The sequence below is a fragment of the Chamaea fasciata genome, unplaced genomic scaffold (assembly GCF_029207755.1).
Source record: "Chamaea fasciata isolate MVZ Bird 193981 ecotype frontalis unplaced genomic scaffold, bChaFas1.0.hap1 SCAF_1, whole genome shotgun sequence".
In the NCBI taxonomy this organism is placed as follows: Eukaryota; Metazoa; Chordata; class Aves; order Passeriformes; family Sylviidae; genus Chamaea; species Chamaea fasciata.
In genome coordinates this window covers 101,599,881-101,671,969 of record NW_027094086.1, presented here as the reverse complement: position 1 = coordinate 101,671,969, position 72,089 = coordinate 101,599,881, and the positions used below count along the sequence as shown (strand labels likewise).

At 38.2% G+C, this 72,089-nt stretch overlaps 1 protein-coding gene across 7 annotated transcripts; it reads left to right on the top strand.

The window, feature by feature from the left end:
• Positions 1-14,522: 14,522 nt before the first annotated feature.
• On the top strand, positions 14,523-67,869 carry LRRFIP2 (LRR binding FLII interacting protein 2). Of its 7 annotated transcripts, XM_066191288.1 has the most exons (23): positions 14,523-14,591; positions 20,252-20,356; positions 29,990-30,076; positions 30,739-30,789; positions 35,280-35,333; positions 36,460-36,525; positions 40,642-40,716; positions 41,461-41,508; positions 43,159-43,212; positions 45,710-45,817; positions 48,121-48,165; positions 48,826-48,939; positions 49,365-49,436; positions 54,690-54,860; positions 55,150-55,242; positions 57,260-57,352; positions 60,713-60,814; positions 61,063-61,195; positions 62,492-62,541; positions 63,966-64,086; positions 65,081-65,160; positions 66,054-66,158; positions 66,904-67,869. In XM_066191288.1, exons 2-23 carry the CDS (start codon positions 20,267-20,269, stop codon positions 67,012-67,014), a joined length of 1,923 nt encoding a protein of 640 aa, XP_066047385.1. In that variant the 5' UTR covers positions 14,523-14,591; positions 20,252-20,266; the 3' UTR covers positions 67,015-67,869. The 7 variants fall into 7 exon arrangements, with proteins under 7 accessions (XP_066047385.1, XP_066047395.1, XP_066047412.1 ...); XM_066191298.1 differs by lacking the exons at positions 30,739-30,789; positions 35,280-35,333; positions 36,460-36,525; ... (2 more) ...; positions 43,159-43,212; positions 45,710-45,817 and having other exon boundaries at positions 14,535-14,591; positions 66,904-67,865; XM_066191315.1 differs by lacking the exons at positions 30,739-30,789; positions 35,280-35,333; positions 36,460-36,525; ... (3 more) ...; positions 45,710-45,817; positions 57,260-57,352 and having other exon boundaries at positions 14,535-14,591; positions 66,904-67,865.
• Positions 67,870-72,089: the final 4,220 nt, after the last annotated feature.

The window sequence follows — 72,089 nt, the reverse complement described above, 5'->3', positions numbered from 1 at the left end:
TTTGTTTCAGCCAAGCACTCTCAAGTATCCAACACCCGGTCCCCTTGGCAACCCGTGGGGAAAAAATTCCCCAGAGAAAGAAGGAACAAACCCAACCCCCAACATTATCCACCCCGAATTTTTTTCCCACACAAACATATTACATTGAGTTTTAACTATTAAAAATACATATATATATATGCAAATATGGATGCAGCCACATTGTCATGGGTAGTTCACCCCAAAACAAGGTCCCCTTGAGGTATGCATCGGGTCTCTCCATCCTTTTGCATCACCCACCAGGTGCAACCTGGTCCCTGAGCGAAGACAACCCCACGGATGGGATTGTCTTTGCTGGAGGCAGGATTAATCCAAACAGTTTTTCCCAGCATACCTCTCATGTATACCACTGGAACCTTATCTCCGTCTGTCTTTTGCAAGGGCTCAGATTGGGCAGGACCTGCTCGGTTGGTGGAACCTCGAGTGTTCACCAACCAGGTGGCCTTTGCTAAATTAGTATCCCAATTCTTAAAGGTTCCCCCACCCAGTGCTTTCAAGGTAGTTTTAAGCAGGCCATTGCACCGTTCAACTTTCCCGGCCGCTGGTGCATGATAAGGAATATGGTACACCCACTCAATGCCATGTTCTCTAGCCCAGGTGCTTATAAGACTATTCTTGAAATGAGTCCCATTGTCCGACTCGATTCTCTCAGGGGTGCCATGTCTCCACAGGACTTGTTTTTCCAGGCCCAGGATGGTGTTCCGGGCAGTAGCATGAGGCACAGGGTAGGTCTCCAACCATCCAGTGGTGGCTTCCACTATGGTTAGCACATAACGCTTGCCCTGGCGGGTTTGGGGAAGGGTGATGTAGTCAATCTGCCAGGCTTCCCCATATTTATATTTGGACCACCGCCCACCATACCATAAGGGCTTCACCCGCTTGGCTTGCTTGATTGCAGCACATGTCTCACAGTCATGGATAACCTGAGAAATACTGTCCATGGTTAAATCCACCCCTCGGTCTCGGGCCCACTTATAGGTGGCATCTCTGCCCTGATGACCCGAGGCATCATGGGCCCATCGGGCTAGGAACAACTCTCCCTTGTGTTGCCAATCTAAATCTATCTTTGACACTTCTATCTTGGCAGCCTGATCTACCTGCTTGTTGTTTTGGTGTTCCTCATTAGCCCGACTCTTGGGAACATGGGCATCTACATGGCGGACTTTCACAGGCAGCTTCTCTACACGAGTGGCAACGTCCCTCCATTCATCAGCAGCCCAGATTGGTTTTCCTCTACGCTGCCAGTTGGCCTTTTTCCACCTTTCCAGCCAGCCCCACAGAGCATTGGCTACCATCCACGAATCAGTGTAGAGGTAGAGCTTTGGCCACTTCTCTCTTTCAGCAATGTCAAGGGCTAATTGAACAGCTTTGAGTTCAGCAAGCTGACTTGATCCCCCTTCTCCTTCAGTGGCTTCTGCAACCTGTCGTGTGGGGCTCCATACGGCTGCTTTCCACTTACGGTTCATTCCCACGATGCGACAGGAACCATCAGTGAAAAGAGCGTAGTGTGTTTCTTCTGCTGGCAGTTGGTTGTACGGAGGAGCTTCTTCGGCTCGTGTCACTTGTACCTGCTCCTCTTCGTCCGTGAAACCGAAGTTTTCTCCTTCCGGCCAGTTTGTAATTATCTCCAAAATCCCAGGGCGATTTGGGTTTCCAATACGGGCACGCTGTGTGATGAGGGCAGTCCATTTGCTCCATGTGGCATCGGTGGCATGGTGCGTGGAGGGAGCCTTTCCTTTAAACATCCACCCCAGCACTGGTAGTCGGGGTGCCAAGAGGAGTTGTGCTTCTGTGCCAATCACTTCTGAGGCGGCTTGAACTCCTTCATAGGCGGCCAAGATCTCCTTCTCTGTGGGAGTGTAGTTGGCTTCAGATCCTCTGTAACTTTGACTCCAGAAACCCAGTGGTCGGCCTCGGGTCTCCCCTGGCACCTTCTGCCAAAGGCTCCAGGACAAACCGTTGTTCCCGGCTGCAGAATAAAGCACATTCTTCACATCTGGTCCCGTCCTGACTGGGCCAAGGGCTACTGCATGAGCAATCTCCTGCTTGATCTGGGCAAAGGCTTGTTGCTGTTCAGGGCCCCAGTGGAAATTGTTTTTCTTGCGGGTAACCAGGTAGAGAGGGCTCACGATCTGACTGTACTCAGGAATGTGCATCCTCCAAAAACCTATGGCTCCTAGGAAAGCTTGTGTTTCCTTTTTGCTGGTCGGTGGAGACATTGCTGTGATCTTATCAATGACCTCAGTGGGGATCTGCCGCCGTCCATCTTGCCACTTTACTCCCAGGAACTGGATCTCTCTGGCAGGTCCCTTGACTTTGCTCTTCTTGATGGCAAACCCGGCTTTCAGCAAAATCTGGATGATCCTCTCTCCTTTCTCGAATACTTCAGCTGCAGTCTTTCCCCACACAATGATGTCATCGATGTACTGTAGATGTTCCAGAGCCTCACCCTTCTCCAGTGCAGCCTGGATCAGCCCATGGCAGATGGTGGGGCTGTGTTTCCACCCCTGGGGCAGCCGGTTCCAGGTGTACTGCACGCCCCTCCAGGTGAAAGCAAACTGAGGCCTGCATTCTGCAGCCAGAGGAATGGAGAAAAATGCATTGGCAATGTCAATAGTGGCATACCACCTCGCTGCCTTGGACTCCAGCTCGTACTGAAGTTCTAGCATGTCCGGCACAGCAGCGCTCAGCGGTGGAGTCACTTCATTCAATGCACGATAGTCCACAGTCAGTCTCCATTCTCCATCAGACTTGCACACAGGCCAGATGGGGCTGTTGAAGGGTGAGTGGGTTTTGCTGACCACCCCTTGGCTCTCCAGCTCACGGATCATCTTGTGAATGGGGATCACGGCGTCCCGATTTGTCCGATACTGCCGACGGTGCACTGTTGAGGTGGCAACAGGTACTTGTTGTTCTTCTACCTTCAGGAGTCCCACTGCAGATGGGTTCTCTGATAGTCCCGGCAAGGTGTTCAACTGCTTAATGTTCTCTGTCTCCACAGCAGCTATTCCAAAAGCCCATCTGAGTCCTTTAGGGTCTTTATAATATCCATTCCTGAGGAAGTCTATGCCCAGAATACATGGAGCCTCTGGGCCGGTCACAATCGGAAGTTTCTGCCACTCCTTCCCGGTCAGGCTCACCTCGGCTTCAACCAGAGTCAATTCCTGTGATCCCCCCGTCACCCCGGCAATGGAAATCGGTTCTGCCCCCACATGTCCTGATGGCATTAGAGTACACTGCGACCCAGTATCTACTAAAGCTTCATATTTTTGTGGCTCTGATGTGCCAGGCCATCGAATCCACACAGTCCAAAAAACCCGATTTTCCCGTGCCTCTTCCTGGCTAGAGGCAGGGCCCCTCTAGCACTGGTTATTATTCCCTTCTTGGACATACATGGTAGAGGTTCCTTCGAGGGAATCTGACACAGCATTCCCACCTCCGTAATACCTGGCAGCTTGCTCATGGGAGGCTGAGGCTACCTTCATTCTAGTGGAACTCCCTCTGTTAGCGTTTCTCTCCTTGAGCTCACGTACCCGTGCTGCCAGGACAGAAGTAGGTTTCCCATGCCACGCTCCCATGTCCTCCCCATGGTCCCGCAGATAAAACCACAGGTCAGCTCGAGGGGTGTACCCTCTCTCTCTCGCTGGGGGATGTTGGGCTCTGATTATGGGGCCTGTGACTCGCACCGGTGCTACATGGGAACTGTTCCTTCTCATCTCCTCTCTCATTTCCCTCATCTCCTCTTTGAGTTCCTTCACCACCGCAGAGACATGAGCCTGCATTGGGCCACTGATCATACTTTCATAATTTCTGAGCTTGTTGGCAACAGAACCCACTGTCTCTCGGTTATCCTCGGCATTAATTGTTGCGATGAATGTGGCGTATTGGGATGGTCCATGAGTTGCCAGATTCCGCAACATGTGCCCTGTGCATTTAACCTTGTCGGGGTCATTATCATGCTGTCCGGTCCTCCCAAAAAGTACTTCCAATACTGCCACTTCTCTCAACTGTTGGATTCCTTCCTCAAGGGTCTTCCATCGCATTCTATTGTTGTGCTCTTGCATTCTGTCTCTGTGGACAAATCTCTCTCTCACACTCATTAGAAGTCGTTCCCAAAGGGGAAGGGGCCTTTGCTCTCTTACAAATACCTGATTTATACCTGAGTCCTGGGTCAAGGGTCCCAAATTCCTTGCTTCAGCACTATCCAGTTGGACACCTGTACCCATAAGGTCCCAGACTCGAAGTAGCCAGGCTGTATAAGCCTCACGTCCTCGTCGTGCAATATCTTTTTGCAGATTACGTAGACTTTCATATGTCAGGGACTCAGTGATGATCTCAACCTGTGGCTCTTCTGTGGGCTGTGAGGACCCTCCTTTCTTACCCTTAGTATCAGGATCTGACGATTTCACTTTACACTTCCTTGTTTCCACAGGGGCGACTGCTGCTGGCTGTGGCTGCCCTTGTGGTTCAGCTGGAACCTGGACAGTTGTAACATCTGTGGGTTCCACTGCTGCACCATCAGTCTCTGCCTTCTCGGGGCAGGGCAGGGTTTTTCATGAGCTGGGGAAATGTACTCCCTCAGCATCTGGCCCATCTCATGTATCTCTTTTACCAGAACCTCAACCCAATCCGGGTGGGTCCTTTCTGAGGCAGGCTGTGGGGCAGAGTCAGGCTCTGGGGTATCATCCCTATTCTGTGGGGTAGGTATCAGGGTGGTTATCCAGGTCAATCTTCCCTTATCTCTGAATGCTAAATAGAATATGCCTATTAGCAGCACCAGCCATTGTATGATATCATTAGCATTCAGAGAGGATTTAAACCCTTCAAAAACTGGTGGGGTAGACCCAAAGAGATGGGTAAAGGGTTGGGAAAAAGAAACTTCCCCCGGTGTCATTTCCTCACAGTAGGTACCATTGTTAAAGTAACTCCAAAAACACACAGTTAGTGTACGATAGCCCTGAATCCATGTGCCTGCCTTCCAGAGGAAATTAAAAATCCATGAGTTCTTCACCTTATTAAGCCATAAAATAAACTGGATGACAGTCACAGTAGCCTTAGTTATAGGGCCCATGTTTAGATAAGGGCCTGCAAATGGAAGGAATACAGCCACAACCACATGCCACCCAAACCAGGCTAAGTTAGACCACATGATGCAGCCTAATGAGGTTTTTATATCCAACGCACACAAAAGAAAGTACTAGGTTAGTTAAGAACTGCTATTTCTCTTCCCTTTTCTTTTCTCAGTGCCCTCAAGCCCCACACTTGGGCGCCAAAATCTGTCTTGGTTTAGGAAGACAGGTATCTGCTAGGTAAAATTACAATCAGAGGCTCTTTGGCAAAGATTTGGGAAATAGGAATAGCAGTTCTTTACTAGTATGTAATACAAAGCAAACAAACACAAAAAAAAAACCTCCCCCCCCCACCAAACAACTACAGCATTAATGACAAACGACAACAGTACCAAGAACCTTGAGGGCTTTGTTTCACAAAACCCAGGGCAGTTTGGTTTCGGTGTCCCTGCAGGATCCTCAGAGCACCAAGCTGGAACAGTGGAAAAGTCCCGGGCTGGTAGCTGGGATGGCAGGGTGTCCCGGCAGGCAGGGGCAGGATGTCCCGGCAGCGCAGGGAGTGCAGGGTCACGCTGCAGCAAGAGGAGCAGCGCCGAAGAAGTTCGAAGGCGAGGCAGAAAAGCGACTCAGCTTCTGCTCGGCGTGCTTTGCGGCGGCTGAGATCCTCGAGGAGCGGCAGACACGCGTCTCCCGAACGCCGGAAACAGAAAAGCACGCAGCTGCCTCAAGCTGTGTCTTTTACCTGCGTTATCTCCCCCTTCCACCTTTTGTCCACCTCTTTGTTTCAGCCAAGCACTCTCAAGTATCCAACACCCGGTCCCCTTGGCAACCCGTGGGGAAAAAATTCCCCAGAGAAAGAAGGAACAAACCCAACCCCCAACACCACACCAGGGTCTGCTCACCTGTGCTGTTCCAGCGACAGCCCATTTTGCCATCTGGAGGGGCACCGGGAGTGGCTGCCTCCCGTGAGTTTGTAAAGGAAGCCCCTTTCTATCTCTTCACCCAGCAGCGCTGCCATTAACCAGGGGAGAGGCAGCTGGGCTCGCGCCACAGCGCCCCCTGCAGCTGTGGCGGAATCATCGCCCCTGCCCAGCCAGGAGCCACCAGCGCCCCTGCTGGCTGTGACTGTAACTACACCAAAGGGGAAAGTGCCTGCAGCCAGGAGAAGGCTGTCACAGGGGTTCTGGTTCTGTTTGTCGTTGCTGCCGTTGTTGTTTGTTTGCCATGTTATTTATTTATTTATTTATTTTTATATATGCACATGTAAAGAACTGTTATTCTTTTTCTCACATCTTTGCCTGACAGCCCTGTAATGTCAAAGTTACAATAATTTGGAGGGAAGAGGGTCACATGTTCCATTCCAAGGGAGGTTCCCATCTTCCTTGGCAGACATCTGTCTTTCAAAATAAGACTCATGGATACTGATCCATAGCAATTAAAAAAAGTCTTGCTATAAACACATACAAAACATAAATCACATTATTCTAGTGCTTACCTTGTTTCTGAAAGACTAAAAAAACCCCTTAAACACAGAAACAAACCAACACACAAAAAATATTACCAGAACTGTGACAATCCAGAATATTGAGAACATTCTGTTTTCAATTGTTTGGTCAATTAAAAAATCGGTCTTAAAATGGAAGTTTTCAAAAGAAGATTGCATTTACTTTGTTGTCTAGAGTTTTTTGGAAAATACTGTAATACAAATTTTTTAGTTACCTCTACCCACAGCTATTCAACAGGCAGCCTAAATCTTTTCCTGCTGAAGACGCAATGGATAGGAATCAAATAGAAACTCATGCAGTTCTACTGCTAGAGAGCACCAATCTCCATAAAAAATGCATATATATGTGCGTAATTCCTACTGTGCCCTACAGATTTTTCCAGTGGTAAAGTAAATGAGATAAAGGGAAAAATCTAAATCTCATTCATTCTGCAGTACCTAGCACTACTGGAAATTTCGTAGTCTATAAGAAAAGCTGTGAAATGTGCAAATGCCCCCAAAAAACAGTCAGGAATTTTGAATGCTTGGGTTTTTTCCAGTACTTGGTGAATGCTATATGTATGCAAAAACCATACATAGAAAGTCTGATAATAGTCCCTCCAATACTCCAATAAATTCTATGAAAGATTTGAAAGATTTTGTAGATATATTCTAAAAATTTCTGAGTTAAAAAATTGGTGGAGAGAAGATCACATGCAAAAGGTCACTTAAAAAAGGGCATCTTTTGTGCTTCTTTTCCTCTTGAAATTTTAAAAATCATATCAATGCGGAGATTGAAAACACTTATTTAATATGTATTTGTGGTTGTATCTGATGACAGAAATGTGTTTTTATTAGAAATTAAACTCTTAACAAAAGGTGACGGGGGACAAGACTGAAAGGGCCTGGCAGAAGCTCCTGTACACACATCCAGTAATTTTTTGAAAAGCAAAAGAAATAAAAAAAAGCAATATTTGCTTCCTATATTACAAAAGCAGTTTACACTTATTTTGCAGTATAGACACAAAAAGTTGGTTTTCCACCGGTCACAAGGGAGTACTATAACACTTACATTTTTGTGGGGAGGGGGGAACAAGCAATTACGAACAATACTGGGAATCTCCAAAATAGGATCTACTACAGCTGTGGGAGGAAAAAGTAAAAAAAAAAAACTATGTTCAGTTGTGTCAAATAATTTGCTGAGTGATTGTATCTGAACTGAGGCAGTGGAAATTACTGGAAAGGAAGGACACAAAATGGAAATGACAGAAACAATTTGATGAGGTTGTCAGATTTTTTAAAATGCTCTTAAATCAATGAGTCTTCATCAGTAAACCAATTTACCAGTTAAATTAACACCTGGAAGTTATTCTTTCCACAAAGGGAGGGTGGCAGGGATGAGAGGGAGAAGAATAGGGAAGACAGAAGGGAAAAAACAGGAATGACATCAGGAATTAAGTTATGCTATAATCCTACATGTGTGCCAACACTATTACATTCTTCATCAGAAAGTGCAATAATCATGAAACAAAAGTTTAATGGATAGACTAGAAATGCTAAAGTGTGGGACAAAACCCCAGATATTCAGACGTGCACAAAGAGAAAACATTGCGGAGGTAAATATATTTTTTCTCTCAAAAGTTGTTACAGTGACAAAATCACTTTAAAACTGTACACATATTATTGTAGGAAGTTGACGTTGTTCAAAGTATTCAATTTAATTGATTTACAGATTCATCCGAGAAATTATTCTTAGGTGACAATCACTCTGAAAAGAACTAGGAGACCACCCATGGAACACCTTAATTGAGCAAAACAATTTAGAGAGAGATTTCCAGGGGAAAGGGAGAGACTAAATCAGCAAGTTAAATTACATATGATAAGGGATCTGTACTAACCTAGTGTATAAAATGACAACAGTGAAGAGAAAAAATATTCAAAGGCAGATCCAGTGATACTTCATTCATTCACTTACTTATTTTTAGCTGAAACTCATTATTAATAGAGCAAGCTTTATACTAGCTTCAGTAATAATTTAATCACGGCATATTCAAAATCTTTGTTTGTAACTGCAGTTACTTCATAGCAAAAGTTCAAACCTAACTTTAGTTTTTTGGCTTCTAATTGAAGATTTATAATGAAGTTGTATATAACCTGACTGTTTTGCAATTCATTAACAATGCCGAACTCAGAATTGCTATTGTGCCATCCTGTACCACTGCCTGTTTTAACTGCACTGTACACTGCTTTTCAAGTAAACAATTGTTCTTTCAAGTGACAAAAAAGCATGCCTGCTTTCAAGCAGACATGCATTTTACTCCATCATTAAAGAAAAATGGGCAGTCTATGACATCAAAAGACTAGCAGTATGAACATATCAACACTTTATCATACAAATGATTGAAAAAAATTCTTCTTTAACAGCAATACATTAATAGAGATCCCATACAGACCTGGGACATGCCACATTTCGGGAAGTTCTACACAAATCCTCTACTCAAGAATGAATAAAAGATTCCTCCCACCAGCTAGGGCAAACTAAAACAGCCCAAGATATTTTTAATAATGCTTCTCCACAAAGCCCAGAAAATCAGCAGATGAATCTTTCTGCAAGAATAAATATCAAAATGAAGGTTTTAAGCCAGTACATTTTTTGGTCTTTTCTACAGTTCTATGAGAAACTTTCTACTTTTCCTTCCTCCAGTGAGATCATCCTCTACTACTACAGAAATTGATGTGATGTTAAAAATAAGCATGGTGAGGCTATACTGTATGATCAGCTGAAGAGAGTTAGAGAGTGTAGGCTTTCTCACACAGAAAATTATAAAATACTAATGAAACACAAGAAATATGTCATACATCTGTTTTGATAGATCCAAATCACTTCCATATCCCTTTTTCTTTACCTAATGTACATCCACTTGAGCTCATTTGAGTAAGACATTTGAACTCTCTCTTGTGGATGTTTCTGAGTCTTACCACTTTGTAATTTTAACAATGCTTTTTCATTTCCATGTGCTTTCCAACATACAAAATGCTATCTCTTCTAGTTATCTCCACACTCTTAAACACACCCTGCACTTAACTACAGAGGTGGTGGAAAGCATATTACTACCAGCCTGATCCCAAGTCTATCTCACAGCAGAATGTCATCAAGTTTCATGACTGTTTGTGTATAATCCACAATATATATAATGGTATAGTAATTTTTTTTCCTGTATTTTATCCTTAGGGATTATGACGACTCTTTGTTTGAAAATTTTGATATTACTAAAGTCTGGTTGTGTTTAGGCCAATCTAAACTAAGACGCCAATGTCTGCAAAAGAATTTTACCCATAAACCTTGTCGGGCACCCATCCACGTAAATCTTCTGAAACGCTCTTGTGCCCTGGGGAAGCGGTGGGAGCTGGGCACACAAGCGAGCCCGGCGGCTCCCACGGGCCCGGCCGCGGCTGATGAAGGCCAGCCGTGCTGCTGATCTTCAGCGGCGGCCGCGGTCTCTCGGGAGCTCTCGCACGGCCGTTCCCTGGGGAAAGCCGATCAATAAAAACAAACCCTAGCTAAACTTGGGAATGAAGCAGAAAGCATGCAGTGTCAGACCTATCTCTACGCACCACAGCACGGAGTCAGCCGGCCTGCCCGATGACAAGGGGGGGGGGGGGGGGCGAGGCGAAGAGCGTAACCTGCAGCACGACGCAGTATAGAGAACGACCTCCCCCGCCCCCCTTCGCTGCCTGTTGAGGAAAGGAGAAGCGGGGCGAGAGGAGGGCGCCGCTCCTTCGGATCGCCTCCTCGCCTTCTCTGAGCTGAAAGGCCACCCCAGGGCGCAGTCACCCACGCCGGCCCGGAACTCCAAGAGCCCACCAGCCGACGGAGAGGGACCAGGATCCCGGCAGCGGAGCCGAGCGGAGCCGGACGGGGCGGGGCGCAGCACCACCCACCGCCGCTCCCCGCGGTCACTGCAGCCGCGCCCGCTCTGCGCACGCGGCCTTACCGCCCTCTCGCCCTCCTCCAAGGCGCCTGCGCGCTTCCCCCCGGGCCTGCATGGGGGCCGGGCAAGTGTGGCGGCGGTCGGTGCCAGCGTGGGTTGCGGTGCCTCCTGCGCTTCGGGTGTCTGGCGCTCGCTCTATCTCCCTCTGCTCAGCGCCGGCCCCTTCTTCCTTCCGCAGGGCCCTGCAGGCGGTTTGAAATTTACTTCAGTCTCTCACTCGGGTTCTCGATGTGGCCGTAAGCGCTCGGCGCTGAAGGGGAGGAGGCAAGAGCGCGGGGTGGGGAAGAAGAGGGCGGCCTGGAGCGGGGCGGCTTGTCTGCCTGCGGCTCCGGTTCCCCCAACCCCTCACGGAGAACGGGTGGGAGGGAAGGGTGGAGAGGGTTCAGTGAGGTAGCGGTTCCCTTGCTACGGCCCGTGGGCGATCCCCGTCTGGCGGGCGCCGTGGCTGTTTTGGGGCGGCTTTTGCCACTGTTCCACTATCTCTGGGCGTAGGGAGTGAGGGAAGGAAGGAGCCTGAAGTGATTCCGGGATCCACGAACCCCTCACCCCCCTGGAAGCGGTGGAGGGAAGAGTGAAACAATTTCCCCCTCCTTCCTGAGGCGTCCCAGTGCTGCGGCAGGCTGGCCCGCAGGTAAGGCGCCCTGGGGCCCAGGCAGGGAAGGGTGAGGGCCGGGAGGAGGAAGGGTGTCACAGGCACAAAACTTAGGCGAGGAAGCGGGGCGGGAACCCGGTTCTTCAGGTTTGGAGGAGCGGCTCAGCCGGAACTCGTTGGTCAGGTCGGCGAGCAGAAGAAGAAGATTGGGGCGGCGGTGTGCGGCCCTTTCCGTGTGGCCACGGTCGGACATGGTGTGGGCAGACCAGGGGAAGCCGAGCCCGGCCTGGCCCTAGCCCCTGGCGGGCTGCTGCCGCTAGCCAGCGCGATCTCTCCTCCTGACCCGCGGGAAGCTGCTGTGCGCCCCTCCGGCGTTGAGTAGAAACGGTGGAATGAGGGAAAAAGGAAGACGTGTTAAAATCACAGCTGTGTGTATTTCGGTGCCTTTCTCTCTCCTCCTTCCTCAGAGAACGCTGTTGCTGTGCTCCTACTACTTCCCGTCCTCCCGTCCTACTTCTCACGGCTTTGCTGTTCCCGGAGCAGTAGGGCGTGCCCCCTCTGCAGCGAGCTGCACTGGGAATCGGTCACTCTTGCTAATGCTTAGTCGTTTAGGGTTTTTAAATTTATTTTGGAGCACACTGTTTTATTTTTAGTATACCCTGTTGCTATAATTGTAAAGACATTGTCGAGGATGAGAAGAGAGATAAGCATCTTCATGAGTTTGGAAGGAGCCTGAAAACAGCTCCGGACTGTGATCTGCTTCATGTGTTTTAAGTGATTTTCAGCCTGAATCCTAGCATGACTCTTTTCACTCTTTAAAGGGCATGGTTGTGTATTTCACTGATAATAAAAATATTTTGTAGGTGAAATAGTATTTTATTGACTTTATATGATGTACTGGGTGATTTTCTCATTTTAGAGAGACCTACAGGCATTTTTTGCTTGAAATTAGGAAGGTCTCGGATCAAATTTCTCCCTTTGAAATATCATTATTAGGGAGAAACATCTTTGGAGATGTGGGGCGGGAGGTTTGTTACAAAGTGCAATGTTAAATCAGTGTTTGTCTGAGCTCTTTAAACGTTCACTGAGTCTTGATTGTGATGTAATTGAATGTTTAATTGTGTCCCAGAAACAGTTACTCTCTTAATATACATCTGCTTCCTTGGTTAACGTAATTGCTTCATGATGGTGTAAGAATAGATAAAAGGTGCTTTAGCAGTACAAAATAGTTTGACGTGCATGACGTTATTATGCTATTGTTTCCTGTTACTTGGGTTTGGAGGTATTTAGCTTACTGAAGGCAGTCTTACCTGAACTTAATTACTTAATTTTTGGCTGTAACTGGAAACTTGTAAACACAGGACGGTTGTGTGGAATGTGTCAGGTGTAGCTTGTTGACCTAAACACCAAATTGACTCCAGAGGAGCTTTTTTTTTTTTTTTTTTTAAAGTCTTATTCTCTCAGAAGATGGCATAGTACTTTAATACGTGTGAGCTTTCAGAATGTGCTGTTTAGACTCAGTGTAGTGGGGATCTCTAGAGCTTATTAAGGTCTAGATTTTCACATAGCACAAAAGTTGGCATGTGCATATACCAAAAAACCTAGATCAGTATCATATATAATTGAATAGCTCTGGTACATAATGTAAGCAGAGGGTTAGGAATAAGTAGTAGATTTGATACTGTGTTGTTGTTTGTAAGATACTAATGTAAAGATGTGTGGTGATAGTGATGACTTAATGCAGTCCGGTGGCGTTACAAAAAAATGATTAGAACTCCTTTCTGAGAAAGTATTTCAATTTTATTATCTTAATATCTGGAAACTAGGTAATGTGTAATTATAGGTAAGGGACAGTTTGTGTTTATGCATTACATTCTCTGCAAAATAGTTTGTGTAAGTAACACTGTCTGCTTGTGAAGGTGATGTTAAAGTTCACATTTCCTTGAGCTAAGCCAACAGTGTTAGATCTGCTTTAAGGGAAGAGATGATGGGCATTTTACCAAAGAAAGGGCAGGTGGACAGAGGTGTTTCTAAGCCTACTGACTTCATTACCACGGTAGAGAACTAGTCAGCAGGAGTTATGTCAGGTGATAGTTTCCTTCAGCTGCTTTGTGTTCTAAGGGATACCCAGGACAATTTGTTTCCCTTGCTGCAGTAGCTTTTCTATGTTATAGTGTAACTGTAGCATGAGTAGAAAAGAGTGTAGGAGTGTATTAGATTGGTGAGGGAAAAATATTTTAAATAGTTGCAGCTTGTTACAGAATGTAGGTTGTTACCATGGGGCTTCTCCATTTCATTAAAAAAGTGGAGCCTCAATATAGCAGCAGTATTTGGTTTTTTAATGAGCAATCAATCATTCTTTTGCAAAATGACAGAAAGGACACTAATTTTGAAAAAGCTGACAGTATAAAAATGACGACTGTTTCATTTTAGAATAAACACTTCTAGAAGATTCTTGTGGGTTTTATATTATTATGCATTTTCATATTTTTTATAGTGCTCATTTTAGCACTGGCATCCCCTTATGTTTTAAAGTTCCTTTTGAATTCTTAGCTTATTGCTGGATCTTCAGCATTTATAGTAGCACTGATTCTAGAAAAGCCAGTCTGTGTTATGCTGCTTCTCTGAAAGTTATATATGCTTTATATTGTGCCCCAAGAGATGCTCCAGTGAGTTACCATTATAAGGGCTTTCCAGATGCTGCATGTAACTGATGATAATATCATGTATGTAATGTCCTTTTGCAGTAAGGGTATATCCATCCAGTTGCAGCTGTTGGCAACTGACTGGCAGAGAACTCGTACTTCATAAAACAAGTTGCCACCAGTTGAAATTGCAAGACATTGTTTTGGAATTTTGGTAATTTGTGAAGACTGGTGAAGGTCACCAAAGATAGCTTGGTGTGTCTGGAGGTGTCTCGTAGTTCTGCAGGGCTGTAGGATGCCTTTAGTACCTTGACTGTCTTGCAATGCTTTATGTGTGCCTGTGCTAGCCAGGCACGTTACACTTCATGGATTCATGAGGCACTTGCAGAGTCTTGCAAGCTGGATAATGGCTTTTTGATTGACTTAACTGGGGACTTCCTGTTGGTCTCTTAACTTTACAAGACCAACAAACTGAGGGATTTCAACTCCCTCTAAGGAATTGTAATTCTGTTGCTAAATACCATGAACTCAAATTGTATTTCTCAGTTTTTAAACCAGCAGGTAAATTGCAAATATACTGCATTGAGGGGATGGATTGTGCAGTTGTCTAAAGATTAAGTTTTTTTCCAGAAAAAGCTGACATAAGCTTGTCCACTCAGAGCAGAAACTTTGTGCTAAGAGTTTTTGAAGTGGGCCATGATTAGAGATGAACAGCTTCTTCAGACAGAAACACTGTTCATCAGCTGGAATAACTTTGCCTCCAATATAGTGGTAAGCACTGTTATCTTTTGGCGGATTGTAATTATATGCTTTTCTCAGTCTTTGCATTTTCCCTTTACTGTTAGGCTCTTTCACTCATAGTAGCAGCTCTTTTTTGGCAATTGTTCTTGTTTCAGTTAATATTCTGAACAAGGTTTTCTGAATGAAAATTCCAAATAGTCCTTAAAATTGTTGCATTAAAACTCAGTCTCTTTCTTAGTACATTAAAACCCAATCTATTTCTCCCTCTCTTCCTACATGCCCCTTTGTTGAGTCATGGTCACCCGGTGATCATGCAGCCCTTTTTCTTGCATGGGTGGTTTTGGACCTATGAGCAAACATATTAATTGCAAGGAGATTACCCTTGTATGGGGTCTGTCTTCTGAGTGTCTTGGTTTAGATAGACAGGTGTCTGCCAGGGAGGGTTGGAATCTCCCTTAAAATGTAAGCCCCTCTCCCCCTTTTCCAAATTATCATAAATTTGCAATTAAAAGGCTGTCAGGCAAAGATTTTGGGAATAGGTATAGCAGTTCTTTACTAGGAATATAAAAATACAGATGTTGTAGTACAGAAGAATAAGCAAACAAATAAAGAAACAAGAAATCCTAGAAAACCCTGACAGAGTCAGAAATACAACCTGACACCCTGTTGGTCAGGGTGTTGGAAGCAGTCCAAAGTAAGCCCTCCTGGTGTGGCAGATGTAGTTCTGTTGGAGTAGAGATGGTCCCGTTGAAGAAAAAGGGTTCAATAATGGTGAGATGGGTCCGGTCTTCCTCCAGGGATCCGGTGGAAAAACTGGCTCCCTAGTGGGACTGTGGCTCTTTTTTATCTAGGTTAAGATGTTTTGGCTCCTCCTCCCTGTGTGGAGCAGCTTACAATAGTGCAGTGTAATGTGTAATGTCATTGATGAGCTCTTAATGGTCCATTAGCAGAAGACATTCCCATGGAAGTAGTGAAACAATGAAGAGAGATAAGTAGCACTCTACCATCTGATAAGTGACACTGACCCATATGGGCAAAGATAAGCAATTCTGCTCTACCCAGATGGAATAGAATAATACGCTCTTTACAAAACCCATGACACTGAGGAAGACTCTTGGATCTGTCTTGCATGATTTTAAATTTTTCTGTGTCTATTTGCTTTGTCTCCTTTGCAGTTTGCTTTGACAAAGCACTGAAGATCAAGCAAAGAAGATTGTGGTTTCCAATATGATTATGCCATTTCTCAATTATGAATGCAACCATTGCAGTACTAATACTTTTGCATTCAGATCCTGTTTCTAAAAGACATTAGTTCTGGAGCAGTGCTGTTCTGCTCTGTTGTTGAATCAATTATACAGAGATGGTGTCTACACAGGTGAATTTTAGTGATCTTTTAGTCTTGCTTGAAAGAGAAAAGGGGCGTTTTGGTCTGTTATTTATAGCCTGTTCACACTAAGATATCTTATGTATGTTATGCCAAGTATGTTGGCAAATGCCCAGGCATTTAGAACAGGTGGTGCCATTGAAGGTGGTGAGTGATAGGCCCTGAACTTGTAGTGTAGCTTTTTTTTTTTTTTTCTCTAAAACAAATAAGACTTCTTTCTAGGGGGCAAAAAAAGAACAAGGAGAATCTTTAGTCAGGAGGTAATATGAAGAAGACTTGGACAGCAAAGATTTGGGGAGGAGATAAAATGTATATATGCTTGAAGTGAAGATAAATGAGAGGGCATTTGAAGGATTTCATCACAGGTCTTCTGGTTTGGGGACTTCAGACACTTCAGTGTTTCAGAATGAAATGCAACAGGATGTCACTTCATCAGTTGTGTAATACAATGTGTAACCATGCCTATAGAATTAGGCATGTGGTAGACGTGACTCAGGAATTTTGAACTGTAAACGCAGCAGATATTATAGTGTTCTTTCCTCTTGTATTACCCCTTCTAAACCATAAAAGACAGAAGCAAACTGTTCTTCGGTTGTGTTTTGGTGTTCTCTTTAGTTATTTTTTATAAAATTCTAATGTGACGGCATGTATTAAATTCTTTATTCCAAGCGGCAGGAAAATTCTTTATCCCATGCAGCAAAATAACTTTTTGTGTAATCAGAAAGTTATTGAAGTGAAACATCTCAGAAGTATATGTGCATGCAGAAATACTTGAAACATCTCAAAAAAAGTGAAACATCTCAGAGGTATTTCTGCATGCACATGGAGTATTGGTATCTTATATTTTCCTGAGAGGTAGCATAATGACTAATATAAAAATCGACTAATTAGCATATTAGCAATATGTCTAGGTATCTATAGTACTGAACTTTATAACAAGAAATTAAATATTCTGATGTACATTAGCCTAATTAAAAGTTAAATGGAATAGAAGAAATTGTGACAAGACCCTTGAAGAAATATTGAAACATCTAATTAAAAAAGCTTATATTGAGGTTTAGTTTCAAAGTTGAGAACAATAATAAGTGTAGAACTGTGTATTTTCTTTTAGAAAGACTCTTTGGAGGTCATCCTTTGCCCAAGGTATTGTCAATTAGAAAAGGTTTTTCAGAGCCTTGTCTTAGATAAGTTTTTACCATCTTCAGGTAAAAACTTTCACAGCCTCTGTAGGCTGGTGTTTAACTGTTCTGTTCTTCCGCTCCAGGGTCCCCTTTGCACGTGATTTCTGCTGGAGATGTGGACACTAGATTTGTGTGTACCTTGTGCTGTTCTCTAATACATGCTGTGCTATGTCCTAATGCATGTGCCAGTGGGAGCATACCTAACAAGCACACATTCACAACCTAAGGTGTTTACTGACACTCCCTGTACTGACCACCCGCTAGTTGGAGTGCAGGATCTTGCATCCAGTAGGAGAGATGCTGTTTTGGTTTAGCCTGGACAGATGTCAGTCAGTGGGATGTCTTCTGACAGCGTCAAACCGGGGTTTGGCTGTTGCTGTTATCCCACCAAAGTCACTGCTACTGTCACTGTATAGACTTTCAGTTTGATTGTGGTTTTATTTTCAAGAGGACTCCTTTACTTCAAACAAGCACTTCTGTCTAATTTCTTAGTTTCTGTTTAATGTAGCTGACAATCCTCTTGCTTTTCAGCCTGTCCAGTTTTGGGCCTGTAGCCTGTCAGGCAGTTGTGCTTATCTGGTTCACACACACAAAGATTCCCATCTTCACATTCGTTATTATCTAGACCATTCTGCCAAGGATGGGGCTTGGCAAGCACCCACCACTCTCACCTGTGTCACTAAACAGTGGCTCTACAGTTTTCTTAGTCTTTCTTGTGTTTCTGATGTCCTTCGAGTAACCTTTCTCTTTGTCCTTATCAGCCTTTACTAATTTTGGCTTCTGCTGAGCTTTGACTTTCTTAATTCCTCCTTGTATAGGCAGAAGGCAACATCTCTGTATAGCTTCTGGGTAATCTGTCCTCTTCCATCTTGTGTTTTGGCTCAGTTGGGAGTTCTGTGCACCTTCTAGGTGAGAAGCATGGCAGATGGCTGGCAGGGATACCACACTTGGCTTCCTCCACAGTGACTGAGATGAAATGTGTTTTCCTCATTTAAAGCATCAGCATCTAATTTTTATGAAATGACTGTAAATTGGTACTTCTTGTAAACTGAACATAGCTGTACTAAAATTAGCTATATTTTAGCTATAACCCATTACATTCCCCAAATTAGTCTGCCAGATAAGAGTATTTAACTTAGTTAACAAATCAAAGTTTGTCTATTAGAAATGATACATTTTTTAAAGGGTGTCAACAAATGCAGTTCAAGTCTATGGTATGTGCAATTATTCTGCAGTTTTAATTTATGTGGTAAATACTTTTTAAAGAAATACGGCCTTTAATGTGTCAATTAAAATAATTTCATGCTTAGTGACTTTAAGTAGATAGATTGGACTTCTGTTCTTACATGAACCCATTTATTGTAATAAACATTTCATGATTTTTCTTGTGGCTAGTGTATAACATTGTTAAAGCCTTCTGTAGTAGGAGTAATATTACTTTGTGTTCTTGTAACTTCTAGTTTGGCCCTATCTGCTTTTAATATTTGAAGTCAGCCAATAAAAATTACTGCAAAAAGATGCAGATTTTTTGAGACATTTAGAATGTGGACAGCAACCTGTAGCTCTGAGATTAAGCCTTTGCCACAGCCATCTCTAAACTGTTTGTGCATGTATTTATCTAAATTTACCTGAGTGCAAGATGTAAGTTTACTTGCTTGTTTTTAAGACTAAAAATACAGACTCACCAAATGGATTAGCAGTGGCAGTACTGAGCAGATGAAGAATAGTAAAATACCTGTAAAATCTGAAGCAGTGTAAAAAATCTTGCTTTTAAGGAAAAGATAGGAGTAGTGGAATAAAGTTATTAAGGGAAGGATGGTGAAAAGGTGTAGAAGCTAAAATATAAGAGAGAAAAAAAACGAGTCTTGTGATGCTTCTTATTGTCTTTGAGTGCCAGAAAATACCCCAATGCATTCTGGCTTTGTGATTGCTATGTATAAGTAATAAAGTAAAAACTCTGCTTGTATAAAAATACCCATTACTTTGTGTTTTTTTTTTTTTTTCCTCCCTCCCCTTTGACTATAATCAATTACTGAGTCTTTGCTAGTTAGATCCAGTAAGAAAGGTAGTTCTTGTACCAGTTAAGTTTCAAAAGGATAGCCAATACTAGTTACTTTTTACATATCTTCTTGCAAATAGAAATTTTCATTATAACTGAGGTGTTTTCTCAAACTCTGTGTAGGATACTTACCTTGTCGAATAGCTGGACTACCACCAAATTCTGGGCTGACATTTGGAAGTGCCTGGATATCTGGAAGTAGGATTTTAGAATATTTGAAAAAAACCATTATAGTTGTGTTTTCTAAGATTTTTTTTGTGTGTAACATTTTTCTGATTGTGGCTATATGGGCCATGTTTTGTTTTGTTGCTGTTTTTATATGCTTGCAATTCATAAGAGGTTTCTGGAGGAAAAGTAAAAGGGTATCTTATGTATTCTGGGTATATGATGGTAGTATGTTTCTCTCTTCATTTCCCAATTTGAGAATCTTGTTAGGCAAAAGAGTGTTTGGGTTTTTTTTTTTCCCTTTACATAAAGTTGTCTTTATTTCTGCTATAGTAAAACTTTTGCTTTAGAAGACAGCAGTTCAGTTGCAGCTACATGAGAACAGCTGCGTTAAAATGCAAATAAACTACATCTACCTACTTGGATGCCTAGTAAAGTTTGTCTGCTGAGTCTCTTCTGTTTTCAAGAGAACTGTAATGATCATGTAAATTTAATTCTTGAACACTTTGTTGTCTATAGGGTTTTTTTCCACATCCATAACTTAAAAGGATATCTCTTTTTAGGAGTTACATAAATTGACAGACAACAGAGGTATCCTTTGAGCCAGGAGCAGTTTACAGTTGTGCCTGAACTTGAAGCTGTAGGTAAACTGATGGGTTTTGTTCAGTAGAAAAATTCTCTGTGAGCACCTTGAATGATGCAGTGGTGTTTTGTAAAGCTGCCACAAGCTTTTGTGATAAAAGTTTTCCTATTACATGCCAATTGCATATAGATTTCTTGAGTATTATGTAGCTAAAGATTGGAAAACTTAGGACATTTTGGAGTGTAGGTTAGTCGATTGTTTTTAGTTCCAGATCTTAATTAAAACTGAGCTTTGTCCTGTCTGTGTTTTCAAATACAGATTCAGAGAATAAAGATGGGAACTCCTGGTTCAGGACGGAAGAGAACTCCAGTGAAAGACAGATTTTCTGCAGAAGATGAAGCTCTAAGCAACATTGCCAGAGAGGTATGTTAATTTTAGTGTCTTGAATTCAGAAATAGGAATGAAAGTAATCTCATTATCCAGGAAGAGTTATTTTTTTTTAAGATGTGCATAAAAACGTGTAATTAGCCAAAAATATGACAATTAATATAAGGTAAGAGAATAACTGATCAAAAAATCACATTAACTGAAATGTCAACATAGTGAGATATTAAGTGTAGGACTAGTGTAACTTCAGAGATGTACACTGAAGCCTAGCAGCTATTTCTACAGATACTTACATGCTTAAAGATAAATAAAAAAATCCAGGTGCAATCTCAAGTGTAAAACTAAAAAACATACACATTTATCCTATTATAGTGTGTAGTATTCTTACGATGATAAGTATAGTGTATTAGTGTTGAAGGTGTAGTAGTCATTATTAAAATATATTTGTAATAGAATCTATTTCAAATGTGAGAAGTTACATTTCTTTCCAAATAAGCCTAATATGTACGTTGTACCAGGAATTTCACCCCTAAAAAAAAAGAGGGCTGGAGATAACCAGAGAAAAGTGCAATCAACAAGAAGTTGACACAAAGGGGAATTTTGTCCCACCAGATATAGGCAGTTGGAATTTAAAGTCTTCGAGATGTCTGTTTGGGTCGGAGTTTTTCTAGCTGGAAATGCTGTGACTAGGGAACAAAAACCTTAATACTGTTTATATACAAGTGGATCCAGGTTCTTTGAGGCTACAAGCATCTACAAAGCTGCTTGCCCTAGTTGACATAAATGAGTGCAAAATGCAGATTCTAATTGGCGTTGTAATGTAAATAGTTGTCTGTATATGTATGTAAGACAGAATAGGTAGGTGATAGATGTCTGAAGAGAGATACACCTGAATATGCCTAAAGAAGCTATCACACACTGTAAGTAAAAGATTTTACTGTGTCAGTAAAACAAAAAAATTTAGTTGGTAACTTTTCAGAAAGTCATGTTCACAGTCACATTCTAGTTCTAATGGAAAGTCTCACTCTATCAGCCAAGTTCTCTGTGGGACTCTGTATCATGTATGATTTCACTCATCAAGTTCCATCTCTCGTTTTTTGGGGAAAACAGTGAATGAAAAAAGAAAAAAAAAGAGAGTATGGCCTTAAATTTCCTTGAGTATATGCATGCTTTCATAACATCAGCGTGTTGTTTAACGTAGAAAAGGATCTCAATAGCAAGTTGTAATACATATTATCTTACTTAAAATTACTGTTGGGCTTTGTTCGCTTACATCCCATCTTTTTAGAAGACATTTCTTAGTAGAATTGAACTGAGTTCTGTAATCCACTTGTCTTCTGTGCAAAATCTTCTAAGGGTCTGCTCGATATTAAGAGATTCTAGGTATTAAGAGATGGCAAACAGAATATGTGCAAAAGGGAGCAAAAGGCTGCACTTCGGATGATCTGTGTGGTGAAACTGCATAAAGGTGCTCTGGGATTCAGAGCAGTCACAAAATGGCACTAGGAAGTACTGGAATTTGTAATGCAAGGAACTCTAGTGAAGTGACTCTAATGTAATGTATGGGTGGTTTTCAGGATGTTTTTTCTCTTAAAGTTCAGGTTTCAGGAAGTGCTATTCTTATTCTCTGTTACTACTTTTAATTTGACAAAATTGTGATTTCCTTGTTCTATGGCACGTGTCTAAAAAAGGTATCTTCCTTTTAGTACCAGTAAACTTTACTTTCTAGGAAATTTGGTTTAAAGAATTCTTTGGCACTGATCCACTAAATTCATTTCCATACAGTCATTTTTTTTGCATTGGTTGAATCTGATGTCATTTTATATGAAAATATATAATGGCAGATAAGGGCACTGTTGTAGGATCTGAGGTGCCTGGTCAGACTGCTTCCTCTGATATTTCTTCTTCTTTTTTCTATCTTTCTTCCACATCAGAAAACTTTTTTCTTCTCTTGGCTGTCCCATCCCCTTTATTTCTTGTACTTCTGTTATGTAGAGAGCTCTTCCATATCTTTTCCTGGGTGTGGTACTGTGCATTGAGACAAGCAGTTTTGCAATGGCTGTGTTGCACACAAATACGCTAAAACATCAACACTGGAGTGAATTTCTGCCTTATTCCAGTAACTTTTGAGTTACTAAACCTCTTTTTTAGGGACCTACTTTTTATACGATGGTGTATTATTTTTCCTGGCATTGAATTTCCTTGCTCACTGGAACTGAAGAAGAGTGAAGATGATGTATATATCCAGGACTGGGATCTATCTGTGCATCCTTTCCTGGAAGCAATGCACTCTCCCTGTTTCACAGTGTCTGAAGTGAGATTACTCACAGTTGATAATTTTGGCAGTCTTATCTTGGTATGACAGTTTATCATGCTTTTTTCAAAAGCTGCAGGAGCAGGTGTAGATAAATTGTCCATGTGTTCCCTGCAAGGAAATAAAGGAACTGTGGGTGTAAAAGCACCCAACTACATTAAAATGGAGTAGTGGTGAGTGTATTTTAATTATAGCAAGGTTAATTTGAAGTTTGCTTATCTTTTAAAAGAAAAAAAAAAAGCCTATCTCCTGAAAATATAGAGTTCCTTTTTATGACCTTTTGCTTTTCTCTACCTTTTGTAATGGATTCTGGAACAGTTAGCTTTCTCAGATTGACAAAGAATAAGTCACCTGATGTAGAAGACAGTTTCATGTATCTTGTGCAAAGTTCAAGCTTCCAAAAGTACGGATAATGATTGTCTACTGTAACTTCAGGCTCGTGGCAACATTATATTCTCATTTATTAAACAAAAAGGATTCCTACATAACTAGATAAATGAAAATTGAGGTTCATGTTTTCAAGGTTATGTTCACAGTTCATGTTGAATACATCTGATATGATCTCAGGTTCATGTTTTCAAGGTTATGTTCACAGTTTACATTGAATACATCTGATATGATCTTGAGATTTTTCCTGTGTGTTTGTAGTGGGGATTCTCTGCTTATTAAATTCTTTTGCAGGCAGAATATCTTTGGCTGAGTTGTGCATCACTGCTTCACTTGTCTTAGTAGTTTGCAGACAAATGGTTCATTTTAAATATTTAGCAGTAACCTGTCATCACCATCTTTTAGGATCACATGAGAATTCTTTCTCCAAAACCAGTCTGATAATGTGTGAACAGAGGCTTCAGTCACTTCTGTGTTCTGCCTGTGGTTCATGCTCAGATACAATGAATCTTATGGCAGAGAGTGAGAAGAGTCTGACACGTGTCATCTCACCATCCTCAACCTGCCAAATAGGAGTTTGAAGGCACAATCAGGATTCATAACCTTTTTTTGGGTGTTACCATCAGCAACTCTTCCATTCTTCAGAGCTGTGTAACTAGATGACAGAGAACTAGTGCTTGTGGACAAGCAACACTGCAACAGTGTTCACTGGATTTCTACCTTGTAGAACGTTGTCTCTGTGTTTTGGTTTGGTGGGGTTTTTTTCAGGAACTGTTTTTATGACTATTTAAACTATATAGCAAGAATATGGAAAACTCTTAAGGTGTTTTCTCATGGGAGGGAATAAAGATTCATTTTTATTTAAAATTCACTTTGTAATTGCTCAACTTTGAGTAGAGTACAGTTCTTACTTCGATAAAGATGTAATGTTACTGAATTGCCATGATGGAGAAAGCTGAGTTGAGTATTTTTAAATGTTGGAGGGCTATATCGTGAATTTAGTAACAGTTAGCGATCTTTGTCATATGAATCTATTTAAAGTTTAGTACAAGTTTTTCTCTTCATGTAGGTTCAGCTTCTGTTAAGAAAACAAGCAAAGTCCCAAAGAATTCCATCTTCATGGATATTGTCTTTGTAGATGCTAGATTGTTTTCTATTTTGTTTTAATAAGTAGTCACTAAATATTTTTCAATTGGCTATTTCTGCCTTAGTATTAATTCAAAGTCTTGTTTGCTTTTGTTTTTAATGTGAATAAGGATATTTTATAGGATATAAATATTCTAGAGATTTTATAATATATATGAATCTGTGCAATAAATGGAAAAAGAATAAGACAGCAGAAATAAAGACTCTTAAACCTTTAAGTCATGTTAAAATGTAAGATTTTGTTTTTAGGCAACTTGGGCAGAGACATCAGAAGTAAGTGGAAAAGAGAGATTTCTGAGGAGCCATAAGAAATACTTTCGGCACATGAATGATGGTGTTGCATTGATTTCATGAGACAGTATGGAGATAAGGGCAAAATGCATGGAAATGAGAATACAGAAGAACTGAGCAGCAGAAGGAATCATAGAATGGTTTGGATTGAAGGGGACCTTATAGATGATCTAATTCCAGCCCCCCTACCATGGGGACAGAATCCTTTGTTTTCTTAATGAAAAAAGGTGAAATTAAGTTGCTGTGTGTAGTTATTTATTAAGAATTTCAGTGAACATTTTTAAAATGCTTGCCCTGATGCTTAGCCATAGCTGGCAGGGTGTCCTAGTGCTGTTACACGCACCCGTGGCATACGAGGAACGGTGGGGCAGTCGGTGCCCTCACCACTGCCATCTGGTGGAAGAAGTAAAATGCTCCTTAACCGGCCCTCCTACGTTGGAAACTGCAGGACTGCATATCCTTTGGCAGAGAGAGAATCGAGTTCTGTGTTATATGTATACATCAGCCCGTGATGACAAAATAATTCTAATTTTTCACAGGTGAAAAACCTTTTGGGATAGCCTATATTTTAACCTTATGAAATCTTTATGCTGAATCTGAGCTAATTAAAGAATCACCTTCTCCAGAGTATAAAAATTAAAAATAAAATACTATTTCTTTCTAGTAAATTCCTTCTTGCAGGCAAGGAAAGGAAAATGATGCCTATCTGCACTATGGAGAGGTGTTATGCTTCTCCTTGTTCAGCATGGAGGAAAGCCTCTACCATATGAATTCTGTATTAATATCATACTGCTTACCTGGGAAAAACATGATTGTTGCTATGAAGAGACTAAGAAAAATACATCAGAAAGGAAAAAATCCAGACTCTATCTTTACAAAGGCATTCAAGTTAGTCTAATCTTCTTTCTTTTCTTCTTTCTTTCTTGCCAAAATTATCTTTGATTTAACCAAAGAGCTGTTATCCTTGAAAGCTGAGGTAAAAGTTTCCAAAAGATTGTGGTAGAATATGTATTTAAAAACAAAGATGAAAAAATTGAAGAAGTATAGATGGCTTCCTAAATGTCTATAAATAGCTTATGATAATTGGTTTTTAGGTGAAAATCAAGAAAGCGACTGTGTCACCTCCTGGAAGGAGAACATTGTCTTGCTACTTCTATATCTACTAAACATATGCAATAAAATAAACCAAAGTGAATACTGCTGTAAGGTACTGCTTAACTGCTTGAAAACAGCCAGGATAATAATCTTCTGGAATGAAATAGGTTTTATGGAGATATGAGGAAACACTGCTCATTTTTTGCTGTTGTTCATGTAATGGACAAAAAATGGTATCTATTTTGAAATGAGGAATTCCAGAACTCAGTGGTGAACATATTGCTTTGTTTTGTTACTTAGACCAAAGCTAATACCCAAAGAAATACAGGATTGGTTTAAAAACACAGATTTGTCCTAGAGTGGAAGGTAAATATGAATCGTATGTGTTCATATACAAAAGAGAATTTAGAGATGTAGTTATAAATTAATAGTTTATTAATTAGTCCTGTTTTTCTTACCCAAGCCAAGTTACAAGGACCTCTTCCTTGTTTTCCTACCCAATTTCTTTGGTTACAAAGATCTCCTCTGTAGTCTATGTATGTCCTTTTTTGATTAATTCTCTGAATAAATTCCATGCTGAATTATTGTATCTTTACCTAATGGCTGTTTGCTCTCTAGATTTTATAACATTCTTTCCATTTGAGCCACAAGCGTAAGTGTACCAGGTTTAAAAACTTCATATCTTCTTTGCAGTTAAAGTATTCAAGAAAATTCAGCTATCCTATTTCTTTTTATCAGTTCAAAGTTCCCTTAGGAAGCTTCTGAAATAGTATTAGAGTTGCTAGATCTTGGACAATACACAGTTGAATTTTTACTTCAGAAAAATAAAAGCTTGGTATGTTATGACTTTTTAATAAGCTGTACTTCACAATTATATAATATTACAATGGATATTTATCATAATATATTTTAGTAATGTGTATCTGGTTTAAGGACTATATAGAGATTAATGAGCAGTGAAACTGAAATCAAAACTGTAGTGGCCAGTCTATCCTTTTCTAAGACTGGACTTTGTTTAATGATAAGGCTGTAGAAAGCAATCTGTACTGGCTCCCAAGCTACTATGAGCAAGGAATAGTGATGTCTTTGGTATGCTCTCTCAAATCAAATACTAGTTGAATTGAAAATCATGATAATGCAACTGCCTCTACTTTTGCTGGTTTATTCAAAAAAATTAAAACGAATAGACTGGTGTTTCTGTGCTGCTTCTATAGTCCAAACTTTATCCAAAGCTATTGTGGCTCTACATGTTCCTTAGCAGATATTTAATGACTTTATTTCAATGTAGCTGATGAATTTTATTGTTAAGGATTTGTAGGTGGTAATTCGTTTCACAACTTTTATGAGCTTTTTCATCAAGGCAACCGAGTAAATAGCAGCACCCAGGTAGAAAACTATGTCCATTTGAATTATGGCTGTTTATTATTGTTAATTTTAAATTTCAATAACATAGCTATGAAGAAGTGTGTGACTGCTACATCAGTAGCATGAGGCCTGTGCTCCAACAGATCTGCTGAGAATTAAGAATTACTTGGTGTTATGGCCTTTCTAATGGTACTGTAATTTGTCTTTTGCTCTGAGGTGTATGGTGAGGGAAGACTGAGAACTGTACTTTTAGTTAACTTGTCAAGTTTTTTGTCTTTTTTGAGATTGCTTTTTAGAGGAATCTAGTTACTCATATTAAAAATTAATGTAATATTAAGCTGTTCCTTAAAAAAACCCTCTAAACAGATAAGATTTTTCTTCAGTTTTAGGCACCCATTTTATGGCAAATATTTGTAAATTCACTTGTATTTTATCTAAGGTTTAGTAGATTAGAAGAATTGGAGCTTCCCTTTTAGGATTTTAAGGTTAGGTCTTTGATGTAGGACTAGGAGAGATTTGATTTCACTAGGTGAAATGTGAATTGATTTTTAGCATGAATCAGTAAACCAATTAGCTTTGTATCTTTAACAGTAAAGCCTTGCCAGAGCATTAAGGCCAAATGCATCTATCTGCTATTTTATAGACAAAGCTAAACCCAGATGTATCAGCTCTTTGAGTCCTTTTTCCTTCTGTGCTGCATACCTGCCTATGTTACAGTTTATATGTGACAGAGCAGTAATGGACTACAAATGGAAGTACTTCTGTTGCATGGCAATTTCCTTGCTTTGCTTGTGTATTGTCGGGTAGAAAGAAGAGTAGTTTTATGCTGCTTCAAAAGAAAGAAAGATTACATTATGGTGGTCAAGAGTTGACACAGCCTTGGAATTGTTTTATTGGCATATCCAAAATGCAGAAAAAAATAGTCTTCATGAGTCACTTGGAGTCAAGACAAACTATTCTGAGTAATAAAGCTGTAGTCACTCTGCCTTCTGTCTTGTCATTGTTTGATATTGTTGTGCCTGTAGTTTAATCATAATTTTAAGTTAAACTCGAAGTTATATACCTGTTTCATTTTCCTGAAGCACAGTAAAATAGTTTTATAGGTTTCCAGTGTTTTACATAAACATTTGCTGTGACAGTGGCAAAAGCAGGGAAAACCCTATCCTTAATCAAAAGCAAAAATTTTTTGATTTTACATTTTAAGAACTTTTATAATTGGTTGGTTGGTAGGAGTTCTGAATTTTTAGCTACTGTTGATCCTCAAAAGCTTTTAATTAACTGTCTCTGTTTGGAAAGACAGGTGTCTGCCAGGGAAAGCCGGAGCCTCCCTTGGAATGGAGAATGTAAACTCCCTCCCTCTGAATTATTATAATTTTGAAATCAAGGGGCTTTCAGACAAAGATAGGGGAAATAGGAATAACACTTCTTTAGTAGGAATATTAAAAATAAAAATGTAGTAGTACAAAAAAAGCAAACAAAAAAGAAAAAACTGACAGAGTCAGAATACACCCTGACGTTGGTCAGGGTGTTGGTAGCAATCCAATTAAGTCTTCCTGGAGTGACAGATGTGTTTCTGTTGGAGCAGAGATGATCCTGTAGAGGGGTGTAGTTTTCTCTGAAGGTCCAGTGGTGGTGAAATGGGTCTGGTCGTCTTCTGGGAAATCTAGTGGAAACAGGCTGTCCTGGTGTTCTGAATCTCAGGTTTTATCCAGGTAGGAATGCTTGGCTCCTCCCACTGGGTGGAGCATCTCATAATGGGATGATGTAATTTTACCAGTCATGCAGTGAGCCTTAATGGCCCATTAACAGAAGATAACCCCCTGGAGGGAGGATGGGTTGTGAAAGAGATAAAGAAGACTGCCCCACCTGGTTTTAACAGCTGGCCCATTAACAGAAGACTCCCTCCCCCCGAGAATTATGAGGAATGGGTCATAGAAGTGATAAACAGCTCCCCATCTGCTTTCAACAGATGGCACTAGAATACATGCTTTTGGTTACATCTTGCATTGCAATCCAAGACATTAGCATTACATAGACAACTGGAATCTTTGGTGGAAAACCTGTCTTCAATGGTTTAATATTTAAAGAATTCGAGAGAAATTTTGTCAACTCATTCAAACGTTTAAAAACTGAGCTTGTGCTTTCCTCCAGCTACCTGTATGGCAAAATTTATTCCCTCATATTCCCAGGGCTGTTTAATACATTTATCACTGACACTGTCAGTGGGATTGAGTGTACCCCTCAGCAAGTTTGCGGATCTGTGAAGCAGTGGTGCAATTGGCCCAACAGAAGGATGGGATGCCATCCATTGCCATCTGGACAAACTTGGGCCCATGAGAAGCTCTTGAAGTTCAACAAGTGCAAGTGCAAGGTACTGCACATCTGTCAGGGCAATCCCAGATGTGAGTCCAGACTGGGAGAAGAACTTGTTGATGGCTACAAAGATGCTCAGAAGACTGGAGCACCTCACCCATAAAGACAGGCTGAGAGAGCTGGGGTTGTTCAGCCTGAAGAAGAGATGGATTTGGGGAGGCCTCACTGTGACCTTCCAGTACCTGAAAGGGGCTTATAAAAAACAGGGAGAGTGACTTTTTTTACACAGGCAGATAGCATTAGGAGACAGAGGAATGTATGGTTTTAAACTAAAAGAGAGTAGGTTTAGATTAGATATAAGGAGGAAATTCTTGCTAAGGTAGTGGTGAGACAGTGATCAGGTTGGCCAGAGAAGTTGTGAAAGTCCCATCCCTGAAACTCTTCAAGGCCAGGTTGGATGGGGCACTGAGTGACCTGATTTAATTGACGGCACCTGACTTGGGTGTTGAAACTAGATGACCTTTAAGATCCCTTCACACCCAAGCCCTTCTATGACTTTTTAAATGAACATCTAATTCTTTTGACTAGCAATGCTGTCTTTAAAGAGTTAGATACATATTATTTTTGAAATTTCATTTTTTATTGCTTCTGTATTATGATGTTAAAATCTTAATGTGTACTTGTGAAGCGATTGAGTACTCAAGCTATTATTCTAAAAACTTTTTTTAAAACTCTAATTATTTTCCATCTGCTTGTAGGCAGAAGCCAGACTTGCAGCAAAACGGGCAGCTCGAGCAGAAGCAAGAGATATACGTATGAGAGAGCTGGAGCGACATCAAAAAGAGGTAGTATAACTCACCAGGAATTATTGCAAATCTTGACAAAAATTCATAATGTATTCTATTTCTGCACTTGAATAAGATTTTGTCTTGTAGTGTTATTCAGTTTTGTGTATTTTCAGCATTAGAATTGGATTACACTGAAAGGATTCACAGTAAATACCTGTTGTCAAGATCTTTATTTTTAAAAAATTATTAAAATGTGGTAATATTTGCACATACAGTTGTGTGTTGCTCCACGTGTTTCTCCTAAAGAAAGTTTGCATTTCTTGAGAAAAAGATCCTAGAAACTAGGTTTTCGGCAGTTTGGTTATTGTGTAGTTGTTGCATTTAATTCAGTGTTTGACATTGCATGTAAAACATTGAGAATTTATTATTTATCATGATTACACTCAAGTCCATGTAATGCTCATACTTGGTTGTTGTGGGTTTTTTCTTTCCTGTGGTAATAAGCAAAATATGCAAAACATTTTTTGCCTCAATTTTATATGGTTCTCATTGTACGCACAGTTTCAGTTTTTGAACTGGTGTAGATATCTGCTATTATTCTGAAGATTACATGGCAATTAATGTAGATGTGAGTTTTCAATTCTGAGAACCCAATCTTGTGTGGTGACTATAATTGATATTGTAAATGTTTTGTTTGGTTTTCTTTTTACATTCTGTAGTTTTCTCAGCATTCATATGATAGAACATGGGCTCATATACAGAAATGGATGGTAGGCTAAAATCGCCTGTTCTGCATGTTTTTGCCACTCAGAGAACTAACATGGGATTTTGGAGGAAGTAATTTACTAATGGTTTGCTGTGTGTCATTTCAAAGTGTTGCATATTAAAAAAAAAAATATATATATATATAAATACACATATACATATGAACAATATATGTATGTGGTTCAATTATATATGTACATAGCCTAACCCTCCCCTGACTCACTGTTCCCTTGGGTCCTGTCACTGGTCACCACAGAAGAGATCAGTCGCTGCCTCTCTACTTCTCCTTGTGAGGATGTTCAGTACCACAGTGAGGACTCCCCTCGGTCTCCTCCAGGCTGAACAGAGTGACCTCAGCTGCTCCTTGTTCAGCTTCCCCTCCAGCCCCTTCACTGTCTTGGCTGCCCTTCTTTGGGTGTTCTCTAATAGTCTTCTATCTTTGTTATATTGAGGCACCCAAAACTGGCCCCAGCACTCAAGGTGAGGCTGCACCAGTGCAGAGCAGAGTGGGACAATTCCTTCCTTTGCCCACCTGTGCCTGATGTCCTGCAGGGCGCAGTTGGCTGTCCTGGCTGTGTGGGCACTTTTGACTCACATTCAACTTGCCGTCAACCCAGGTCCCTTTCTGTGGTGCCCTTTCTGTCCAGTGTCTTGTTCCCTAGTCTGTCTGTACATCCAGGATTGCCCCATCCCAGGTGCAGAATCCAGCACTTGCCCTTGTTAAACTTCATATGTGTTGGAGATTAGGATTTGTTCAATTTTTTTCTTTCTTAGGGAATTTCTCTCCCGTTTGTTACCTGAGTGACTAGAACAATGGATATTTGAGAGAAACAAAGCGGGAGAGGGTGCAGCTGGCTGCAGTCTCTTAGCTGGGGGTTTTTCACTTTGGAAGTGCAGAGATACCATGAGAGTTTGGCTGGGGGTGAGGGGCTGGGCTTGCCCCTTGCTCTCTTTCACTCTCAGGTTCGGAGGGGAGAGAGTTGGGCAGCTGCTGCCGGGAGAATTTGCTGTCATTGCAGAGTTCTGTCGTGCGCTGCTTTTCCTTACCATGGGTGAACCTTTGCTTGTAAGAGCAGCTGTTGAAGTGGGACCTTTTCAACACCTGATCTCACTGGAAAGGACCCTCACCATCTACTTGGGTGCTGCAGGCAAAAACCCAGGACCCTGACCCCCACCCTCCTCTGGAGGGAGCGTCTCCTGGATGCTTATGGCAGCTGCTTGCAGAAGACAGTCTGCCGCTGCCCAGTGCTGCTGTTTTCCGCTGCTTCTTTGGGCTTTTGCTACACTTTTAACAGAACATCCTCTGCCCTCAGAGATACCCTGTGCCTCCCAGCACAGCTCTGGAGTTTTTGCTACAGTTTTTACCACCCCAACTGTGCCTGCCTCTGCTGTTCTAGCCTGCTGCTCCAAGGTTCCTGCTACAATCCATTTCATCCTCCAGAGGGGTACTGGAATGAGCTGCCCCCTCTGAGTTTGTAAAGGAAGCCCCTTTCTTTCTCTCCCGATGGCTGTGCTGCTGTTACTGAGGTAGAGCAAGCTGGGCTCGCTCCACAGCGCCCCCTGCAGCCAGTGGGGAATCATTGCACCTGCCCTGTCTGGCCAGGGGCCACCAGTGCCCCTGCTGGCTGTGACTGTAACTGCACCAAAGGGGAAAGTGCCTGCAGCTGAGAGAAGGCTGTCACTGGGCTTCTGGTTCTGTTTGTTGTTGCTGCCATTGTGGTTGTTTGTTTGCCTTTTTAAAAAATATATATACATATATATATATATATATAAATACCCATGTAAAGAACTGTTATTCTTTTTCCCATATCTTTGCCTGACAGCTCTGTAATGTCAAAGTTATAATAATTTGGAGGGAAGGGGGTCACATTTTCCATTCCAAGGGAGGTTCCCATCTTCCTAGGCAGGCACTGTCTTTCAAACCAAGACACTATTGTTGGTGCTTGCCCATCTCTGATTTGCCAAGGTCTTGCTCTGGAGCCTCCCTGCCCTTGAGCTCCTCTTGTTCCTTGAGTTCTTTATCCAAATAATTTATGAGGAGACCTGGGCCTAAGATGAGCCTGTGGAACTCTACTGGTGACCTGATGCCAGTTTGATGTCACCCAATTCACTACAACCCTTTGTACCTGACCTGTGATCCAGTTGCTCATTGATTGCATAACATGGTTATCCAGCTGTGTGCAGACTGCTTTGTCTAGGAGGATCCTGTGAGAGACAGTATCAAAAGCTTTGCTGAAGTCGAAAAGGATACAATCTACTGACTTTCCTAGGCCACCCTGTTGTGTAACAAAATGAGGTTGGACAAGCAGTTTCCCCTTGACATGAAGCCATATTGGCTGTGACTAATGACTGAGTTGTCTCCCAGGTGTTTTTCAGTAGCTCCCAGAATAGGATTTTCCATGATTTTACCCGGCACTGGAGTGAGACTGACTTAATTGTAGTATTTCTTTAGAGGGTTCCTTTCTCAAACTTTATGTGCCTCTTAAAAGGGTGTATGGGAGATGTCAGGGGTTATTCTGGCTTTTAGGAAAACGTTCACTGTGGAAATGTTTTGATTCACCAAGATTTAAGTAATACACGCTGAGACTAGCCATCATTTCAAATAGTTAAAACCACGATGACGGTTAATCTCTGTTGAGAAATCCAAGGACTGTCGTTAGAATTTGATTTGCAAAGTTGTGTTGACTCTTTATGATCTCTTTGCCTGTCTAATATCTGTGTATACGTTTTTTCCTCATGTTCTCAAGATCAGCATACTTTCTGTATTTCTTGGTGGAATGTACCTTTGAAAGTTTTTTTTGCTTGAGATGAAGGGTTTCCAGAACGTAGAACGTAGATTGTATTTGTGAGGAATCTCACTCAAAATTAATGCCACTCAACTGAATGCCACCTTCCTTTTGCAGTCATAAGAGGTACATCTGCTGCAGGAGATCTCTGAACAGTTGTGCACTCTTTCCTGGACTGGGAGATGCAACCTCTGTATTGGATAACATGCACAATTCAAACTTGCACTTTTAGAAATCAAGCTTGATAGATACCAGCAGCAGCTATCTCTTTGCAATATGTACTGTAGTGCATAATCCTTTGACCTGAATACACTGAACACTTAACACAGGCTATTTTCTTGTGGAGTGTCGGGAAGATACTTGTTACCCACCAGTTAAATGGAATCTTGCATAAGTAGCAAACTCTCTTCTTGCCTGCTGCAGATGTTACTAAGAGGTACATCTCCATTTAGACCAGAGATACAAAGAATGGCAATGATCTAACTATATTGTGTTGAAAAGTTAAATAGCATGAACATTCATTTTAAACCTTAAAACAAACAGTATAGAGAGGAAGACTAAAATGGCATTATGAAATGAATCTGCCCTCCCCCCATGACAGTTCTCTGGCAGAGTTTTAAATTGGCCTATTGAATACTGAATAGTCATAAAATAATTTTATACAAATTAATGTATCCAGTGAAAATGCAGATGATAACAATGTGACCATAAGCAGTACAAAAGCTAGTTTTATGGGTATCTTTAGATGGGTATCTTTAAATACCCATCTATGATCTGGAGGCAAAGCCTTTAATTCTATAAACTACTGGCTTACAACCTTTAGAATAGTTCAATATGTTGAAAATTGTAGGAAATAAGTAAGTTAAAGAAGAATTCCTACTTTTAGAACTGTGTAGTAGCCTCCCAATGGGATAATTGTAGAATTAAGGTTATTCTTAATGTGTTTTCATACTGTAACAATTTGAGATGCTTATGACATGTGAAGTATGCTTTAATTTTAAATTAGTTGTGGTTTTTGTCTTGCTTCTTCTCACATATTCTCGTGTGAAGCGAAATGAACGTTCTATCATCTTTCAACAGAATAAAATAATATGCCTTAGTTAGTTGTCATCACTCAGATTTTATGAGTTGAGTTTATTATTTTCACAGTCACTGTAGAACAAAACTAGCTGTAGAACTTAAAATTGATCAATTTGCTCTAAGAAGCTTTGTTCCTCTAATAGAGAAGAAAGTGCAAAATATGTATGAGGCAACTGAGAATAATAATTTCTATTAGGGTTAAAATAACTTTGCAAATTACTTAAAATTTGAATGTAGTAATTATATGGTACATTTCTTACCAGCGTACTTGTAATTTTGTAAAGCTCTCTATTTTTCCTTTAATTTCTTCATTTTAACAATTTTGTGCTTTTTTTCTGCATCAATATATTAATCATAAGAAAGACTGACTACTGAACACTAATTATTAATTATATTAACCTGCCTTATTTGCATCCCCTAATGTAATATCTTGGCATGCTTACCCAAATGAGGTGAAATGAGCTTTTCTGACTTGAATGAGTTTACTTGCCATGGATTATTCAAAATGACACATAACATTAAAAGTGCTAACAGCACGTGGCTCACTTTGGCTTCCTGGTATTGTGTCACCGTTGTTTTTTTTTTTTTTTCCTTCCTTATGAAATGACTCTGCATTTCTTCTTTCTCAGGAAGATGCAGAGAGGGCCAGAAACTCTCACCAGTCCAGTCGACATTCACATTTGGTTTGTGTTCAAACTGTATACTTTTGCTTTTTGATCATGGCCTTCAGAACCAAAACCAAACCAAAGGAAAAAAAGATTTGGGTTCTGGTTTCTTTTTCTAGAGGAGGGGATGAAGCTTCAAGTCTCCTAAGTATTTGCAGGTCTAGTCATTTTAAGTCACATTTAATGTTTAAGTTCATCTAGTACTTTATTTCCATCAATGTTAAAAAGGTAGTTTATTTTTATATGTTTCAATCTTCCAGTCTTTTCTTGCACTTTGAGTGTTACTGTGTTTCTGTAGTATTTGTGAAAGAAAAAGTTTAAGTACCTTAAGGTACAATTTGCAGAAGGGTTTGGTATGATACTAGATTCTCTTCCTTTGAGAAGGTGGGAATATATTATTCATTAATGGCAAAAAAAATTAGCTGAATGATGTAAGGTATCCCAAAGACTGCCAACAGAAATATTTATTCTATAGGCTCTTTTAGATCATCTTTGGGCAATATATGTATTGCTAAAGAACGGTTTTATTGAGGCTATGTTAACATTTTCCTGGTCTTGGATCTGCATAGAAATCAGCTAGTCATTTATCTGGGTATATAGGCCAGCAAAAGGACAAATTACTAAAATAGAAGTGTTGGTTTTTATATATTTTGGAAGTTGGAACGAGCTGTTTCTTTGCGTGACTTTGAAAAAAGATGATTGCTAAGAGGTCTTTGCAATTAAATGTCTTTTTTGATTAACTGAATTTTGTGTACTGTCATGCAAGTCCTAGTGTTAAGTGTTTCTGCAATTTGCTGCACAGCTATTTTTACCAAATAATTTTGAACAGTAAATGCTTTATCAAGAAAACATGTAAAATATGCTATGTGCAACTCTTAGAAACTTGTGAGCTGGTATGGATTTCCTCAGATATGCTCTTGTCTTGGCTGACATAGCAAATATGCTAAGATGGAGAATAAGTAATTGGCTGTTGTCTAAACAAGAGGGTTTGAATTGGGCAGATAACTAAGCTCATTTTGTGGGGGTCTTACTTAGAATTTCTTTGACTGCCTTGGTTATTTTCTGTCATTCAGTGAAGAGTAATAGGATTAAATTTTAAAAAAAATTTAAAATCTTGATATATTTTTATGATTTAATTCTCAAGAGTTCCCCAGATGTCAGTGCGTCTCACAGGAGCAGAGCAAGTACCTCCAAAAGGAGAGATCTTGTGGTGTGTAACCTGGAATGAGCATGCTTTTTATTTAGAATGTGATTTGTTCACATTGTAACATTTTCTGTGTCTAATAACCAAAGCAGTGGCATGGTGAAAACATTTTATAGAAAATGTCATTAATTGGGCCTGCTGCAATGATTGATATAATCAAGTACTTTGTGATAGCAAATGTGAGAGCTGAAAGAAAGGGCTAGGTGAAGTTATCTTCAAGATTGAACACTTACAGGTGTGAAGGGAATTCATCTCTTCATTGTTCTCTCCCAGTGTCCCCAGCAGAGAAGTAAAATAAAATGGAAAAGGGTTGTCCATCAGCCTTGATAGGTACAAACATGTTGAAAGTTACAACAGGAGGCATTTTTCTCTTTTATGTTGTGATTTTAGAAATACAGAAATTCTGCCTTTTCAGTAATGGGTATTTCTGTATATTTGTGGTATTCCTAGTTTAGAAAAATTAAACATTATTTAGTAGACTGTTAAACTGTTAATAGTTATAAAAGGGATAAGTTATAAGGTATATATTAACTTATAAACAAATATAAAATCTAAATCCGAGGAATTTCTGGTGTTAATTTGATGTCTAGAAGAAATTTGCAGATGTAACAATAGACAAAATATTTTTTCTTGCAATCCTCTCATTACTCCTCATTTTGAAAATTACACTGGGCAATACTCCATCATGCTACTACTCTGTAACGTAATATTTTCAAACTACCTTCAGTTTGTTTTTTCTGTTGTGTTACAAGTCGGCTTAGTTTGATGTTACATTATATTTTGTATTGCTTATTACCTACAGTCAAAATACCTGTGAAATTTTTAGATGAACTGGAAAAAAAAAAAAAGCTTGCTGTGAAAATTTAAGTTTTCTAAGTAAAAAATAGAAGTATAAACTTCACAAGTTTTGCTGTTACTGAGTCACAAGCAAATGTGATGCTGGCTAAACTATTATTACAAAATTGGTATTATTAGTATTTTTAAGAGCTGCCAAATCTGGTAGATTCCCATTCTCTTCACACACATCTGGCCCTTTCATCACACTGTTCCTTCTTTTTCACACACTTGCTCCTCCTGAAAACACTTAACCCCTCTATCCCCACCTTTAATTCCGCCCTGATCACAAAATACTATTTCCCCTTCCTCCTGTAAAGTCTTTCATGTCCTGTACCCTGTAGGCAGTGACCTTCCTGAGCCTGTAAGGTGCCCTGGAAAGTCATTGCATCATGATGAGTTGCACAGCTCAACAAGGGTGCTGATGATCCTTTAGACTGCTTTGCCTGTGTGGAGATGAGCCTTTTGTTACATAACCTTGTAAATGCTGTCTCAGTTTAATGAAATCTACCATATGACACTTGGCTTCATTATTTAAAATCACATGAAATACTTTGCATAGCATAGTGCTGTCCAAAATTACCTCACTTTTAATTTATTGGGATGCAGTTGGGGGGAAAAGATTAGTTTTTATTGAGTGGTCCAGCCTCAGAAAGCACTTCAGATCTGGATAAGTGGATATTCCTTCATGTTTAATTTTTCATAATTAGTGGAATATGTTTTCTTGTAATTTTCCTGTAAGTCCTTTTAGTCATTCTTTGAAAAAAAAAGCAATTTTTTTAACATTGTGATTTTTCACTTTATTTAATTTTATTTTACTTTGGTATGACAACACCAAGGATAGATCTGCAAGATATTTGGTCCCTCTGTGTTAATACTTTGCATGTCTTAGAGTGAAGACTGGTTTTGTGCTTTGTTTTTAAGGTGTAATGGTACTAACTAGTGACTTGAAATTCTTGACTTTAAAAAATTTGTACTGTCACATATTCAGACCTAGAATAGTTTTATAATTCTAACACTTCCTGTAGATTACATGTATAATTTTTTTCAGGGAGAAAAGACAACTGTCTTTTAGTAAGCACTTTCTAGCGTTTAGTTGCTATTTCTAAACTTTAGTACTGAAGTGACACACAGATTAGACTTGGAGGACATCCTTGGGGGAAAAAAGTGTATATGCATCTATTTGTATTCTCCATTACCACATAGAAACTTTAATGTAATGTAATGTAAAGTTATTTCAGTCCAGAGAAAAAGCAGCTGGTTTGTATATCTTTACTTAAAATACTTCTTCCATATTTTGATGAAATGATAGTTGATTGCATCACATTCTCAGTGGTGTTATGCCATATGAGATCCATGTGTTTCTTAAGAAAAGGCTAGCATCATGTACTACCAAAAGGAATATGTAAGCAGCTTTAAAAGCTGTGTTTGTTTAAACAGCAGTGTTATCTGAATTAGCTACCAGATAGGCAAGCACAATATAGTACTTAAATTAGTCTGTATTATTCAGCTTTTTTAGTTTGTTTATTCATTTAATTTTTTTTTTGTGAAATGTGAGCACTAGCTTTAAGGCAAGCCTATGTTAATGAGAACAGGGTGGATTATAGTTTCACTTACCACTTCTTTTTAACACAGTGATAGAAGCATGGCCTATTTTTTTCTAGTTATGTAGTTAAAATTTCCTTTGTTTCTGTTTTAGGTGATAAAACCCTTAAATCCTTATGTCTGTCTTCTTTATATCTTAAGATTGAAGATGTGAAGATGCTGTTATATAGTGGTATTAATTCTCTAAATTTTATTCTTAGTCATGCTTCCAATTAATCTCAAAGTTCAAAGGAGAAAGCTCTTTATTCCTATAAAGGTTTATTGGTTAATTTTCTAGGATAATATTCATTATAAATATACCAAGTGTGTAGAGTCATGGATAAATTTGTTAGCTTCCTGACATTTGCATAAATGTTTTTAGGAGAAAAGAAGCCTCATATTGATCAGATTCTGACCTGAATTTGTGTTTGAAACTGTGTTCGTAAGAGTGTGATACCATCAACAGAATCAGCTGAATAGAATTCTTGTTCTTTTGGAGGCCTGGAAAAGGCCCTTGGAACTGTTTAAAGGCGGCATTTCTCTGGATTGAAGTTTATTCAGTCAAGATGGAAATACGTGTTCTATTATTCCTACTCATCCCCTATCAGATAGCTAGAAACATTTTAAATGCAGATGTACAACAGATTGAATTTGCCATAGACCTTGGTATTAATCCAGTGACATATTGAGAAAGGCATGGGGATTATTGTTATTGTGCAGAAACTATTCCTGAAAATACGGTGTTTAACATGTGAATATAGTGTCAATAAATGAAATATTTTGGATGTAATTTTTCAGACAGTTTTTGGTACTGATGAATTAGCAATTAGGGGTTGGGGGTGTCAGAAGAGTAGTGGGTGTTTGTGTTGAGACTAAGTTGAAGTAATTTTGTATTTACTTATTATTGTATTAACAGCATTTCTCCATGTGCTTTTGAAGTGCTATTTTCCTGTTCCGTAGTTCCTTATACAAATGAGTAGTATGAATATTTCTGCTTTCTGTTCCCTATTGAGATAAGAGTGCCTGCTCTATTCTGCGGGCACCACTTTTTGCCATGTTTTTATCTGTCTGGTTTTTCTTTTTTGTATATGTGTATGAATTGTGTGCATATATATGTCGTTTGTGTAGAGAGTGTCAAAACCCAACAGAAATAAACCAAAGTATAATTGCTAGACTTCCAGTATGCGCACTAGGTGTAAAGAATAGTGGTAGAATACAGGCTATGCTGGTGTCACATAAACATCCAGCCCCAATTCAATTATTAGGGATTTCTGTCCTCTCTCTCCTAAATACTTTGATTCATGATGATATCTAATGGAAAAAAGATAAAGTAAATAATTGTACTAATTATTAGCAAGTCTTTTAAAATATGTTTTCAATGTATTTCTTGCTGCACTTGTCAGGCTTTTGCAGTTTTCTTTTTTATTATGGAGGAAAAATATCAAAATTATTTATTATTTTGTTTGAGCATGGCATTAGAAATAGACATAATGCTGATATACAGAGTACATAGTAGTTTTGGAGCTTTTATTCTTGCTTAAGAAGGTTACATGGTTTTGGGGTCAACGGTAGGGAAAACTTTACAGCATTCTGCACGAGTTCTTGGCTTGGGAATACTTGGGCAATGTTAAGATAAAACTTCTGTTTGCAAGATCTATGGATGCAACCTTTGTTTTCTCTCTTCTTTCTTTCCTCACCCCTCAGAGTGGAATTTACTATGATCAAAGAAATTATAGCAGCCTGAGATCTAGTCAACCAGTTTCTTCCTACCATGTTCTGGTCTGTCTCCTCTTTTTATAATTATTTAATTATTTATATGAAATACATAGGTGTGGTTTTGCTTACTTATGCCATAGGATGCTAACTTTCCTCTCTGTGAAACTTGCAATTATTACAGGTAAAAGTGGTAACAGTTGTATTTTCTGCTTGTAAATATTGTGTTTTATAAAATCAATGTATAACATGCAGGTTACTTTGTTCTGCATGTGAGCTTTTAAATATAAAATAACTTCTGTTTCATGATTCTGTATGATATACAGAAAAGAACCAGCAGCTGTGACAGTTGTTGTATCAAATTCCTGTCTTTTAATGCCAACAAAAAAAAGCCTTAAATGTTTACCACCATTGCGGTACTCTTTTCCATGTTAATATAAATGATAAAACACTGATATGTCACGAGATAAGTAATGTCTTCCAGTATCTGTAGCTGTGGTTATGGCCAGTTTTAAATAACTAGCTAGAGGAAACTGATGTGTTATTTGAGAACTATGTAATTTTTTCACTCTCTTCCACAAATCTACTTGCAAAAATACTAGATTGGTTTAATAATGTTTAAATTTATTTCAAAGATAATGGGTTTTCTTGGAGGCTCTTCCACTCTTTTCTGGAAGCTTCTGTCTACTATAGATGGACTAAAATTTAGCATTTAAATCTTTCGGACTTTTGTGGAATATAGAGCATAAATAAAAAAAATTATGTATGCAGAAAAAGTATTTCTGACTTGTTCTGCTCTTCACATTATAGTCATCTTCTCTATACAGTGATCCAGTGGCACCAACTAGGAGTTACAGGGTTAGTACAATGTAAAACAATATTTTACTTATCTTTAGATGTTTGAATGGCCCAATATAAATATAAAATTACACTTTTCTTCATAGGTGTCTCCTTTAAACATTGGTTTGATAAGACGTATCAGTTTGTTTTGTAAGCACCATTTGCATGGTTACCTTAAATTTATATTGTATGACCATGAGGCTTGACAATATTACATCTGTATTTTTGGGACATTTTTAGGGTTGCATTTTCTCACTGAAAGTGTATCACTTTCTGGAGGCATTGAGTTTAATTTTCTTAACATTTTTAAATTACCTCTAAAGTATTTTAGTCGTTGCTGTTTTACTGCTCTTTTTACAGACAAGCATTAAGTTGGTGAATGCAACAATGATGAAGAACACTGGGGTTAGAACAAATTAATTCAAGCATACTAAATAACAACTGCATGTGTAATACTGAAAAAAAGTATTAAAAAAGTTAAGCATTTGGATGGAAATCAGGAGACTACTGAAATTTGTGGTAAATATACCTGGAATACTTTTGAACTTTTAAATTTAATAAACATTAAAAAATGAGATAGCCATTCTTATGGCACTACTAGCTACTTTATTTTGTATAGAACCAGATTAGGTTTTCATGCTAAGATAGCTCTACAAAAAATTATTTTTTAAAAGTGACATGAATGTCTGAAACTGTATGCCTTTTGCTGCTATAGTAGTTCAAATCCACCTTACACTGCCATTTAGAGACATGCTACACCTACATAAAAATCATCAAATATTATGTATTATTTTTAATTAGTTAGTGGAATCTTGTTTTGCACTTGGATTACAAATAGATGATTTACCTTTTTTGGCTTTGTGTATGTACTCAAGAAGACATTAGAAGATTCAGTGAGAGAACATGACCATAACGACTGCTATTACATGTAACTCTGATATGCATATAATTCTAATTTCTGCTAGAGGTTTCTTGATAAGGAGGGGCAAAGCAGCATGAAATGGTAATTTTTTTTCTTTTTAAGATGCGTTTCTCAGAGCTGCTTTTATTATCTACCACATAAGTAGATTTCAGCCTTGCACCTTCAAACATAACTCTTTCAGGACAATGTGCATGGGTGAGTGTAAAATAAAACCACTAAGTGTACAGCATAGCTTCAGTTCCCAGGGTGTGTTAAAACTTCTGGAGATTTCAGAGCAGTTAAAACCAAATTGCAATTTAAATGTTTAATTTAATTATGCAAATAGTGAAGGATTTTTTTTTTTCAGTGTTTGGCTGTTTTTCAAGGGAATTTTTAGTGACACATGGAAATAGACATGCCTAGTAGTAATAGTAAATGCTGCTGAGAATCTTTAAATTTTTTTTTTTACTTCTTTTTTTTTTTTTACATAAAAAGTATGCTACTGCATGGAAGAGGATAAGAGAGTGTGTGACTGTGCATAGGACTTACAGTGTATGAGTGTGGCATGATAATGGCTGAGACTGGATATGCATGGTACTTCATTCCTTCTTTCTCAGGCCTCATTGTGTGGTGATGGATTGACATAACTCAAATAGTTCTTGCACTCTTCGTGTAATAGGCCTTCGGTTGTTTCTTTCATTATATTTGTTTTCTGCAGACAAAAATATATGAAAGTTGTGAAAATGTTCTTTGTACCTTTTCTTTAGCCATATGAATACATTTATTCTTCAAGAGCAAGCTCAGTCCAAAGTAGTCCTGTGGTGAGCATTCCTATGCACGATTTGCTGAATGCTTTGATACTAACACATCAGCAGTTATGAGTACATCCACTTGGGATCATTTCACTGACCAACGCACAAGATTTGATTTTTCTATTCCACGTAAGAAGTTTTGATTTGTTAGTGATGTGGTTTTTAGCAAGGTGTACATTTTTACAGTTTACTGTAAGGCAGTAAACTGTAGAAGGAATTTGTTTTTCTATATATCGTTTTAATATTTGTAATGAACAACTAGTAACTGAAGTATAGTACGTTGCTGGGGTTACCACACTATGTCATAGTGCATATGAAACATACTACCATACATGTGGAAAAGTCTTTTCTTTTGGGGAAGAGGATTTATGGAAACTGTTATATCATGCAATAAGAAGTTTGCTCATTTTTGTGTTAACCTGTATCCAAAATGAGAGAAATTTGTTCTGGGTCTGTATTGTGTTAAAAGTGTCATTCTAAAGTCGGCTTTTTGTGCTGCAAAGTGACTTTAAAGAGTTATTTTGCTTCTGCTGCAGAACAGTTGTCTAACTTTCATTGATACAGCTGCTCATTTGTTTAGCTACACAAAACAAAAAAGTGATCAGTGTTCTAGTATGGGCTAAATTGAAATGTTCACTCCTTTTTTAATTTCTCACATTAAGAGTGTTATAGGTACTAAACAAATAAAATCACATTTGTCAGAAACTAATGTATTTAACTACAAAAAATAACAGAGTGGATTTTTGAGGGTGTAGGAAAAAAGTAATTTTGCTGTTGCTTTATGAAATTCTAAAACCTAACAGGTATTGACATATATATGTAATCTCTTGCACTGTGAAAACACTGCTTCTCTTCTTAGTTTTTCTTAAAACTGAGAGTAATTTCTTAAAATTATATACTTTTAGACATATAGGAATATATATATATATACACATCAGATCTCACTATGTATATGTTATACCAGTAATGCCGAGGTACATTCACTCACACTAGTGAATGCTTAATAGAGTTCAAAGTATTTGTTTAATGAAATAATCCTGAATAGCAGATGAAGTAAAAATCATATATAATTTAACATTCATTTGCTACTGTTTCTGTGGCTTGTATTTTGGTTTTACCTGGATGATGCATTTGAAGTCAGTTTATTATTCTCTGGAAGTCAGAATAGCAAGTAGGAGAGATGGAGACCATAAGATGCTTCTCCATCTTAAAATGCAGCAGTTTTGATGAACCCATTGGGAAAGATACTAGGAGTATGAGAAATGTAGAAGGAGGGACAGCAAGGTTTATCAGGTATACGGACTTCTCAACAACAAAGAGAAGTGGATTTTGAATGAAAGACTGGTATTGTCGTAGATTGTATACAGTCTGAGTTGTTTGTTCTTTTGCTGTAATCATAATAAATATGAAGAATTCTCTTCAGTATCTTTATACTTTGTGAAGTGCAAGTGCAATAGGAAAGTTTAGCCAATTTCCAACTATCAAAATATACCTACCTAGCTATATTTAATGAAAATTAAGATACCATTTAAAATATAGGTGTAGCTGGAAAATAGCTGGAAAATTTATTGTCAGAGAAATAGAACATAACCGATCAGTGACAACAAATACAAATCCTATAGTCATAAAATAGCATAATCTGAGCCAGGTGTTCATCAGTAAACTGGTTTTTGTATACCAGTTTTATATGTGACTTTTAGGCATCTTGGTATCTTTTAATCAGAGTAAGGCTACAGATACATCAAGTATAAAGATTTTTTTTTTTTAATGTGAGAATTGGATAAGGACAATATACTTTCAAACTGTTCATATAAGGATTTTTTTCTCCTATAGTCACTTTCACTGTAAGCATTGTATTTAGTTTTAACGTTCTGCCTTTTGAAGTAGAATGTTATCAATAAGCTTAAGATAAACCAACTCTTCCCATTAAATACTGTGTTTTGCATGCCTAATGTTTCTCAGTTGAATATTGCACTTAAATTCCCATGGCAGATGTAATTGCTGTAATGCTCTTAGATATATTTTGCCTTTTTAAATAAAAAATTCGTAGCACTAGCAGTTTTTCCCCACCTTTTAGGTGCCTGTCTGACATACATCTTTGAGGAGTAACTTTGCCTTCTAGTCTAAGACATCTTAAACTTAGAATGAGAAGCAGCCCAGATTGTATCTAGCACAGTTGGGTTTGTGTTGATTTGAAAAAAGACAACATTTGTAGAGAAAAATAATAATTTTTATTTCTCAATTTATATAATCTGTCATTTATGATCTGCAAACTTTTTTTAATTTTTGCAGTTCATGTTTGACCCTAAATTAATACTACACCCTTTGGTATCTGGTAGTTTTTCTATATTACTCTAATTGAGGAAAATGGATCAATAATAAATGTTCATTGTTTTTAGTGCAATAATGGAGATTTAAGGTAGGGTTTTTTTTGGTTTTCAATGAACTTTTTTCATTCAGTGGTGTCCTCTTCAGTTCTCTTTCACCTTCTCCTTATTTTTTAAAGTCCTCTGGTATTTCTGATCAAAGTGAAACTACTGCTGACTATTTTAGTCGTTCCTACCGCAGGGGAAGCATGGTTTCCGATGCAGATGATGGCCAAGTTCTGAATAGCGTGAGTGTAATGCTTTTATTTACACTGTGGTGAAAACAGCAAAACCATGGATTTTCTTTTCATACTCTGAAAGAGTAAATACTGTAAAAGCATTCTAAATTACTTAATTGCAAATAGGTTTATTGCAGGATTGGGACTTGTTTTAATACAAAAAATGTACTGAGTGATTTTTTTAAAAGCATGCTGCTTTGTTTTAAAGATTTTGCCTGTTGCTGTAAGGATGTGACAAGTGTAACCCTTCATATTTTTGTGTGTGTGTGATAAGTTTAACAATCTTTTAAAGACCTAGACATTTTGCATTTTTTTTTCTTATGGAAATTAACAATGCTAAGGGTGTTTTGTGTACTTTGGGAATACAGTTACTTCTTTTAGTGACAAAAAACCCCTGTGCCTGCATTAGTGCATTTTAGTGTTCCTACATCAAGTATGAGATTTTGTCAGAATCCATTACTGAAGCGCCCCTTGTTGGCTATGCACTTGAATGGAACCCCATGTCCATCAACAGGTCATGTTACAGTAAAATTATTGTGATGGTTTTCCTGTGCAGCTCCCTTTGGGCTGAACATTGTTTATATCAAACCTAGCCACCTTCTCTTTCTTGCTGCTGTAAGTTCCAAAAATTCTTGTTACTTGCAGGCAAAACTTCTGTGTTTAATAGCATGGAGAAAAAGCAAATTTCTGTTCTTAGGTATATCTTTTGAAATAGCATTTAGGGTTGGCACATGCAGTAGGTAGGCAGAGAGGCTGAGAGCACTGTGTTTATTTAGTTGAGCAAAAGGAATGCTATGTGGTGATCAGCAGTGTGTCAGTGCTTGCGTAGATGAGAGCCAAAGTGTTCATACCCTTGCCAAGCAGTGCAACAAGGGCCAACAACCTCACGCTGCAGTTTAGGAGTTCAGATAAGACACTCTAAGAAGCTCCACAAGGATGTTATTGTTGCAGTCTGTCAGATTACAGCAAGGCTGGAGAGCCTCTGTTCAGGAGCTGGTGCGACTTCGCTGGATCAAGCCACAGCTGTCCTGAACTGTTGGCTGTGATTCTGCTTTGAATGGGAGACAGAGAGCTTGAGTACTCTCATAACCACTTTCTGTGACTTTGCATTTAGATGATATTTAATACTATTAAAGTGCTGTATAAGTTGTAATAATTCATGTTATTTATCATCTGTACATTCTCAAATCATGAGAGATTATTTCTCCAGCTTAAACTTTAGCGCTTTTTTCCCGTAATAAAGCTGACTTTCTGAAATTAATGCTCTGCTTAATGAAATGTGGAGACTGAGACTGGTAGTTATGCTGCCTTCTCAGTTGCTTATCATCATTATTTATTATTAAATTAAAAATCTATATTTTTATTTAGGTTAGCCTAAATGTATCCTTCCGATCAATTGGATTCTTCACATCATTCTATCATCATACTGCTGACAAATATTTGCAATCTCTAATTTCAGTACATCATTGTAGGTGGTGAATTTGTCATGAAGAAGCAATGTTGCTTTTATAGAAACCAACAATAGGAGGAAAAGGAAAAATCTTATAAAGTAGTATTTGTTTCTTCTGTGGTTGAAGTAGGCTTCCAAAACTCTTTTCCTTGGCATAGAGAAAAACAGGTGTTCTTTGAGAGGCAAGATATGTGAGATACCATACTAAATATGTGTCTAATCCCACCTATTTTGATTCACGGAAATATAGAAAATGTACATCTACAATATAACTTTGCAATAGCAGTTTCAAAAGTAAGAAAGTGTGGTAGTTCTTTTGCTTAGACTTCAGTACAAAAAATATGAATTGAAATTATTTTGTAGATTACTTTTACTTAGTACACTTTAGTTACAGGGTTTTACCTGAACCAGTTTTATTGTGATGTAATCATGTGTGACTCTAAAGAGATTGAAAGTACAGATGTGTTTTCTGTTAAGTAAGGCATTCACACTGCTGTCACTGACTGCCTTAAGTGTATCTGCATGAAGCTTTGCATGCTATGCCATCATGTATTGTAGTGATTACTCTGTTGAAATTTAAAATAGTAAAACATGTTTGTTGCTCACTACTGGTAATGACATTTTAAAAACTTCAGAGAAAAGTTTCTGGCTTTTTTTTTTTACAAGCAATCATTTATTTTGCAATTGAGTTAAAAAATACTCTTTTAGGCTGAATATTGTTTTTCCTGTCTTGCTCTATGCTAACATCTGGAATTTTTTTAATTGTTTCATTTTTAAATGCTTCTCAGTCTCTTTGAACAAAAGATGCTGCTTCGGTAGTCCCTTATTACAAAAGGTAATCATGTTCCCTATTCTCTTTCAGCTGGAAGAAAAGAGTGAAAAATCACATTCAGAAATATTTTCAAGGGTAAGAGTTTTTAAAATTATTTAAGGTCGGTGTTCATTCACAAATTTGCAAGTGTTCAAATAGTTCAAAAAGTATAAATTCTGTGTATTTTTCATCAGGGTTAGCCTGCAAAGATATTTTTAGATATACCTTTTTATTGCCCAAAATTAATGCTTAGTGCCTTTTATTTCTTGAGGAAAAAAATATTCTTTACTTTACTTTTGGCCAGTAATAATTTCCTATACAATTTATTTTTCATGTGAGAAATACTTACCGGGAAAGGCTAAAATTTACGAGTCTAAGGCTATAAAAATCCGTATGGTAGATTCTCATTGTAGACTTTCTCCTGTATCCTGGATGGCAGAAATTATAATATTTAGTAATACTGTAAATGTCTGCAGTATTTCAGCACTATTAGCCATCTTATGAATGTCTTCTGGACAGATGATTCAAAATTCTAATGTTCTGGTACACTAAGTCAGCAATGAGAAACCAATATGTTAGCAAGAAAAAACACAAATGCTGGAAAATAATCATTGGAAAATACTGCCTGTAAGCTAATATTAAGAAAAACAAGAGTGAAAACTGTTCTGTGACTTTCAAGAAATTTATAAAAAGTATTATCAAGTATACCAGAAATAACCATATGATTCCTGATACAGTGTTTTTCCCTATCTTAAGCCCTCATCTCGCAATTCAGTAACTGCAGCTCCTTTGAGTGGCAACTCATCTAGAAGAGGAAGTGGAGATGCAAGTAGTTTGGTGGATCCTGATACCTCCCTCAGTGAATTACGGGTGAATTGCACTTTCAGAGAATTTACTTTATGTAGGAAGATTTTTTTTTTTAATACAGAACTTTCATAATAATAAGAAAATGCTATGAGGATGTAATTTTCAATCAGGAAGTATTTTTTTTACGTTCTTGATAATTTTTCTTGGTATTTTTGTGTCCATAATTATGGTTTAAGAGTTTAGCTCATTATGATAAGACTTGGTTTATGTCGAATTTAAAACAATTCTGTCCTATTTGAGATGTCTTGGAGTTAGTGTTACAACAAAACCCTAATTTCCATCAAGTTGTTGTGAATTAATTATAATTTCTGGGAATTATTGCAGGCTTTGTCATTTGACAGAAGTGCATGTAAACCTTTTAATGCTTTTTTGACTTTAAATTATTTCCCCATACTTCTTATGCAATGGCTCATTCCTATGTCCTGCAGGATATCTATGATCTTAAGGACCAGATACATGATGTAGAATGGAGATACATTCAGGGACTTAAAGAATTAAAGGTATCAGGGCTCCTCCCAAGCATGCATTCTGAATGGGTGTTTTTGTATAATGGAGTTATCACCAGTTTCACTAACGTATAGTGGCTTCACTAACAAATTTTTAAATTTCTTTGAAGCATGCATCTGACTTTTAATGCATGAAGAGCATCATCTTAAAATGTACATGAGATTGCATGTTTATTATTTGATTACTGTTAGGAGAGTATTATACTTGGGTATTTTTATATAGGTGTTTTCTGATAAGATAATGAGCTGTTCTTATATTTTTAGAGGTTTGTTAGCAAATAAATGGATACACAAAATAATTACTAGGTATCAAATGGGGAACAAAGAAATCGGAGATAATTACGGCAAAGAACTTAAGAATTAGTCTTCCAAGTTTCAGCAAAGGCTTCATATTATGAAGCAAAACCAAAATAATAATTTTGAAAGATGTGCTGCAATTAATTTGCGCAGGCATATTGCTTGTAGGAGAAAATTAATTTTGTTTTAATTCTTTGCCGTTAAAAAAAATTATTTATGCTGGTTTATATTCCCATTATTTTCTCTGAATCACAGGTTGGTTTTGTTGGCATTAGGCTAATGAGTGCTAAGGAAACTTCCCTGTCTGGAAAATCCAGCATCCACTGTGGTAGTCACATTCCCACCACCCCAGACTTTCACTGCTGGAAGCAAAACTGCCCAGTGAGTCACCAAGTGTGTCAATGGGTGCTGCACTAGACTAGCTACACACACCATTCTCACACTTTCAGTCAAGGTTTCCTTACAGGCTCTGCCACAGGTTTGCCATAACAGAGTCTCAGACATCTGATTTCTTTAAGTACTTTAACCATGGCAAAGTCACACAAAACTAGTTCGAGATCAAGCTGGATGCTGCCAAGGAGGGGCGCTGAATCAAGCTTTTGTATCTGCAGTCCATGCACACTGGGAGTCTGGGGTCTTCCTACTGACCCATTGGCTCCGGTCGTGTCTCTGAGTGGCCAGTTACCTGCCTGGTGCCACAGGTCCCCATGCCCCTTGTTGTGCGAAGGGTCAGTGCAGATCACTGCTCTTGCTGGAAACTCCAGCCACTTTGCCCTACTGAAGGTACAATCTGCAGTTTGCACTGCAGCAGCGCACTGAACTAACTACCTATACTAGGTGCAGTCTTCCACAGGAGATTTTTCTGTATTTTGACTTGTTTAAACAAGGATGTATGCCTTTCTTTTATACATTTTCACACAAGTAACAGTGCAGTAAATTTAAAATAATCATACTTTTCGCTGTTTTTTATTGAAGGGAAACAGAATTCAACAAATCATGGGGCTTACAAATCTTTTCTAGGATATTTTTTCTGTTCTCTTTTCTATTGTCTGATTGTGAATGGTTTCATGTAAAAGTAAAGAGAATTTTTCATTTGTTTTATATCCATATAGAGACTGAATTAAATGAATGCTTCTTGTATTAGAGCATGTAACAGTGATGCATTTATCAACTTCCTTGAATTTCTTCAATTTATCAATATATTAGATGATATAGTAAGGGGAAAATATGTAATATGAGCTGTTTAGTGTAGAAAAAATTATTTCCTCTTTGAAGGATAGCTTTACCTTTAAAGGTGACTCTAAACCTGACAGCAATATGTTCAGATGAAGTATGTTTTGATTTAGTTATATTGCCAAATGAATATTAAAAGGACTTCAAAGAGTAGTAGATTACAAGATTATTAGACATAGACATATGAGACAGATGGAGTGTCATTTGAGACTGCTTCATATTTTCAGAATGGGGATAACTCTCACACTTTCAAGTGTTTGCAGTCATCTCATAATAACTGTTCTGACTCATGGTTAATGGATTATTATTTGTTGTCATCCATTGCAGTTACCAAAGAGTACAGGTGCAATAGTAAGGTCTTCATCTATGCTCAGCTTTCAGAATTGAACTGCATTTTATGTTGTTGCTAATACTGAATAATTCCTAAGTTCCCAAGTTAGTTCACATTCCATAGAGATTCTTCTGGGAAACTTTTTTCTTTTAATTAGGAAGGTACTGCCTTTTCCTCAACTTGTACTTGATCAGTTTTGTCTTGTGTATGTTATAGAAGAGTTACCCGGATACCTGCATTTACACTACATTTAAATGTTGGGGGTTTTGTTTGGTTGGTTGTGTTTTTTCCAGTGGTGGACTAATGGGGATTTGTAATCACACTGCCTTCTGAGCTCTCTGGTTGCCATTATGCTGCTAAATGTGTGGGTTTTACCTGGCTACAAATATACTGGGTAGAGGATGAACTCTATACTGGTAGCAGGATAAACTCTAATGTGTCTAGTTCTGGTTTAGTTAGGTCTTCAGATCTTTTCCTGTCTCAGTTTGATTCAGTTTTGTTGCTTCTTCATATATTTCTTCATATATTTGTTTGCATCAGCTGTAAAGGAATTCTGTTTCTTTCCTCAAAATTTTTCTTCTATGCTGTTAACAGTGCACTCTCTTGATGTCTATTGGCTTAAATAATCTTGTTCTAACCAAGCAAGCTAATTTTTGTAGCACTTTTACATTACTGATATAGTTGTGGGTGGTATTTCTTCACAGCTTTTGCTTATATGCAGAGCCTTATGTATTTTCATTCCATCCCATTCCCACTGCTTCATTCTTAAAAATCCTACAGCCTCCTTCAGGTGTTTCAGAAATCATTTCAAATCAAACTGGAAGACTTCATGAAACTGCATGGAATTCTTGAACCGTGGGGAACATGTGTAATACTTGAAGAGTTGCAAAGAGGTCTTTTCAATGTTTCAGTTTTTTTAACCCAAGAGAGACTTAGACATAACTTAGCTTCTCTCTCAGAAGCAGTTTTCATTCTTTTGTATCCAAATCCATCTATTCCTCTTGTAACTGCAGATTCACCCTCCCCTGCAATTTTTTTTTTTAATTTATTAATGGCATTTTAATACAATGTTTTTAGCCCCAATCTAGTCTTGTCTTTTAAGGCTGGAGTCCTGGAACACACGGCATACAGTAAGAGGCTGAGACAATGGGCTTTGATGAGTCTTGGAGTAGTGTTTGGCAATATTGTTGCTGTTTTCAGTGTGTCTGAGAGGAGGCTATGGAGAGTAGAGAGCAGACTTCTTTGTGAGGGAAATATGCAACAGACAAAAGTTGAATTGAAAGAACAGAAATTCTAATTAGTACTCAAGAAAAAAGAGTTCTCACAAGGAAAACAAACCCTGGTGCAGGTCATCCAGCAAGTTTGACCATCTGCAGTCTAGATTTCTGGAGATACTTTAAATGGAGATGACCTGTGAGCAGCCTGGTCTTAGTTGATCCTCTTTAGTTAGGAAATTGGACCAGATGGCATTCAGAAATCTCTGCTGAACTGCGTTACTACATGACCCAAGTCACCACATTCACAGAAATGATCAGATGGAACTTTTTCCCTAGTTGCATTTTTTTGTTGTTAAATTTCATATCTCCCAGTGAAATTACTATAGCATTCATTATAATTCTAATATTTTCTCTTTTTTTTTACTCTAAACGGATTATTCTTTGAAAGTCTTTAGGTTTGTTGTCTCTAGCATCTTGTTTTGCCAATCTTTACAAGATTTGTCATATTTACAGCATCACAAAAAGAAATGTTTTCTCTGGTTTTAATCTTCAGAATTATTTACCTGCACTTACTATTTTTTTTTCATTTTTCTTATCCTGGGTCATCTTTGCTGTTTGCTACTTCTTCCTAGAGGATAATGGTACTTGTCTTACATTTTCACAGCTTATACTGCTTTGTCTCTTCTGATCTGTAGTTATTTTTTTCTGGGGTTTCAAAACACTTTCTCCAGCAGAAAATTCCAGAATTCAGTGAATGGAATAGAAATGTATAAATGCACGTGATTGTGATAAAATTATAAAAGGTTAAATCCCTACTCTTAAGGACAGCTTTCTCAAACTGGAGATTTACAACATGGAATAGTGTTTGGAGACAGGGATTTTTTTTTAGTTTCCTATAGGAGAATATTGAACTGTGACTTGGTGTTTTTAGAGAAGACATGACTGTAATTCCAAAATAAAAATGATTGTGTAATTTTACTGTGTAACAGATAGCAGTCTTTAGTATTTTCTTACAAAACTTAGATTATTGCCACCTTCTCTCTTAATATCTTAGTTTTAGTGTTCTGTTTTTTGGAAACACAAGCTTCATGCCCTTCCTATGCTAGTGCTTCTACTGTCATAATACAAATAATTAAAAATGGAGATAATGCTACTTTGTGCTTTCAAGGAACAGATTACATGAAGTACAAGGAGATTTGTAGTAGGGCATAGATCTCTACTTTGTCCAGGGATTGGCTTAATAGTTCTTTTTCAATTCTAAAATTAGGACTCTGAAAATCAATTTTTATTATTTTTAAATAATAGAATGTTAAGGGGTGGGAATGGACCTTAAAGATCATGTAGTCCCAACCCCTATATAATGCATATTGAAAGAATGGCACACGTAAAAGTGCCTGGAGTGATAGTTATTCCAAGTATTTAAATTGTTGACATTTGTTACAACTCTGACAAAAAAACCCCAAATATAACTAAAACCAGGATAAAATGGTAAATGGAGGAGATTTGTGTAAGAGGCTATATAGCAAGGCATGTGCACCTTTAGGTAGAGAACCAGGTATGTGAATCTTTACAGGCTTTTAAAACAAAAATTAGCAAATAAAGCGAAGATGAAATATCTCTTTAAATAGCGAATCCTTATGACTGGAATAATGTGGCTACCTTAAAATTTTGAGTCTAAGGTTATAGGGTACTACTTAAATAATGAACATTAGGTTAAAGCTACTCTTGGAATTATTTCTTTTACTCATTTAATTGTCCACCTTCTCTCTGTTAGATTTGTTGCCTCATTTTGAACTGTTTTCTCATGCATGCCTTGAGAATTGTGATATTACTACTAGATACATGGTATTGACAGGAATATGAGGCTGTGATATTACTACTGTATCCCTGTGAGTTGATGTGAATGTGGCAGAGTAAAAAATGAAAGTGGAATATTATCTTGTATTTTTCAAACTTTTGTAATGATAACTTTTCATTTTTGTGGATGACCTAAGTTGAATAATGGAACTAAAGTTTTACTTGGTATCTCTAAAGAATGTATTTCAGAAACAAAAATAGTTTCATAATTTTAATGTGTAACATCTCATACTTTAACATTATGGTGGTATTGTAACATTATAACAATGTATCAAAAAGTTAGACTGATGTAAACTTTTCTGCTATCTGTAGGATTCACTAGCTGAAGTTGAAGAGAAGTACAAGAAAGCTATGGTTTCCAATGCTCAACTAGACAATGAGAAAAACAACTTGATTTACCAAGTGGATACTTTGAAAGATGTTATTGAGGAGAAAGAAGAACAGATAGCAGAGTTCTATAGGGAGAATGAAGAGAAGTCAAAGGTATTTTTTTTTTTCTAATAATAAAGTACGGAAATCTGGACTACTTTGTAAGAACAGTTGAAAACATTCAGAATAGCTTTACTTGTTAGTATTGGGCTTAAGTCTTTATGGCATTTTTTCTGTCTATAGTTTACTAAATCTTCTGTGTGGTAAGTATCTGGACAACTTGTTTAGACCACTTCAGTGATTCAGTGGGGTTTTTTTTAACTGCTTGGTAGGTATAATTTCTCAAATCCTTGCAGTAATTTCTTTCATAGCTCAAAATAAATAATTGATTTATTTAATACAGGAATTGGAAAGACAGAAACACACCTGCAGTGTTCTGCAGCATAAGCTGGATGAACTTAAAGAAGGCCTTCGACAGAGAGATGAATTGATAGAGGTATACTCATATAACTGTATGATTGAACCTGTGTAAATAATTACAGTGTAAGATTTGAATGGGAATCATACAAAAAACAGGATTAAATACTATCTTGCATTTTTAAAAAATAATTTATCTTGTTTTAGTGGGTAGAATTTAAGCTACTGATCGTTCTAAATTTATGAAGCTGAAAACGACTCTGCAAGGTTTTCAAATGTATTACATCTTGTAAAACCTTTAATTCTTGTGAGAATTGTGGTTCTCTCATGAATGTTCCTTGTATCTTTTCTTTGTTGTGAGGGCAGAACTAATATTTTTGTGGCCAAAATAATTCTCCATAGCAAAAAGTTCTGATGTATGGATACTACCAAATGTTATTCTTTGCCTTTCCCAAAAGTTTCCATTTTGGTTATTTCAGATTTTTGTATCAACAATTGCAATTTGACATACTGAATATTTGTTTGCTTAGCAGTCAAGCATTATACACAGCAACATTGGTCAGTATATTACTGGGTCACAACCGTGTTGCTGGGTGTGCAGTGTGTTCTTTTCCCCTCTCACCTTGTTCTTTTTCCCTTCTTCTGTTTTGTTTCTGGAAACAAACCCACCCACCCTGAAATCCCAGAGCTATTATCAGTCTTCATTTTAAAACGATCCTCAAATAAATAAATAAATACACACACACACATATATATATATGTATATTGTCAGCAGTATGTGGGTGTCCATTTCCCAATGATTTTAGTTGGACGTTGTAGTTCAGTTATTACATAATTTTCCCACTGTCTCTTCTTTGCAGTAAAAATTGATTAAGTGTATAGGCCAAAGTCTCCACTCTCATTTTCAAAAACTGTGTGATAGTTAATTTGATCCTTTATTTCTTCACTATATTCTTGTGCTCTCTAGGTGGAAATACTGTAACTCGAAGTGGTTTCTGAAAAGTCCCAGTTCTGTTTTGGAAGTATTATGCTTCATGAACTGGAGTTGATATAACTTATTAACAGAAGAAAAGGATTAAGATTACCTTAAGTATCAGCATTTTGAGTTAGATAAATGCTGAGAAGCAAAGCACTCTTAAAAAATTCTTTTGTGGTTCTGTTGCCTGCTCTAAGTTATCTTTGACATCACTGAGAATTAAAGAACAACTTTGCATGTTCTAGTTTGGGGTTTTGTTGGGGTTTAAGTATATGAACCAAGAATATACAGTAGGTTTGTCTGGAATGTTTTCTTTGGTAGAATGTAGCATGTGTCAAATAGTCACAAATACATCCAGTCCCTTTGAAGATTTGACCCGTATTTACCACTGATTTACCACTGATTTGTGTCTTTTCCCCGTCTATTGACACTAACAGGAAATCTAGCTGAAGCCATGTAGCTTTTTGCAGAAAGACATTGTCTTCCGTTCCCAAATGTAAAATTAAGTTCACTCCTTAAGAGGGAAAAAGTATGTCTTTAGCCCTTTAAATTCTTACATCATCTTCATAGCTAAGCATTTAATTATGTTTGCAGGGCAAGCAGCAAAATGCAGTGATAGCTAAAAAAGTAGGACTACACTTGATACGTATTCATATAGTATCAGTCGGCAGTTGTCTTTTGCTTCCTGGATGTTTGATTCCCTTCTTTATACTTTCAAGAAGATTATTTTACTTTGTAAAGCATTAATAAAACCAACTGTTAACATTAATATTCCCTTCCAAAGAAAACTTGAAGGTATCTGGAAAGTAAAGCAGGATAATTGTTTCTATCCATAGACTGCAGTGGGAACAGTCACTAAAGGAAAGTAGCTCTAGCTGCATTAGGTTTTCCCAACAGCATTGATTGATTGAATAGAATTAAATACCATTCTCTTTCATGAATTCGTGAGAAATATATTACATTAAACTGCACACTCCTTATGTAACTTCATGCTTGTAAACTCTTTGTTTGGCTTTTATTACTTAGTTTCCTTTATCTGTTTTAATGTTTGGGATTTTTTTTTTTCCATTTCCTTACTTCTCTTTCCTCTTTTATTCTTCCCTCATCCTATTTACCACAGGCGAACCACCGTATGCAGGAGAATATAGACTCCATAACCAAAGAAGTGTTTGATCTCCAGGAGACAATTAATTGGAAAGATAAAAAAATAGGGGTATGAATCAAATATGGGAGGAAAGGTATTTTTTTAATTTAGAAGTAGATGGATGCCCTCTACACCCCAAGGAATGCTGTGTACTCCAGAGAAATTAAGGGCACTCCCAACTTAAATGAATAAAATGTTTTGCAGTCTCTCTTCTTCAGAAAATGAGCCACACTTTACATGCATAATGATAAATAGTACTAATTAAATCTGTAACATGAACTGTTACACATATAATTTTACAGTTTTTTGCAAAATTTTGGATGGCATGCCTAGTGGTAAAAAAAATATGATCTTGAATTGACTTCTGCAACCAACTTGCACATTCCTGTATTGCACTTCTGATCCTTGCAGGATTGGTTAGCTTGGATGCTACACTGAACCAAACTGGTTTTGTGATATGACACATGAAATACTTCAGGTATTGAGAGTTATAATTGAAACAATTGTTGTAGGTGACCTTTGGAGGAGCATCCATAAGGTTCCTGTATGGGAAGAAAGGTGGTGCAGGAAGAACTGTGCTTATACTATGCAGCTAATGTAGGTCAGGCAGGGTTTGTCAATTTTGCCCCTGGGCAGCACAGAAGTTGTAGAACTGAGTCAGCCTGACCATCGGTGGTTCTCTGCATGGCTCTGAACTTATGGCTATTCTGGGACACAAGTACATTGCCTGGTGGCAATAAGGAGTTAATTGGAAAGTCTTCAAAAAGGAATTATCTGCCTCTTAACACCTCAGGGGTCATTTCTCTCTACCTGAATTTTACACCATATTTCAATAAATGTAGATTTCTTTGAAAACTGTTGTATTTGCTGGAGTTCAAGTCACCTTGAACAGTTGCCTTTTAATTGATGGTACCCAGTTCAAAAGCTATGCTGTCTTACATTTTTTTCATGCTTCAGTATATTTCTCTTCCATCATAAAAAAAATTTCAACATTCCAAAGTTTTCTGAACATTCTTCTGAAAGCTTTTTATCTTTAATTTACCCTATTCTTTCCACACTTATTTCTCACATTTGTATATCGGATTGCCTCAATTTGTGAAATATTTTTGTGCTCTTTTAAATACATTACCAGAGTTAGTACAGGCATATCCCATATTCAAATATAACTACCATCCAGAATGACAAGAAAGATAGATATATTTTCCTTTAGCCAAAAGTGCCCTGCCAGTTTGTATTCTTGTAAACAGCATAACTGGTTATTTTTCTAGTTACTTTTTTTTTTTGTAACTCTCAGAATTTAACTCTCTTAGGTAAGAAAACATAAAACTGCTGCTCTTTTCTTTCTCATATCTATAAATATGTACATACTTTTCTTAGCTCATAGGTTTTGAGCATTTCTCCCTCCTACTGAGCATCTTTGATAATTTTTACTCTATTCCAGCTTTAGAAGTCTCTGCGAAGCTTCACAATGTAGTTTATAACTAAAATTGTAACTTTATTTTACAATGTATACAAGACTTTTTAGCTGTTTCAGAAGAAGAAAGGGAGGCAAACAGAGCAAAAATAGCACAAGTTTGTTTTACACCTGCCTTCTTATGTTGTCCTGTTTCTACAGTGTTTGAAATGTGTGATTATATTTGATCTTAAATTAGATCAGTTTGAGGACACTGAGTTACAGCTTTGGGTTATATTGCTGAAATACACAGTTACTCTACTGTTTAGTGGCTCCAAATTTTCAATTAGTAATGGCAATTCTGAGTTTTGTATAAGTGTCATGAAGGCTTTTGGAATATTTGGAAAATAGGACCCCAAATGTTTCTGTATTCTGACATATGATCAGATTTTGCTCATATCAGTGTGGTAAAACCTGTCTGCAGAACTTTGTTGTTCTGATTTCTGTTTCCTGCCCTGATAGAAGAATTGCAGAGGTAGATTTTGTGCAAAATCCATGTCATATTAAATTAAACCCTGAGCATACAAACTAGGATTTTTACTGGTTTTGAATAATGATTGTTTAGATCTACATAGGTAGAAATACATGGTTGTATCAGTTTCACTTCCTTCCCCATCAGAATTTTCTGATTTCCAACACTTGTGTTAGTAGGTGGTGAGGATAGAAAATGTTTGGGGAAGGTCAGCATCATCGCAGGACACTGTCAAGTACACACAGTCTGTGTCTGTGATTCTGGGCTACTGTGTTCATTCTCTCAGGTGGAGGGCTTACTTCCCCTTCCATCTCTTCCACATTTCTTCAAAAATTAAAAAGATGTACGTGTCTTTCAAGTACAGCACAAAATTATGTAGTGGTTAAGGTTCTTCATGCTATTTATAATGGAGAGATCTAGTATGTGCTAGAAAATGAAAGGACCTTCCAAATTTTAAAATTAAGACCACAGCTAATGTTTTCACATGTGCTGAATTGGCTTTAAGTGTTACATTTACATACTAATAAATCAAGTGTATCAGCACTTGCCAAAATTTTCTGTTAAAACTGAGTAATGCTTTAAAACATTGCTCTAGTATACAGATTCTAGAAGATTATTAAAATTCAGCATACTGCAGTTACATTGGGCAAGTACAGTACAAATGTATTCACATTCATTTTTTTCTTGGTATCAGGCCATTCCGACACATTCATGCATAGCACAAGGTTTAGTTGGATCATTTTCTTGGCAAAAATGGGTGTATACTTTTACACTTGCTGTATGGTGCTGACTATTTTTAATGCATGCAGTATTGAGTGCTGCCCAGTCAAGTAAAAGTGTCCAACTGCCAGGTAACCTTTCCAGCATAGGTAGGCAAACCTATCTACACCCATATTGCACTTCTAGCTGCCTTAGTTTTTTCTGCTAAAATAGTGCTACTAGTGTTTGCTGCTTTTTTTCCCCCTTAAAACTGATTGCTTTGGGTTTAGTAAATGGTGATGTAACCCTTAAGCTACTAGTAAATAAACTAGTATTTGTGAGTGAATACATTCAGGGTCTTCTATGATGTATGATCTCTGCTTCTGTACCTTATAAAAAGCAGAGTAATTAGTTCAATCGATGTAATGTTTTAAGATCTTTGCCATTTGAGTTTCAGCAAACTTTATTTCTTGCTGCAGAGTGCCTGTATGAAGAAGAATCACTCACTCTTTTGGTACTCAATTCAGTTTATCAAAATTTACCAAAAAATAGAATTCACTGAATAAAAATCTTTTAAAAAAATCTTAGGCTTGTCTGAAAAAAAAGTAATGACAAATGCAGCATGAAATTAGATATGCTACTTGTAGAAGGCAGGTATCAGAGATGTATGTTACTACATATTTAAAAAGCACTTTAATTTTCTTTACTTGTATTGAGCTCTTTGTATTTGCTTATAGAAAATCTTTCTGCTGTCATATGCTTTTTCTCTGTACCATTCTTTTTCTTGCTATCTGCCTGAGCCCAGGCCCTAGAAAGACAGAAAGATTACTTTGACTGCATTAAGAATGAGCGAGATGAGCTCAGAGAGGAGTTGGCTGACCTGAAGGAAACAATGAAGAGAGGACAGGTATGTTGGTAGTAGTTACTTTACAGTAACAGAAATCCAGGAATGGGGCATGAAATCAAGGTCAGTAAAAAAGAGGGAGAATGGTTACTACTCTTGTGCAGTCTGAAAACCTGACCTTAGGGTAGGATAAATCGTCCATATCATTGTAACTGTTTCAATGAACTGGAAAATCTCTAAAAAAACTTAATCTGTTAATTTATATTTTAGCACTTCTGTTGTATGACTGGTTTATTTTTTTGCATTTTTAGAAACATGGATTAGTTATAATTCCTGATGGCACACCAAATGGTGATGTAAACCATGAATCAGTGGTTGGTACAATAACAGTCGTATCACAGGAAGCTGCTCAGGTCTTGGAATCTGCAGGAGAAGGACCACTAGGTAAAAATATCCTGGCATACTTTATAGAGTTTTTGAGGGCTTTCTTTCCTCTTGTTCTCAGTGGGTGTGACTTACAGTTGCAGATGCAAGCGCCTGTGATGCTTCTGGAATATATGCTTACACAACTTCCAAGATTGATTTTAATTTTTTGTTGGTTCTGAGTAAAAAAGACAGATGTATCTTTTGGGTAAGAAGAAATATGTGCTTAGATGTTTGAAACTGATCAGTTCTCTTGGTTCAGTTCCTGTTTTAATACTGACGAAAAATATCTTCCTTACAAGTGTCGTCTTTTGGATTAGTGTGTTTTCCATTGTGTTTCATGAAAATAATTCTTTAGAAGTATACATTTGATGTATACTTCTTTCATCAATGAAAGAACATCAAGTGCAGTCTTCCATCGCATTTATTAGAAAAAGAAGTTTTAAAAACATTCTAAAAATGACAGGGACAACAGAGACACTAATTGGGGATTTTGGGGTTAAGTTACATTAACTTGCTTTTATTCTCAAGTTGAGCACGTTACTGTATGTAAGGTCAACCACTGTAAAGCTCTGTTAATATGTAGTAAAAATCTCTATATAATTGATTTATACTTATATATAATATATAATAGTTACATATTTTTGTATTGACTGAAATTATACTTCATACGTGTTTCTGCTGTGGCTCCCTCAAAGGGAAATACAAATGTCATTATGCTTCATTTCTGTCAAAGTTACAATTTCTAAGGGAGCTGCTCTAGTCTTAGCACAATATTGCTTGATAGACTGTTCTGTAGCCAGTACTGATCTTCTGACTAAATAGTGATGTTGCTGAATTCCTGTGGGTCCTTTTCCAGGTCCTTTTTTTGTCGTTTGAAAACACTTTCTGCAAACATTCTAAACATATGGGAAAGCTTAGTGGCCTCCCTGAAGAGACAACAACCTTCAAACAAGACAGGGAAAAGAATATACAATTAGAAGAAATCTTGTTGGAAATGGCTGTTCTAGATGTTGGGACAAAGCTGGTTTAGTATTATTAAAAAATCGTCAGTTTTTAATTTGCTTTAAAGATTTACTAAACTCTGAGGTCTTGCTTTTAGAATTTTTATACTAATAAACAATGTGAATTAAGGATTTTTCCCTTTCTTCTGCTATTAACTGAAGATTGTTGTGTTATTAGTGAGATATCAGTGTTTTGTGGTCCCAGTGCTATTAGCTTTGATGAGCATTTCATTTGTAATGGAACGAAGAGTTAAGAAAAACATATTCTTCGTTACAGATTTCTCTGATTTTTAATTGGGTTCTTTTGTTTTAGATATCAGGCTACAAAAACTGGTTGGTGAAAAGGAGGAATTACTGTCCCAGGTAAAATAAGTTACTAATTTCAGAAGTAGACCTTTATGTATCATTTTGCAGACTGTTTATATAGAAGTAATAAAGAAATGTTAAGCACAAAGGTGCTTAATATAATACATAAGCACTGAAGCAAAACAAAATACTCAAATTCTTACCTCACTGACTACCAGGAATTAGCAGTTCCTCTTGCCAGTGTCCTTATCCATGGGACTTTGATCTTGGCTGGTAAAGAAACCTCATTTCACTAACTGGTTAGCTGAAATCTAACTTGTTCCTTACTTTACTATTAGTGCACATCTTTAAAGCTCTTTCTTTTATTTTGTCTTATGCAGAAATATTAAAGTCTGTAAAATTACACTCATAAGTTCAAGTGGCATTTTCTTCAAAATTGCTGAGTAATTCTATTTCACTGATCATTTCAGTAGCACAGAGAAAATTAATACTATTAAAGTAATTGTGTTTAAGTACAGCTCTGTTTTGAGAAGAAAGGACTCAAGAAAACATATAGCCATTGAGCAGTTGTTAAGAATACTACAATTTTTGCCCTTTTAGTTGAAGACATTGCAAATTTAAACCATCGTTGTCAACATCTGGGTTTGCTGTGAATGAACCTTAATTATAGTATAGATACTTGTTTGCAATGCCAATAAATCACAGTGTTAAATATATAAAAATATGTATGCACATAGTTATCACTGTATAATTTAAAAATCACCGATCATGTATTTGATTTGTGTCATGAATGGGGGTTTTGTAAGTTGACTCACATACTGCTAATCTGTAGAACAATATTTTTAGAACAGTGTCCAAAAAGTAGCTCCTACTTCTTTCATAATGTCCATACACAGGGCACATAGCTGAGAAATGTATCTTCCCTGACTACTGGAAAAACTGAGAGACAGCTGCTGTAGCATGAAATGGAACTATTAAAGACTAACGTGCACCACACACTTGCCTAGGACCATTGTTTCCATGTGGAGTATGAGAAAGGACCCCTTAAAAAAGCCATGGATTATTGTCTGTAAACTCACTAGAATAGTGTTCAATATCTTTGTGTGTGTTTAGAGTGAAAAAGATATGCAGTAGAAGAAATCCATAAATGGAGTTTAATGCCATTTCCTCTTCTGAAAAGTGAACTGTGTTAGTTGCTATGTACTCCTGCACTGGGCAAATATCCCTGCAGCACTGACCAAACTGGTGGGCTTGGGTTATGCATTGACATGCAGAGGGAGCTCACCCAGTGATGAGGATAGGGGCCTACAGCCACAGACCTCAGGGACTGACTGCCCTGCATGGCTCTGCTGTTCTTGTTTACAGAACCTCAGCCAGGGGCATCTCAGGACTACTCTGCCTTTTTACCATTGAGCATTTAGATACACAACTACTGAACTTTTGGGAGTCTCTTTTTCATAAAGAAACACTTCCTCTTTCAGGTTAGAAAACTGAAGATGCAGTTGGAAGAAGAACGACAGAAATACTCCAAACATGATGGCATGAATCCAGATATAATAGGCTTGGAGAATGGCTCTGACTTGCAGCTAATTGAAATGCAAAGTAGGTATATGGTTACTGTTCAAAGTTATTCTTCTTGCAGAGAAGACTTCCAACTTCTCTTGTTGAGCACTAGTAGTATTGTAAGTGACTATATTGTTGAGCAGATAAGTTTTTGTTGGTCCACATCCTTGCATGGAGTTCTCACTGCAGAATAGCTTAAAAGTCTGCCTTTTTCAGTGTTGAAGAACAACATTCTGGGAAGTTATTTTTCAGTTGACATCCTTGCCTAGAGTGGGTGCCACTACTTGGATACAATTTTTAGACAATAGGATTTTAGCTAAGATTTTTTTAAAATACATATTCTACGGGATGATTTTGTTCAATCTTTGATACAGAAACCTAATCTAGAAGGCTGTTGTCCTGAAGCAAAACATGAAAATTTATTTAACATAGTATTTAGTGTTGCTTCATAGTAGCACTAAGATGCTTTTCATTTCAGGCAAGCTATTCAGCTGAAAACATATTTGTTTGACAGATTGTCAGTTAATATGCTTGTGTTAATGAGCATGAACCAAACACTGGCAATGTGAGGGCTCAATGTGGCACCAAAATAATTTGCCAAACTCCTTAGAGTTTGTGAGTCAGGTTCAAGCCTTGTGCTCCTTATTCAAATATTATTACAGATGTCTAAGCTGAATGCTGCTTAACCATAATTGTGATCTGACGTTTTGCAGTGTGTATTGATTATTATGTTGATTCTGTTCTCTAAGGAATTAGTTTGCTGAGCTAAACGTGTTTTAAAAGGCATGTATCTCATTGGTGCACCTGAAATTTAATGCACACTTTTATAGAGACAGTAGTTGTGATCTCTAAATAAAGGAAAATTATTTCCTTTTCATGCTCTTTTAGATTGCTGAAAGAGCATTTACCTCTTTGTGAATCCTGGCTATGGGCTTCTCAATTAAATGGTCTTTTTAATGAACTTTAATTAAGAGGGAAACTGCTAGTTTAGACAGTTGCTTTGATTAACATATCCATGTCAATTTTTGTCTAGGAGATGCCAACAGACAAATTAGTGAATACAAATTTAAGCTTTCGAAAGCTGAACAAGATATAACTACTTTGGAACAAAATGTAAGTGTCTTTCTTCATGTTTGTTACTACACTGTACACTTTTACAATACTTTTTTCAACAAAATCTATGAAAGCATATTTAATCATTTAATTTACTGTTTGATATTTAGTTTGCATAGAATGACATGACATTTTTTCATATTTCCTGTAATTAAATACCTGTGCACAGCCTAACCATGAGAGAAAATCTACCAAGATGCTGAGCTATAAAACCATGTTAATTGACTTACAAAGTGTGATTGTTTTTATAGATTTGTAACTCTCAACTTTAGAGAGTAAATTTTGTACTTGCCACACTATTTACAACTTTCTTACGAGTAATTAAATAAATTGATTTTCTTGAACTAGTAGCTTCAGTTCTTCTTTATAATCTGCCATACTTTCATATTTTAGGAACTTAACTACAGTTTATTACCCAAAAGTTAAATGAAGGATTATAATTAAAATCACAGATGCTTATCTTTTCTCTTTTGCACAGATTCAGTCTAGTAGCCTATCATGTGGATTTAGGGGGAGTAGGGAGCTGTACACAGAAAATCCTTCCAGTGGGTTTTAACATCTGCAGGTTGCAGTCAGGATTTGTCTCAAGTCCTCGCCTTACTGCTGAACTCTGTGCTTGGGCTCAAGACCACTTTCATCATGTCCTGATAACAGTTCACAGTCTCCTTTCTATGCACCTTTTCATACAGTTTCTGCTTCTCAACTTTCCACTTTCATTTTTCATCCCATGTGTTTCCCAATTCTTGATCTTTTGTATTCCAACTCTTCTCTTTCTGCTTAGTTCTTTAACCTTCTGTGTCTTCTCAGCTGTGTCCTTGAAAGAACAGCTGGTGGCAGGTGAGCTCCAGGTGGAACACCTGAGTATGTTGCCTTTGTCTTGTTTGGGTTTACAGATTGGACGACTTGAGGGACAGGTTGCAAGGTATAAAAATGCAGCAGAAAATGCAGAAAAAGTAGAAGATGAACTTAAAGCTGAAAAAAGGAAGCTTCAGCGAGAGGTAACTGACTCGGTTTCCTTTCCAGCTGTATGTTCTTTTCTGTCTTGAGCTGCTTGGTCGTTTGCCTCGAAGCTCTGTTTCTTCATAATCTTTGATTACAGCTTTTAATTGTTTTTTGATATGACCTTCAAGTTTCAATATGACATTCAGAAGACATTTAGCACATTAAGGTAATAATAACTACAATTCAATGTTGTACTTTCTTGAAGGGAAGCATCTAAATGGTATTTTTTTCTAAAAGTGATAACTTGTAATATTTTAAAGTAATCCTTCTACAAAAATTGTTAGAGATGAATGGTCCCTATGTCAAGTGACAGCCTGGAAATTTTCCAGCTTGCACCTCACAGGATGCTGGGAAGAAGCTGTATTTAACTGAGCTGTTGATCATTCTTGCTTTAGAGCTGCTGCATCACTAGCATGATGCCTGCTACCTGTGATGGGAATGTCTACCTGTATGCAAGTAATAGTGGTGGAGAGTACTTTACCTTGTTCTAGGTAAATTGCTTTCATGTAGTGGGAGGTTGCAGGCATCCAGTACTTTTGGAATGAATACGCTTCATGTTTCAGTTGCTTCACAGTTATTTTAAACAGTTTAATTCTGTTTCATCTGCCTGGAATAATGAAAGTGTTGTATCTTAACTTCCGTGGCACTCTTATGAAACAATATTTTTATTCCTCTTATCAAGCTTGAGAACAGCACAAAGTCCAAATAAACTAAAGTGATTTTTTTTTTTTCATTTTATAGTTAAGAACAGCACTGGATAAGATAGAAGAGATGGAGATGACCAATAGCCATTTAATGAAAAGGCTGGAGAAGATGAAAGCAAATAGGACTGCGCTTTTATCTCAACAGTGAAATGGAAATTGAAAATACAATGCACTGCTCCTTGAATAACTAGTTCCTAGCTTGTTTATAAATACAGACTTCCAGTGGCACAAACTATTTGAACACTGAGCTGTTCGCTGGTGGTTTGGTTTTAATTAAATGACATACTTTTTGTAATTTATGAGAGAGTGAAATGTAGTTTGAATTCCCATCTGAATGACAGCAATTTTTCAGTAGTGTTTGATTCTAGGGTCAAAGATGGAGCACAATGCTGTATGTTTTTACAACTGTGGAATCAAGTTTACTCACGATCTCTTTTGGCTGCTTTAATGATGCTTGATGCTCAGAGACAGCTGCATGAATTCAAGACACTGTATTATGAAACTAACATATACTTGCTTAAGACATCACACAGCACAAGTGCCTTTTATCTGGTGCAATTTAGTCTTCATTGTTGAAATAACCTTTGAAACCAGAAAGCATTTTATTTTAAGATACATTTGGGGTATTCCCTAAACTTTATACATTTTGAAAATACATTTTTTAAAATATTTAAATTTATAAGAAAAAATAGGGACTGTATATAAAGATCTGCTTCTTTTGCATGGGCACATCTGACTCCTATATAATTTTTTCAAATACTAGCCCCTGATACTCTTAGCATTGAGTGCAGATTTAAAAAACTAAAGTTGTACGCCATCAAATTGTGCCATCTGCTTAAGTGCAAATTGAAATTTTGTGTGGGGAGGAAGGGGGTGAGAAATGTGGCTACGGAGTTTATTAAATGGACACTTTACTGACCAAAATTGGATGGTTTGTGTTTTCTTTTGAATACTGACATGCTAACAGGACTGAGCAAAATCTGTCAAATAGTAAAATCTGATCTTCATATTCTTAACAAGTATCTTTCTGCCTTTGGAAGAGTGAGTTTGAATTTTTTTTTCTTAACCTTGTCTGCTACTGTTTGACAGTTCTGCCATGGAGCAGAGGACCTGGACAAGGAAGAAGTTATTTTCTGGAATGCTGTGGTTTTTGTCTGTAGTATACTCCCTGTAGACAGCAAATATTATTGAAAACTTCAACTCTCCGAGCTGGCACATCACAAGTAGGACATCAGTAGCACCTGCAGTGGCAATTCTGAAGTGTTTGAAGTGGCACTGCCCCTGTGTTGAACTTTGCTTGAGGCCAGGAGCCTTGATCTGAGAGGAATCGTTCTTTTGGACTTGTAGCAGGTGTTTTCCACTTGGAAATTGCTACTCTTCTGTGAGTATTTCTCCAAGCAAGGCCAGTTTCAGGACCTTTACAATCCCAAGAGTTAGTACCTCTGCTTGACCAGACCTGTTTCAAAGTACAGCCATCTTGACAATGCAAAACTAAAGCTTTCTATCTCTGGATGCCTCCTGGACTTGGAAAATAAAATTCCTTCCCTGTTGAGATACCTTGTAAGTAGCAGATCTACTTAGGCCTGTTTATTAAATAGGAGACAACTACACTTTGGTGATCACATAGATCATTGTCTGTGCTGTTAACTCTGCTTTTTGTTGTGTACTTATTCAGCAGAAACTCTCAACTCTTGATTAGTTCTTAATGGTAGGTATTCTAAAGATAAATGGATACTTTGGAGGTTTTCACTGTGTATGAAACTCTGCTAAAACTGTTTTTGGCATGTGATAGGCGACATTTCATTCACTTCCTCTAAACCACCCCATTGAAGCTGGACATCTTATGCCACAGGGAAAACTGCAGCTTCAGTATTAAACCACGACAGTCAGGTAAGGACTTTTTCTTGCATATAGGTAAAGCATCAGTACATACTTTCTTAAAATCAAGATTTCTAGTAGTTTTTTAAAGAAAAGTTATTAACAGTTCTGTTAGCATGGGCATATTAGTTGAAGAGATTCCCAAGCTCTTGCTACCAGAAAATTAAAGCAAATTCAACAAAATATCCAGAACAAGATTCCCAATGGGAGGTACCAGGAAAAGCAGTGGCAAGGAAAAGAAAAGAGAAAGGTTCTTTTGTCTTGGTACAGTATAGGCATGAAAAAAATTGTAAGTAATAATGAGTGACAACTGGATAGCAATATGGAAAGCTTTTTAAAATTTATTTTTACTGAAGCACAATTTATTTGATCAGGACTGGAGAACCAGTGTATCTGAAAAGCAGAGAAGCAAGTGAATAGAACATGATGGTACCAGTATTACTGGAGACCACACATAGCTTGTTGGCCACATAAAAAACAAGCATTATGTGTTATTATGGAACGCTTATAGGAAAAGTTACTATATTTGTTCAGTTCAACTGGTGTTTGGTTGAGGAGAAAAGGGTAGGTTGTGTTTAATTATATTACTCAGGCAATTTTATTGATGGTTGCAAGGGGACAGGGACAATTTTTAGTGGCTCTTGCAAGTAGGGTTACACCAAATTACTGCTCACAAAAAAGCATGAGATTAGTACAAGGTAGGCATAAAGATAACTAACATTCCATAATACCATTTTTTGTTTTATTGAGAGCATGTTTTTTTAACACCCAGCATGGTTTGTCCTTCCCTCATGTTTATGGGGTTTTATTTGGTCTGTGAAGAGCTGGTAGGTCTGGGTGAAAGATTTGGTGAGTGTATTGTTGGGGGACAGACAGCAGCATCAGAAAGGAATGTACCTGAGTGGCAGTTCAGGGTCACTAAAGCAGCAACTCTAGTTTGAAAGAACAGGAGCTGTTGTTATAGTTTTCAGGTTGCTTAACCTCCATCCAATTCCAATAAAGGCAGTGAGTAAAGGACGTAAAGGACAAAAGGTTATCCTAGAGGAAGGGGATCAAAAGCTTGGAAAAGGATGGAAGAAATACTTGAAACGGTACTAAAGCTGTACTTTAAATGCAAGTTTGGGGACAGAGCTAGCCGGCTGCAGCTCCAAACCCCTGCACTCTGATTACAAAAAATCTTATTTTTGACACCAAATAAACAGCCTATCAACAGCACCAAACTGATAGGCTGTTTTGCTTTGATGAGGTGCTGGCACTTTGGGGAGAGAAACCAGAAAATGGTCAGTTGGAGAAGGCTTATCCAGCTGTCCAGCCTTATCCATTTGTAGTGCCCAGCCGTGTTAGTGGCCATGTGCAGAGCTGCAACCATACCTACCAACCAGTTCTCCATTCTGAAAGAGAGAAGGATAGCAGGACTTGTGCTACCTCCTCCAGTTAACCAGGAGATCAACCTCCTCAGGCCTGCAAGGGTGAGGGGAAGCATGTGTGCCCACTGCTGTCTTCAATACCCACAATGCTACCCATGCTGTGAGGCCAGGTACCCACCTTAAGAGATGTGTTGCTGGAAGAGGAACTGATCCGAGATGATCCCTCATCTGTCATGAAGGAGGAGTACCTGCCAGGGTGCTTCACTGGCAGTGAATCCACTCTGGTTACAGCACCTCCCGCTGCAGTCCAGGCACCAGCTGGAATCTTCCTTCAGAAAACAAATAACAAATGCATGAAAGTAAATTAAAACAAAAACCTGGAAACATCATTAAAGGTAAAATGTTGTCACTGTATCACAGGCCTGAGGAAGACCCAACCATTGTCTGCAAGGAGTCAACCTCCCCACATGTGGGGAAAACACTTGCATTTGCCTTTCGCAGCCCTTCCTCGAGGACCTGCAAAGCAAACCTGCTGGTGTATGGATTCAGAACTCCTGCCTCGGCTACCCCCAGGGGTAGTGGTTTTTGTCAGGCTCCCCCCAGCCCATGCCAGGGTCGGTCGTGAAAGTTGTCAGCAAGGCCAGGAACCAGCTCCCCTTCCACAACGTTCATACCCTGCCCCACAAAAAAACCCAAACAACCTGGCAACTGGCTGAAAAATTATTTCCACCCCACCACAGCACAGTGCCCAACCAGGCTGGACTATGCAATACCTGGGACCAGGAGCTTTCCTCTCTCACTATGTAGAATCAAACATTGTTTCAGTTGAGTGTAGACAGTCCTCAAGGAAGGTGCTGGAACCAGTCAATCAGCTTTGCCCTGCTGGTGGCCAAGGCGAGGATGTTTGCAGCACAGGATGCCAGTTTACTCAGGTTGCAGGGAGACGACAATGTCAGGGATCTGCTGTGGGGATGCTTCCCCTTTTCTGGTCCATGGAAGCTTCACTGGACTGCCATGGCTTCTCAAATACCATGGAGATTGCTTAGTTACTTCTGCAACTTCCCCCAGGACTAGCAGAAGCATCTCATCAGCTGTGATCCCTACTCTGTGCTATGGTTGCAGGGCAAGAGTCTGATTTTCTTGGCTTCTTAATGTTATGAGATGTGTAGAACTGTTACTTGCCGGATCCTACTGTGCAGAGGTATGGATCTTTGCCGTCTCCTGGAGTAGGTGAATGTGCTGCAGCCAAGAATGATTGAAAAGGTCTTCCAATGATGGCCTGTCCAAGGGACAAAATGATAAACAAAATTTGACAAGGTGCTGGCACTCTGGGGAGAGAAATCAAAAAGCTGCTGATCAATGGTCCCCTCTTTTCAAGGCTCTACAGTGCCCTGGCTGTGCCCAAACCTTCAAATCAATTCTGTTTTGGAGAGCAGGATGGTAGGACGTATGCTCCTCCAGCTAACCATGGGAAATCAATCTCCTTCATAGTTGCAGGAACAGGATGCTCGGATGCTCCCTGTAATCTCCCAACACTGTTATTCCTCCTGTGATGCAGAGCCAGGTACCAGCAGCTCAGGACACCCATGGCAGGAAGATAATGGTGCAGAATTATGTCCTCATCTCTGTTGAAGGGACGGAACCTGCAGACCATGTCATAAACCAGAATGCCCAGGGACCAGATCATCACTGGATATCCATGGTAGCAGTGGAAGATTATCCTCCCCTCAGGTGGGCTGCGCACCTGCTTTCCTGTGGGATACAGATGGAGCTCATCAGGTGCACACTGCCCTCGCCTGGCATCCCTGAGGATGTGGGGACGGCGCTGGTGGCATACAATGTGACCTGCTGCCTTCTTGCCAGCACCTGACTCTTGCTGACAAATTTTACGTTGTAAGAGAAAGCCGCTGATGCTGAAAGAGGGCAGAGTGAGCCGCAAGACGCAACCTAATGCAAGGAAAATGCCCGTGCAGGAGTA

Bases quoted from the DNA above. Each gene is read 5' to 3' on its own strand.
- LRRFIP2 (XM_066191288.1), top strand. From the start codon at position 20,267: ATGGGAACTCCTGGTTCAGGACGGAAGAGAACTCCAGTGAAAGACAGA. The intron at 45,818-48,120 runs GTGAGTGTAATG...ATTCTCTTTCAG, and splicing joins ATGGCCAAGTTCTGAATAGC to CTGGAAGAAAAGAGTGAAAA. The intron at 55,243-57,259 runs GTATACTCATAT...TATTTACCACAG, and splicing joins AGAGAGATGAATTGATAGAG to GCGAACCACCGTATGCAGGA.